General features: G+C 42.3%; 2 protein-coding genes and 1 pseudogene across 4 annotated transcripts; 2 read left to right on the top strand and 1 right to left on the bottom strand.

The window, feature by feature from the left end:
• The first annotated feature begins 14,802 nt into the window (after positions 1–14,802).
• On the top strand, positions 14,803–25,404 carry LOC143730879 (pregnancy zone protein-like; annotated as a pseudogene). The gene is made up of 34 exons (XR_013200672.1): positions 14,803–14,975; positions 18,148–18,331; positions 18,399–18,555; positions 18,672–18,724; positions 18,859–18,879; positions 18,984–19,149; positions 19,241–19,325; positions 19,389–19,503; positions 19,581–19,701; positions 19,783–19,892; positions 19,954–20,124; positions 20,211–20,430; positions 20,492–20,709; positions 20,779–20,928; positions 21,106–21,255; positions 21,344–21,419; positions 21,646–21,784; positions 21,872–22,097; positions 22,210–22,333; positions 22,408–22,529; positions 22,605–22,656; positions 22,742–22,825; positions 22,911–23,087; positions 23,222–23,297; positions 23,380–23,536; positions 23,617–23,691; positions 23,766–23,918; positions 23,996–24,180; positions 24,248–24,448; positions 24,540–24,661; positions 24,779–24,860; positions 24,941–25,024; positions 25,122–25,227; positions 25,305–25,404. The product of XR_013200672.1 is annotated as a pregnancy zone protein-like (transcript).
• Positions 25,405–26,030: 626 nt separating this feature from the next.
• On the bottom strand, positions 26,031–28,032 carry LOC143730877 (serine/threonine-protein kinase pim-3-like). 2 transcript variants are annotated; one of them, XM_077221454.1, is made up of 6 exons: positions 27,882–28,032; positions 27,682–27,732; positions 27,216–27,591; positions 26,847–27,023; positions 26,528–26,616; positions 26,031–26,400 (listed from the first exon to the last, which is right to left on the bottom strand). In XM_077221454.1, exons 1-6 carry the CDS (start codon positions 27,993–27,995, stop codon positions 26,389–26,391), a joined length of 819 nt encoding a protein of 272 aa, XP_077077569.1. In that variant the 5' UTR covers positions 27,996–28,032; the 3' UTR covers positions 26,031–26,388. The 2 variants fall into 2 exon arrangements, with proteins under 2 accessions (XP_077077569.1, XP_077077568.1); XM_077221453.1 differs by having other exon boundaries at positions 27,213–27,591.
• Positions 28,033–36,700: 8,668 nt separating this feature from the next.
• On the top strand, positions 36,701–47,549 carry LOC143730874 (pregnancy zone protein-like). The gene is made up of 34 exons (XM_077221451.1): positions 36,701–36,892; positions 38,207–38,390; positions 38,458–38,614; positions 38,729–38,781; positions 38,916–38,936; positions 39,041–39,206; positions 39,291–39,375; positions 39,439–39,553; positions 39,630–39,750; positions 39,835–39,944; positions 40,006–40,179; positions 40,266–40,490; positions 40,567–40,779; positions 40,858–41,007; positions 43,259–43,408; positions 43,494–43,569; positions 43,768–43,906; positions 44,004–44,229; positions 44,316–44,439; positions 44,514–44,635; positions 44,714–44,765; positions 44,856–44,939; positions 45,025–45,201; positions 45,335–45,410; positions 45,493–45,649; positions 45,730–45,804; positions 45,881–46,043; positions 46,121–46,305; positions 46,374–46,595; positions 46,687–46,808; positions 46,925–47,006; positions 47,087–47,170; positions 47,268–47,373; positions 47,450–47,549. Exons 1-34 carry the CDS (start codon positions 36,813–36,815, stop codon positions 47,488–47,490), a joined length of 4,317 nt encoding a protein of 1,438 aa, XP_077077566.1. The 5' UTR covers positions 36,701–36,812; the 3' UTR covers positions 47,491–47,549.
• Positions 47,550–71,472: the final 23,923 nt, after the last annotated feature.

The following is a 71,472-nucleotide window of genomic DNA, read 5'->3' on the forward strand; positions in this document are numbered from 1 at the left end:
ATTGGATAGAAGGGGCACTACAATGTTCTGTTCGTTCAACAACTAAAAATGACTGACTAAAAGATTGATTCTTCAAATTTAAGAATTGATATTCCTTCATGAAAATAAGAAATGAATAAAAATGAGAATTAGTTATTTTTACCCAGCCCTATTTTGAATCAATATTCATATGGATCACGCAAAATAAAAACGTGCAATGTGCTTCCGGGTTTCTCTTTGTGTTTTATGTATAAATTATGGATTTTATTATCATTTAAATTTTAAATTTTTGCTATGTACTGGTATTTTTGATACCTTGGCATTAAAAAAATTGAATAAAATAAAAAATAAGGTGGATATAGGACCTGCCCCTCCTGAAGAATACAGATTTTTTTCCATTTAAAGATAAAAGTGTTTGGAAAATGCTGAGGTTCTGTAGGTGATTGTCTACAAATGTTCCCTTTCGAGAGGTCTCTCTTATTGCGTAAGGCTAGCTCACGCTATGGGAAAACTACTTTTCTCCAGAATATTGAAGCCAAATTTTAAAACGTAGTGCAGCTGCACAGCAGACATAGATGAGCGACTAGCGTGGTCATTGGCTGTGCTGCGGCAACTGCACGAACCTATGGCGAGGCAGCTCAGATGCGAGAACCAATCAGGCTGCTTCACGCCAGAATGGGCGTGGCCTAAGCCTTCATAATGGCCCATTCAGCCAAGGTAGTCAGATTTTGTCTCCTTCAGCGAAATCACCACTTTGCTGATCTCTGGAAAAGAAGCCTTCGCCGCCGTCAAAAAGCCTTCAGCGGGATAAGCCTGGTCTTCACCGGACGCCGCCTTCAGCTCACTGTTCTGCTGTGCCATCCGGCACGCTATCTCCTTTTAAAACAATAGTGTGTTCGCCGTCGCGTCACACTTTTTCTAAAAGATCAATTTAACTGGATCTCCCCACCCTGCGGGCTCGACTGCCTGTTTTCGCTGACGACGACCCCGCTCTTCCCTCTCTCTCTCTCTCTCTCTCTCTCTCCCTTTGATCGAGCCACGCAAAAAGAAGTGACACTCACAAAGGATGCCAGAGCGGACGGACAGGAATCCTCGCTCTGTTTCGCGCGTCATGCAGAGCCCTCTCGAGCTCTCTGCATGACCCAGACGGACACTATGAGTGGGTTTTCGGCCTGGAACCAGCCACGCTGAAATCGCTGAAACTGTGAACTGTTTGGTACGAGGCTTTCGGTTCGGTAATCAGTACGCATTACAGACATTTTCACAAAGCGAGTCGGGCTTTTACAGTCGTTACTTCCTCGTTCCAAAAAAGCATGGCGGCCTCAGCCCATCCTAGACCTCTGGCATCTGAACAAAGCACTTATGATGCGACCGTTCAGGATGCTGAAAACCAAACAAATTCGTCCCTTTACAAGACATTTCTCAGATTCGCCAGGCTTACCAGTACACAGTACTACCGTTCGGCCTATCACTAGCGCCTCGTACTTTAACGAAGTGCATGTACACAGCACTTACCCCCCTGGGACAGCGGGGAGTGCGAGTGTTAAACTAGCTCGACGATTGGCTGGTTATAGCCCAATCAGAGGAATAATTGATAACTCACAGATCCTGGCTCCTCAGCCATATAGAAAGCCTAGGGCTCAGGATCAACATTTCCAAGAGCACACTGTCTCCCAGCCAGAGTATTTCTTTCCTGGGTACAGTGATAGACTCTGTTCAAATGAAATCGCGCCTCACATCAGAACGTGCGCTCACTATTCAGTGCCTGCGCGCCTCTCAAGAGATTTCAGAGGATGTTGGGTCTTATGGCCTCAGCATCATCAGTACTCCAGCTCGGACTAATGCACATACGCTGCTCTCCAGCGCTGGCTAAAACCCTGTGTACCAACTCACGCATGGCGATCTGACCACTTACAAATCAGAGCGAACCACAGGTGTATCAGAGCCCTGGCTCCCTGCAAAGCAGCCGACTGGTATCAGTCAGGAGTGAGTATGGGTGTGGTTACAAAGAGAAAGGTGATCTCGACAGATGCCCTTTACGAGGGCAGGTCCATCTCTGAACTATGGCAAGCCCGGAGAGGCGCCTACACATAAACTGTCTAGAGATGAGAGCAGTTGCTCTAGCGCTGCAAGCTTTTCTCCCATGCTTAAAAGGCCACTACGTCCTGGTCTGGACGGACAACATGGCAGTGGTGTCCTACATAAATCGCCAGGGTGGTCTCAGGTCAACCAACCTGCATGCCATAGCCAAGAACATCTTTTTATGGGCTCAGCACAACCTGCGCTCCCTAAGGGCGGTGCATGTGCCAGGCATTATGAACCAGGGTGTGGATATGTTATCCAGAGACAATGTTCCCCCAGGGGAATGATCTCTTCACCCACAGACGGTTCAGCTAATATGGAGCATCTTCGGTGAGGCAGAGGTCGACCTCTTCGCCTCAGAAGACAACGCTCATTGCCAAATATTTTTACTACTATTTTGCTACTGATAGCACCTCTCTGGAAGACCCAGTTATGGTTCTCCGAGCTGGCACAGCTGCTGGAAACAGCCCCATGGCCGATACCGCTGAGAAAAGGTCAAGTTTGTTTGCAAAATGCTGGATTTGTTTGCAAAATGCTGGATTTGTTTGTTTAATTATGGAACAATATTAACTCCATACACATTTTTATTCTAGGTTTAATTTCAGGTTTAATGTAGATTTTCAATTAGATTTCACACTTGTATTAACTATAGCAGCCAAACATGAGCTGTATTTACAGTCATTAATCTCATTCTTCACATCCACTTTACAGAAACACAAAGTCAGTCAAACAAAACACGCTGTAAGATGTGTCTTCATGACCAAATATACAAACCAGGAATAATTTTACCTCAAACATGGATCACAGATTTTATCAGATCTCAGATTTCACCCATCTGGTATGACTATCGTTCAGAGGTGTTTGTGATGCTTGATGAAGCAGAAAAAGAAAAAAATATTTATTTCTTGCTTGTTTTATCATTTGCTTATGTTTTATCATTTAATCATTTAGATCTGAAATACAATTTAATCAAACTTAATCTCATTATTATAATGTTGATGTGTTTACCAATTATTATCATTTGAAATGTAGGCCTGTGTTTTAATGCTTTTCTTTTATTCATCTTTATGCCTCAAAATGTAGCTGATTGACTTAAGCTGAACTTTTGTACTTGGTGTTTAGATGAGGGCAAAAGTCTGTAAGTTTCTGTTAGATGTTTGCATGTCACAAATACTTGAATGTCTCAGAATAAAGTGACAAACGAATGTTATCTTTGCCGAACATCTTGCAGAAGAGACATGTTGTGCAGTAGTTCTCTATTGTGTATTGTATTAAGATAAACAACTTTCTGACACATTTGGGGTACGAGACAATGTGTGAACGTTTTTTAGCCATGTGCTGATAAGCATCTGCATAAGAGAAATAATATTTGCTGTGCTGGTCAATGTTTGGACTCATTCCTTGCTTCTTTCAACCTGTTCTTTTCGAAGAGAGATCTCTCAACCAACTTGAATTATCTTTAGGCAAATAATATTATACCTTGTGTGTTAGCTAATTATATTTTACTTAGAAATATTAAAAGTAGGCTAATTTTAACTGTTAAAATGTTTCTTTATTAAATTTTTAATCCTGATGACAGATTAATTAATTTTACTCTTCATTTATTATTTGATTGTCTGCTGTTAAAAAATAAAATTTGACTTGATCATGTGAAAACCTCTTTTCCACGAGATATTGAAGCCAAAAATTATCCTTTAATTTTGATTAATGTAAAACGCTGTGCGGCAGCGTGCAGACATAGGCAAGACGGCTTGCGCGCCTATTGGCTGCCCTGCGGCAACAGCAGCAAGCCTATCGAGAGAGGCCCTGCGTGACGTGACATCCAATGGGGGTGCTTCGCGCCCATTTCGTCGCGTCCCGCCAGAATAGGCGTGGCCTTGGCCTATAAATACGCTCGACAGGCTGATACAAACTGGTTTTCATCGCTGAAGCGAACCAGCGCTGTTGTATGCACGGCAAGATACGCAGTACTCGTTCCCTCTCTAGAGAGAACCGAGGTTACGTTAGTAACCGAGTACGTTCTCTTACGAGAGTATCTCTCGTACTGCGTAATATCTTACGCTATGGGGAACACAATGTAAGACGCCGTGCGTACTGGGATCCGACACCAAAGTCCCAAGGGCAGTAGCCCGGGGCTCATATAGTGCATAATCACCGTAGACTCACAGAGAGTCGGAGAAGAGAGGCTACCAGCATCATTCCTCATGAAATAGCATCCCATAGGAGCTAGTTATGTCAACAGTATATCCCGCAGACAGGGTGAACGCGTTCAGCCTGAACTGGGCAAAAGTAAGGGCTATTCAACACCCATGGAGCTGTTCCATCGATCAGTGAGCGATACTCAATCAAAACTCAGCATTCTGCGCCTGCGCAGCGGGACAGATAGTACTGAATTCTAGACCGACAGCAGCTTGGCCTGTAAGGTCGGGAACCTCTAGGTTATAGAACTTTATAAATGTAGACGGCGAGGCCCAGCCCGCCGCCATACAGATATCATGCAAGGAAATCCCACTAGACCACGCCCACGACGAGGCCACGCCTCTCGTGGAGTGCGCTCTGACACCCAAAGGACACTGCAGGCCCTTAGAAGTGTAAGCCAGCGCTATGGCATCGACTATCCATCTGGATAGGCTCTGTTTTGATGTGGCCAGTCCCTTGGAGTGTCCGCCAAACAAAACAAAGAGCTGCTCGGTCTGCCTGAAGACAGACGAGCGGGACACATAAGCTCTCAGCGCCCTGACGGGGCAAAGGAGATTAGCATCCGCCTCCTCATTGTTCACCGGGAGGGCGCACAGGGAAATAACCTGGGCCCTGAACGGTGTGTTGAGGGATTTTGGCACATACCCGTGCCTTGGTTTGAGTATGACTTTTGAGTCATTAGGCCCAAACTCCATACAGGACGCGCTTACTGAAAGCGCTTGTAAGTCCCCCACGCGCTTTATTCAGCAGGAGCCACAAGAAATACAATTTTGAAAGACAGGTGCTTCATGTCTGACAAATGGATTGGCTCGAATGGGGCACCTTTCAGGGCTTCCAGAACCGTAGAAAGGTCCCACATAGGGACTGAGGGAGGTCTGGAAGGACTCAGCCTCCGAGCTCCCCTGAGGAATCGCACAACGAGGTCGTTTTTCCCCAGTGACTGGCCAGACGTCGGTTTTGCAAACGCCGTTATGGCCGCCACGTATACTTTGAGCGTGGACGGGGTTCTACCCTTATCCAGCAGCTCCTGAAGGAAGGAGAGCACTTCCGTAACCCCGCAGTCTACGGATGAAAAGCCCTGAGCTTGACACCAGGTAGAGAACACTTACCATTTCGAGGAGTAGAGCCGTCTAGTAGACGGGGCCCTAGCCTGCGTGATCGTGTTTAACACTCCCTCCGGGAGGTTAGCGGGTACCCGTTGATGGCCCACATATGTAGGGACCATAACTCCGGGCGAGGATGCCAAATCGAGCCCTTTGCCTGAGAGAGGAGGTCTCTCCTCACCGGTATCGGCCACGGGGCAGTGCTGGTCAGCTGCATCAGGACTGGGAACCAGGTTTGGTTCGTCCATAGCGGAGCCACGAGCAGCACTGGGCATCCATTTTCCCTGATTCGTTCCAGCACTTGAGGCAGGAGCGAGACGGGGGGAAAAGCATAGAGTGGGCGTCGGGGCCATACGTGGGCCAGCGCATCCCTGCTCTTAGAGAAAAAGTTCGGACAGTGAGCGTTTTCCTGGGACGCGAACAGGTCCACCTGCGCTCTGCCGAATGTCTCCCACAGCAGTTGGATCGCCTGCGGGTGCAGCGACCATTCCCCTGCTGGGACATTGTTTCTGGACAGTCTGTCTGGTCCCAGATTCAGGTGACCAGGCACATGCGCTGCTTTCAGTGAAAGCAGGTTGTGCTGAGCCCAGTCCAGGAAGCGTTTCGTCAGCCTGTAAAGGCTTCGGGACCTGACGCCGCCCTGGTGATTTATGTACGCCACCACTGACATGTTGTCCGACCGGACTAAGACGTGGCGGCCTTTTATCTGGGGACAAAAGCGCCTTAGCGCGTTGTCTACTGCCAGCATTTCTAGACAGTTTATGTGTAGGACCTTCTCCCGTTCTGACCACTGGCCAAAGAACGGTCTGCCCTCGAGCAGCGCTCCCCATCCCGAGGTGGAGGCGTCCGTGGACACCACCATCACACTCGAGGGAGTCCCCAGACTCACGCCTGACCAGTCAGCTTTTTTCCAGTCAGCTTCCAGTCAGGTACCAGTAAGCTTTTTGCCAAGGTTTCAGAGCCGAGACGCATTTCCTGTCGACCTTGAGGCGAAACAGACCAGCGGCCCAAGCCCCGGGCGGAACTCGTGCTTTCAGCCATAACTGCAGTGGGCGCATGCGAAGCAGGCCCAGCTGAAGTACTGAGGATGCTGAGGCCATGAGGCCCAGCATTTTCTGAAACCGTTTGAGCGGGACTATAGAGCCACGGCGGAAGGATTTCACGGCGCGCTGAATGTTCAGTCCTCGCTCCGGCGACAGACGTGCTGTCATAGACAGCAAGTCCATCACTGTTCCCAGAAAAGAGATTTTCTGGCTGGGAGACAGCGAACCCTTCTTCCAATTGACTGTGAGACCCAAATTCTCGAGATGCTCGAGTAAAACGGTCTTGTGTTCTATGAGCTCTGATCGTGATCGAGCTAGAATCAACCAGTCGTCCAAGTACTTCAAAATTCGCATGCCCTGAAGTCTCAGGGGTGCGAGAGCCGTGTCCATGCACTTCGTGAATATACGGGGTGCTGGGGACAGGCCGAACGGTAGGACTGTGTATTGATATGCCTGGCCCTCGAAGGCGAATCTCAAGAATCGCCTGTGACGTGACGCAATCTGTATTTGGAAATAGGCGTCTTTCAGATCTATTGACATGAACCAGTCTCCCTGGCGCACGTGCGCAAGGATTTTGCTGGTTGTCAGCATTTTGAACTTGCGTTTCAGAAGCGCTTTGTTCAATTGTCGCAGATCTAGAATGGGTCTGAGACCCCCGTCTTTTTTCGGTATCAGAAAATATCTGCTGTATACACCCCCTTCGCTCTGAGCCTGAGATAAAGGTTCTATGGCCCCTTTGCTCAGTAGTTTCGCTATTTCGGTTTGAAGTAGATGAGATACTTCGTTGTCCACCGTGGTTTCGACACGTGCCGTGCAACGGCGGGGACGTCGAGCGAACTGTAGCGAATAGCCTCTCTTTATAGTGTTCAACACCCATTCTGATACCCCGGGAAGCATTGCCCATGCATTCGCGTGGATAGCTAGAGGCAGAATGATATCCGGGCTCTGGCCGCGGCACAGCGGCGGCTGCAGAGCTTCGGTGTGCTGAGACATGAACACTGTGTTTAAAGTGTGCGAGGCGGGGGGCGCGCTGATCACGGCGGGCAGCCTGTTCGCACTCGCTTTCTCTATGACAAATTGTGGAGAGAGAACGAGCGGGACAAACCCCGTAGGGTTCAGCGTGTCTGTGAGTGAATGTGGGCGCGGGACAGCGGGCACATTTACTGCACTGAAAACACCGTCGGCTTGCGCTGACTGAATATGTGTTGGTTTCGTTTTTACAGAAACCGTGGGACACGCACTGTGTAGTGTTTGTGGGCACTGTGTCGTGGGCACATTCACTACGTTTGCACAATCGACATGAGTCGATTTTATTTGTGCTAGCCCTGAACTGTGGCGGGCTGTGTCTGCGTGTGGGAATGGGCACTGTGACGTGGGCATTCTTACAACACTCATAACACCATCGGCTATGGCCGGGACACCAGAAAATACACTCTTTATTGGATTTATCTGGGTCGCCGTAAAAATGGCGTTAATGTTCAGGCAAGCGGGCTGTGGTACCGGCTTGTTTACTGCGAAATACACTGGAACAGTCACATTGTTTGGAACTGAACGAGCAAGAGGTTTCGGTGGAGTCTGGCCGCGGCGAGACTTAAACACCGTGGGTCTTAGCTGACTGTATGTGTGTTGGTTTCGTTTTACAGAAAACGTGGCACATGCAGTGTGTAGTGTTTGTGGGCACTGGGTTGTGGGCACATTCACTACATTTAATGCACAATTGACATGAGTCGATTTCATATGTGCGAGCCCTGCACTGTGGCGGGCTGTGTTTGTGTGTAGAAATGAACACTGGGCTGTGGGCATTTTTATTACACTCATAACACCATCGGCTGTGGCCGGAATACCAGAAAATACATTGCTTATATGATTTTTCTGGGTCGCCGTGGAAACGGCATTTGTGTGCAGGCAAGCGGGCCATGATACCGGCTTGTTTACTGCAAAATACACTGGAACAGTCACATTTTCTTGGAACTGAACGAGCGAAAAGTATCAGTGCAAGTCTGGCCGCGGCAAGACTAAATTTTACTGCGAGAGCTGGGATCGAACACGGGTCTCCCGTGCGATGGCTGTAGGTTTCGCCACTGAGCCACAGGGGGAAATGACAACAGCTTAAAATAGCTCGAGCACATAATAGAGCGTCATCACAGTTTTGTGTGTGTTGGCGTTTGTTTGCAGGCGTGCGTGTTATACAACAGGCTCATTGCTGCAATATTGACATTTTCAGCCGCTCAAACTAAGAGGAGCTGAGAAATGTTTGAGAAATGGAGATTGGTCCGGCCTCGGCGGGACTAAAAATACACTCTTTCCTCATTTCGCCGGTGACGCATGCCCACGGGGGGCGGGGGCGGGGTAGCTTTCCTATAACGTAAAGAAAGCTAGCCGCGGTTTTGATGCTGGCCCGTTTCCCTGATGACTCGCGGGCAGAAGGGGGAGATCCACAGAGCTCGCCCAATCCTCACTGTCCAACGCGGGGATATAGCAGCTGGCCTCCTCTACAGATGCAGCTATCTCGTCGTCATTAATGGCGGAAGCGGCGGCGCGCGAACCGGCGAGCTTTCACGGCTGGAGAAGGATCGGGGACCCGCTGAGTACGGCGCTTTGCGGCGCGGCACTACAGCGGGCGGGAGTCTCACTCACCATGGCAATAGCTGGCCTCCTCTACCGATGCAGCTATCTTGTCGTCACTAATGGCGGAAGCGGCGGCGCGCGGCCGCCGCTGTCCGTCAGTGAGCGACTCGATTGAAGCTGGTGAAGCTGGCGGGCGAACCGGCGAGCTTTCACGGGCTGGAGAAGGCTCGAGGACCCGCTGAATACGGCGCTTTGCGGCGCGGCACTACAGCGGGCGGGAGTGCAGACTCGGAGAAAAAATGCCAGGCAAGTCCTCAGAGTCACCATGGCAATAGTTCCACAGGAACGAAGCGTCTTCAAAAAGCCGCTGCTCTTTTAGATAAGAGAGAGAGAGAGAGAGAGAGAGAGAGAGAGAGAGAGAGAGAGAGTGTGAGTCGCGACGGCGAACACACACTCTAGCAGTGAAAAAGGATATTAACGCCGGAAAGCGTAGCAGGTACGGCGGCTGAAGGCGGCGAGGTGAAGGCCAGCGGCTTCAGGCTTGAAGGCTCGTCCCGCAGAAGGCTTACTATCAGACGGCGCGGCTTCTCACTCCGGATCCAGCGATGCAGTAGTGCTTCGCTGAAGAGATGAAAATCAGTGTGTATCAGCCTGTCGAGCGTATTTATAGGCCAAGGCCACGCCTATTCTGGCGGGACGCGACGAAATGGGCGCGAAGCACCCGTATTGGATGTCACCTCACGCAGGGCCTCTCTCGATAGGCTTGCTGCTGTTGCCGCAGGGCAGCCAATAGGCGCGCAAGCCGTCTTGCCTATGTCTGCACGCTGCCGCACAGCGTTTTACATTCATCAAAATTAAAGGATAATTTTTGGCTTCAATATCTCGTGGAAAAGAGGTTTTCCCCATAGCGTAAGATATTACACAGTACGAGAGATACTCTCGTAAGAGAACATCCAAACGCCCCATTTATCCAAGATAGGATATTTGATTTAAATGATTAAATATTAAATTGTACAGGAATGAAAGAGCCACATCTAATTGAATTCCAGGTAGTTCAATCTTAACTTCGTGGAAATCTATTCTGGGCCCAGTTTTTCAAAAAATTGAATCTGGATCAAATTGATCTGGATTTAGTAATTCTTTTTTTTGCGATCCGTGATCACGTAATCCAGCTTACTTTTGAGCCAGTTTTTCAAAGCAACATCGGATTGGATCAATCTGATCCGGATAGGAACTTTCCAGGATCACCAAATCTGGATAACCAGTGCTCAAACCGGATAGGAAATCACAATGTAGAACTATAGATATGTAAAGAGCAACAAGTAGACAAACCAAGAAACAAACACTGTACATTGAGGATATTTAACAAGTTTCAAATATAGATGTATTGAATTAAAAAAAAAATACTTAATGTCAAATACTCCACAATAATTTCATAATAATTCCCTTGCCTGTATTGTCCTGCACAACATCGCTACTAAGCGCAATGTCCCTCTCTGTGCTGACAATGATGCACCTGAGCCCCTTGGAGACCCTAACCAACCTCCTGCATTCTGCCAGAACCAGCAAACAGGACGTGCAACAAGGGACGCAATAGTTAGACACTATTTCTGATTTGGATTTGTTTTGGATTTCAAAAATCAGTGATTGCCATTCTTTGCATTTTTTTTTTTGGTTATTCTGTAATCATTGCATGCATCGCTAATAAATATTCTAAAAACAAAAATATTTTCGATTGTGATGAATATATATATATATCAACTAGTGACAGAATAAAATGTATTGTTTTTGGTCAATTTTGACAGCTGTTTGGGGGATTATTTTATGAGGCCAAACTCTTTCCACTTTGCTGTAGGCCTATACTGAAAGGCTGAATACGTTAAAGCCTACCTAATCACTGTAGCCTGACGGATGAACAAATAAAATTAAAACCTTATGAATAAATATAGGATATCTTGTAAGATACTGCATGATCCAAATATAGTAGCCTATTATTTGATACATTTTTAAAGTTTTCATTACATTTTGGGCATGAAATCCACGGTGAATCCACCCTTCTGATGGGATCAGTTTAATCCAGATTTTTTGGATCAAAGTGATCCAAATCCTATAAAAAAGTTCTGAAAACCCAAACTAAAGGTTTGATCCAACATGATCTAATCCGATTATGTAATCCGTTTTTTCTTTTGAAAAACCCATTTTCAACATTTGATCCAATCCGTTATCCAAAATCCTAGTGGATTACTTTTGAAAAACTGGGCCCTGATGGGATAACTTTTGAAAAATGTAATCCAACAGCGAAGCGAATTCAATTCTAGCGCGAGAGCACAGAGACGTTCGCGAGTGCACGCAATATCTGAGTGAGAAGAAAGCGGTTCATAAGACACCACGCGTCCAGCAGGGATGGGCAATGTCTGTCCTGGAGGGCTACTGTCCTGCAGAGTTTTAAAAAACTACACCTTCCTGTAGAGCCTGTGTTTCAGAGTTGGCAACCCTGTGATTAATTACCGGGGCTCCGCCCTAAAGACGTCCAGATTGCCGGTGAGAGCTAAATCAACCTGTTCTGAATTATTAAGAGCGTTTAAATAACGCTGGCATCAGTGCAGTTGATCTGGAGTTAACCCTCAAACCATGTTCACATTACAGTCCTTAATACCGTGTTCGTGGACAAATGTGGGCACAGAGGTCTCAGGTGTGATCCAATTTTTTATTTATTATAAATGTTATATCACTGTCTTCGATACAATTTTATCTATCAATGTATGGTGTTTTTTTATTTTTGGGGTATTTTTAAATTTATTTACCTCTGAAAGTACCATATTTTCTATGTAAATTATGCTTATTTTTATGTTATATTTAATATTTATTTAACTACATTAAAATATCATTCCACTAAGTTCAGAGAGCTAAAACCTAAAGATAAAGTGACTTTGGTTCCATCTGGTGTCTTATATTGGTATTAAATTAACAAAAAAGCAGTAATATCAATAGCCACTAGATGGCTGTAGTTCTCAATGGCTGCATATAGGCTTAACTCTATAAACCACTGTTATGACGAATTTAACCTCTTAAGTTTTTGACTTTATCACAAGTTAAAATTGTAATTTAAAAAAATATATATCTGTGTTAGGTGAGACTATACAAAGATGCCAAAATATGCTTAGATAAATATGACCATGCTAGAAGGAAAAGACAAAGTAGTAGATCATTTATCATTTATTTCAAACAAAAAACATCAAATTTCAATAACTAATTGCAACCAAACGGGTAAGAATATACATAACAATAACTAAATAAATGTTAGCTAAGAATAAACAGGTAAGAACAAGCAAACAGGTAAGAACAAACAATAATAGTTATTTACATAATTTACATGCACTTGTGGCAGCAGGTAATTGTAACCGAATGTTCTTTGCAGATATATTCTTTGCATTTTCCACATACAATGCTGGGTTTTTTTCTGTTTGAAGTACAGACATGGCACCTTTTTCTCTTGGTTGGGGTAGTTGCTGTGGATGTGGCAGGGATGTTTTCTGAGGAGGGTTGTCTGATCCGATTCAGCATCCTCAGAGAGGCCGCTCCACGGGGAACGCCCTTCCGTCTCTCAATCTGTGGGGACACCAGAGCCTTCCCGAGCTCTTCCAGAAAGATCCGCCTTCTGAAGGTCTTTCCTGCATTCCAGGCAGGATTGATTTCTGACCACAGGACGAAGGCGTTCAGGGCAGATACATCCAACATGTTGGAAAACACAACCATGGGCCAACGGTTGGATTTTCGCTTACAAGTGTAAGCAGCGACCATCTTGAATAATACACACAGGAAAAGAATAAAAATCAAACACTATACTGACAAAAGTACATTTACATTTATTCACTTAGCAATTCATACATTTGTTACCATTTATAAACCACAAGCAATTTGTCATAGGAAAATTAATAAACAAAGCAAAAAAAAAAAAAGTTAAATACCTGGTCAAGGCTGTCCACTCCACCCTTGGTTTTGTTGTAATCCAGGATTACATCTGGCTTCCTCTCTTCACCTGTGCTGACTGTTGCTTCCTTGTGAACTGTGCTCATCAAGAGCACATTTTTATTTTTTTTGGGACAGTAAGACACAAGTGTGTGTGTACTGGTAAATGCAAACACAGAAGAGAATTTCTCTCTGCCCCTTGTCTTCACCAGTGCAGATGGGAGCTCAGGCTTGTTTTTCCTCACTGTTCCCAGCATGCCTAGTTTCCTCTTCAGGAGCTCCTGGCCAAGGGCATACGATGTGAAGAAATTGTCACACGTGATGGTGTTCCCTTGGAGACCCGCTGACATGTCGAGGACAACGCGCTTTGCCAGGTTCTTTTCTCGCTGCCCATCAGCCGGCTTGCCAGTATAGATTTGCATATTGTATGCATAACTGGTTTTAGAATCACAGGCTGCCCAGATTTTGATTCCGTATCTAGCTGGTTTGCTTGGCATGTACTGCTTGAAGCGACAGCGTCCTCTGAAAGGTACTAGGCATTCATCTACTGTGACTTCTCGGCCTGGGTTGTACATTAGAGGCAGATGTTCGACCCATTTGTCCCAGATTTTCCGTATCGCAGCCAGTTTGTCATCTCTCCAACGGGCAGGTCTTGTGTCTCGGTTGTCAAACCGGATGACCCTTGTCATGATTTCAAAGGCTTGCAGAGACATTGTAGCACGAAAAATGGCTCTCCCTGTGTCTGCATTCCACAAGCTCAGTGTGGCCTCGTTGTGAGAACGATAAACACCGGCCAGCAATAGCAGACCAATGTAGGCCTGTAAGTCCACCCAGTCCACCTCTTTCCATGACTCCCTATACACTCTTTTCCCCTCTAAATTTGTCATGTCAATCAGTGTCTTTTGAGTTTCCTCAGGAAAAAAAAGCTCAAAAGCTGACCTTATGTTGTCCACACGCGAACAGGCATATCTGGTTGGCCCAGGGGTCATCTTCATCACGTGCTCTGCAGGTGCTCTCCCTGGTGTTTGGGTAGGTGCATTAGCAGTCCACAAGATTTCTCCATTTTTAGATTCATAAGTTACTACACCAGGATCGTCTTCCTCAGAGTCTTCCCCATCGGTGTCCTCATAATCCTGGTCAAACTCTGTCTGACTATCTGTTTCAGATCCTTGATCACCTGATGACTCCAAACCACAGTCTGGCAGGCCTCCTTCCTCCCCACTGGATTCCAGTAGAATATCCAGGGTCTCTGCTGCACTATACCTCTTACTCATTGTGCTGCTTCCGAGTGAACTGATAAAATAACTGCCACTGCAGGTTTAGGTAGCATATGCTGCAGAAACGTTTTGTTTCGAAGTATCAACAAACCTTGCAGTAGCACTTTGATCTGACTCTGAAGTGTGCCTGCGTGTGAGAGAGAGTCTGATGAGCCAGGTGGATGATTGGATGATTGGATCACACCAAAAAACATGGTCAGACATTGGCTCATTCAATTCTTTGTTTTTGTATGTGTGAGTGAGTTTTTATTTGAAAAAAAAAAAAAAGCCCAGCTCTGTCATGAGAGAGAGAGAGAGAGAGAGAGAGAGAGACAAAAAAACAACAAGAATGCTCTGAATTACATTTTTTTCCCATTCATTCCTATGGGTGCCCATTTTTGTCCACGAACACAAGATGAAGGAGTTTTTTTTTCTCACCCACTTAACGTTGTAGAATCGAGTCATTTTTGTGTGTGTGTGTTCAGGTGGCAAACTTAGGAAAAGTCACCAAGTCTTGTACCGTTTAGATCAAGGGAAGTATTTTTAAAAAATAAATCAAAATTATTTTGCCCACATTTGTCCCCAACACGGTTTGAGAAGCTGTAGAGCAGCTGAACAGCGTGAATCTTAACAGAAGTGCTGCAGGGTTTTTGAAAGAGATCTTGATTTCTGTCTAGTCTTGGATGATTGCTCTTCATGGCTGTGAGGGAGTTTTGTGTTTGGAAAGGGCTCATTTTAGCCCTTCTCCTCTTTGCTGTTGATGGACACAAAAGACCGTAAGTACCAGTGGCTTTGAAGTGAACAGAAGCAGTCTAATGTTTATGCTGATATAGTTTTAAAGATGGCAAAATTAAAACCTTTAAAGCTTTAACCATATGTTAAAAGTTAATTGATCAGGTTGTATTTTGTGGCCATCTAGTGGTCAAATGGAATGGTCTTCATTGACTTCATTAACACTTGGTTTTATATACACTTCATTGTTACTTTTGTTATTCATAGATTATGTTCATACGTAAGTCATTGTTTATAGATAGCTGGAGTTTATTTTTTTATTTTAACCATGGCTGACCATTGTTGTCAATTCTGTGGGTGTTTCCCCCTGCAGTAAAAGGTTTGTTTCACCCAGACAACCAACACCACGGACTTAAAGTGGACATTATGTCCCTTTTCACAAGATGTAATATAAATCTATGGTGTCCCCAGAATGTATCTATGGGACTTCATCTCAAAGTAGCCCCCAGATCATTTATTACAGCTTGTCAAATTTGGGTGTGTGCAGAAATGTACTATCAGAAAGAACTGTACTATCATGTTTAACTTACACAAGGTGACAGTTCCCTGAGGTCTTTTTAAGACTTTTTTTTTTTTGTCAAATCAAGGTCAAGGTCAAGGTAAACTTTATTATCCACAAGTAGGAAATTCATGTGGTCACCATTAAACGCTCCACTTTTAAAAAACCTGCTGCATACAAATAAAAACATAGATACAAAAGCATTAAATACAAAAGCATTAAAATATTTAAACATAGAAACATAAGAAAAACACAGACAAGATAGACAAAACAACAAACATTATAGAAACATGACAAGCATGTGTGAATAAATAAGCTAGTTAAATGCTAGCTGATTGTTGTACAATCTAATTGCTGTATGCACAAAAGAATTGCTGTACCTTGTGGTACTAATTTTCCTTTGCAGTAGTCTACCACTTGACCTGTTACTTCTTAAGAAACTCTGATGAAGAGGGTGGGTTGAATCATTTATAATTTGTTCTATCTTTTTAAGACTAAGGTCATTGTACAATTGGGCTACAGATACTTGATCAACTCCAATGATCTTGCTGGCTGTTATGACGATTCGTTGCAATTTATTCTGATCTTTAATGTACATGTAACCAAAGGAACAAATAAGACCGAAAGATAAGACACTCTGCAAGAGAGCTTTATAAAACATCTGAAGAATACAATTGTCTATTCTAAAATGGTTAAGTTTCCTTAAAAAAAACATCCTCTTCTGCAACCTTTTGGACTTATTTTGTGCACATTCATTAAAAGTCAGTTTATTATCTATTTCAACACCCAAATATGTGTATGTTGTGACCCGGTCTACCACTACCCCGTTTATATTTGAGGGTGGAACTACAATTCCCTTTTTATTAAAATCTATGATCAACTCCTTTGTTTTTTTTTTGCATTAACCACAAGGAAATTATCTGTACACCAATTGATAAAACCCTGCACCTCCCTCTCAAAGCCCTCTAGGGATGCAGTATTGGACTGTACAAAACCCACTAATGCTGTGTCATCAGCATATTTAAAAAAGGTGTGGTTTGAAATGGTTGCTTGGCAGTAGTTAGTGTATAAGGTGTATAGGATAGGGGACAGAACACACCCTTGTGGTGCCCCTGTGTTTATGGCTTTTAATGATGAGACACATGAGTTAAATTTGACTTGTTGGCTACGGTTCGTCAAAAAGTCAAAAATCCACAAAACTAGTCTTGGGTTAACCCCAAGGTGAATCAATTTTTTTACCATCAGGTGGGGTTGGATTGTGTTAAAGGCACTGCTGAAATCTATGAAATCAAGACTCTTTGCCTGTTCAAGGTGCTCATATATATTATTTGTCAGAGTCAGCAGTGCATCTTCGACCCCCCTATCGGCACGATAAGCAAATTGATTTGGGTCTAAAGATGCTGTGACCTCACATAAAAGCTTTTTTTGAATTATTTTTTCAAAACATTTCATTGCCGTAGATGTTAGGGCAACAGGGCGCAGGTCATTAAGTTCCCTAGGTTTATTATTTTTGGGTAGGGGCACGATCAAAGATTTTTTCCATAGACAAGGAACTACACCAGTGTCTATTGACAGCTGGAACAGCCTTTGAAAGGGCTGTGCCAGCTGATCTGCGCACACCCTTAATGTCCTGCTGCTAATACCATCAGGCCCACTAGCTTTACGGGGATTCACCTGTCTAAAGTAAGACTTAACATCGTCTATAGAAATGTCTATATCCACACACTTCATACTGCTGAATTCTTTATAAACCAGTTCCTGTTCAGCTGTAAAATCATGAATATCAAATCTGCAATAAAAATCGTTCAAGTCATTTGCCATTTCAAGTTCATTTTCCACTGCCATAAGATGCCTCTTAGGCTTATATCCTGTGATTGCCTGGACCCCCTGCCAAGCTCTCCTAGCATCATTTCTAAAAAAGTTCTCTAATTTACGTTTATAAATAGTGTTCAGTGCTCCTCTGTGCAGCCAACGACACATGCTTTGCTTCAACTTTTGCTTGGTTACACTGTTGTTGCTTGCAAACCAAATGGTGGAAACGTGCAGATTAAGGCCCGGTATTATAAGATCCATTTTCTACATCAGAAGGGGAGTGAAATCTGATGGGCTTATTTTTTGACATGCTTGCGGAGAAAGGCTTACCAAAACAGTTACTGGGTTGTCACTTTTCATATTTTCTGGGTTGGTAGAGGCACCAGGGACCTGTTTATAGAATTTAAATACAGAAATAGTCAGATTTTTATGATGTCGCCTTAATTTCGAAGCTCCAACATACAATCAGGAGCTGCACGATTAATCGTTGAGAGATTGTGATCTTGATTCAAACACTTATTCCTTATTCCTAAATGACAAAGATTTGTTTATTAAACCTTTGACAATCAAACAGAATATTCAAATCTGTGTTGGCGCTGCTGAGCCAGAGAGCAGTGTTCATGTATGAAATCGTCGCTTCAAATAATGATTGTTTTGATTGTACGCCTCTAGTCTATTTTTTCTAGAATTATTCATTCTAGTCGCCTCTGGGCTATTTTTGATGCACAGACCTTGCAAACCTGTGGTTTAATTTAGCTAATTTCTGTGGATGTTCAACCAACATGTAAATGTTCTGACCTGATTACATTGTGACCCTGAACCTAAACTGCATGATGTTTACCCAGGTTATTCATGGTGACGTTCCCTTCAGTTATTGAAACTGGATCTAATGCCAAATTGTGTGCAAGTCTTCTGAAACCCCAAGAGAGTGTGACAATGACAGTGTCTCTGCTTGATGGTGAAAATGGGATGACTCAACTTGTGCAGCAGGTTTCTTCAAAGCCATTTCACCGCTGCTTTTGTTTCCAGGTCTGTCATTAGATGCAAGTTGTTTTGGTTTTTGTCGTCTGGTTTTCTTAATTGGGTTCCTCTACAGGCTCCTCGAGTAGATGGAGAATCTGTGCAGACGCTGAAGGTAGAAGTTCAAGGGAAGGTCTTCAGAGCGACTGAAGAGAGGAAAGTCATGTTCAGACGTTACCTGCCTTTGACCTTCATCCAAACAGACAAACCCATCTACAATCCAGGACAAACGGGTGAGCTGTGAATTAACCTTGGTTGAGTATTCGAGGTGTAGAAAGTCCGTTACGCTACAAGTCTGATCGTCTTCAAGTGCATTTTGCAATTAATATGAGCGTTTGCTGTTTTGCAGTGAATTTCAGAGTCGTCACCATGGATGGCAAGTTTTTGCCTCATAATCAGATGGTAAGGCCTGACCATGAACAAATTGCAGGTTATTTTTATATGTAATGTTTTACAATATCCTTTTCTTCAGTGACTGCTGCATCAGTGTTTTGTTCTTTTTAAATGCTTAACATTCCTGTCTTTGTGTCTTTCAGTACAATCTGGTGGTGGTGGAGGTGAGAATTTGCTCCGGTGCAAGTCTTTGAATGGAGCCAATGCTATTTTATTTTGCAGTTGCTGTGTTCGCAGTATTTCTCTGAGCTGTTGATTGTTTTAATAGGACAATAATAATAACCGGATTGGTCAGTGGACAAACATTTCCTCAACGGGGTGGATATTGCAGCTTTCTCACGAGTTAAACCCAGAGGCTCAGATTGGGATGTACACACTAAAGGCTTTTATTGGCGACCAAATTATCTCCCACGTTTTTGAGGTGAAAAAATATGGTAAGTTGTTTTGAACTCTGCATGTATATAATGTGCAACAGTACAACGACAGATCTGAGGTCTTCATTTAAAGCATTTGTTTCTGGTTTAGTTTTGCCCAGGTTTGACGTGACTGTAAACCAACCACAGAAGTACAGCGTTGCAGATGTGGGACTGAAAGTTGAGGCTTGTGCCAAGTGAGGGACACTTATTTTCTTGTCTTGTGGTTGGTCAGTTCTTGATCTTGTGATGTTTCCCAGATACACATATGGCCAACCTGTACCTGGCCAAGCCTTGGTGGAAGTGTGCCGTGATCCACTTCCATATGTTGTGGTTCCTGAGTTGACCCGTTGGTGCCTGAATCAAACCGCAAAGGTGTGACTCCTGCCTTTCAGTGGATTTATTTCTTCTGCTTGTGCTCTACTAAATTTGACTCTTTGTTCTTCTACCAGATGAATGCCACAGGCTGTGTCTCCCTTACTGTCGATACATCCGTGTTTTTTAAAACCAAATTTGAAAATAATATGCAAGACACTTTTCTTGTAAATGTCATTGTCACTGAGGAGGGAACGGGTGAGCTATTGGCTGATCTGAACCAATGGTATGTGTATGGAGGTTTAGGATTGTTTATTCAGTGTTTTTCTTTTTCTCCAGATGTTTTGATGTCAAAATCTGCAATAGTGTCCATTTCGTTTGAAGTTGGCAAGGTCACGTTTGTGGACCTACCGGATTATTTTAAACCTGGATCAACAATTAAAGGAAAGGCAAGTAAAAGTTCATCCATCCTTCCCATTGGTTCCCTTTCCTAACCTTGATTCCCAACAGATATCCGTGTCTCGTTTTGATGGGACTCCAATCGCGAACAAAGCAGTTTATCTCCTGGATGGTAACAGCTGGCCCAACAAACTGCTGCAGAATCTGACCACAAACCAGAACGGACTGGCCTCGTTCTCCCTTTGCACTGCTAGTCTTCCTAAAGCCGCTCTGAATCTGGTGGTACGATTTGCTCTTTTGTATTTTGTGAAATATAGACTATATATTCTCACACTCGCAAGAAGCCCATTCCATTTGTTGTTCCCCAGGCAAGTGCGACTGTTCATAGCTCCAAATCTCCATACTTTACTACAGATACAAGGGTTGTTCAGCTTCTCCAACCAGATTCTTCCAGCAACCCATCTAGTGAACTGACTATAGTGAAGCTCGAGCAGCCGCTCAAATTTAATGCTGCGTATCCAGTGACCGTGAAGTATTCTTTTGTTGGAGAGGCTGGAGACTACAGCACTGACATAATCTATATAGTGAGTGAACATCAGAGGGATTTTTATTTTAGAAACATTCCTCTTGCCTGTTTTATGCACCGTCTTGTCCAGAGGATTGATCGTCCTCCATGGATTTCAGACGGTCAGAGCGAGGGCTTCTAATACAGTCACAAGCGGCTCTGTGTCGTTCCAGCTGTCTGTCAGTGTGGATATGGCTCCAGCAGTGCAGATTCTGGTCTACTGCGTTCTGCCCAGTGAGAATGTTGCTGTCGGGAGTGCATCGTTTGACACAGAAACGGGTTTCCAAAACCAGTTATGATGTGCACTAGCATCATTCCCCACTTGAAGACAAAAGGTGACTAGTCCAAAAGCGTGTTGGTCCTTGTTCCAGGTGTCTCTACAGTTCTCTCCTGCTACGGCCGTTCCTGCTGAGGAAAACGTTCTGACCGTCTCTGCTCAAGCAGGATCTCTGTGTGGCATCAGTGCTGTAGATCAGAGCATCCGGATCATTAAGCCAGGAAGACGTCTGAGTGCTAAAATGGTATCCATGTGCAGTTGATCTAAATTCTTGACTGGCTTTAGAATTTTATTCATGCTGATGGATCAATTGGACTAACCTATGTTATAATTCTAGCAATTTCAATGTACATTTAACACCATTATGTGACCATAACATGCTGTAAACCAGTGACATGCCAAAACTGTTTTATGGTCCTAGGTGTTTGACTTGCTCCCGGTGCGATCACTATCGGGTTACCCATACAGCGTTCAGGATGAACCAGATTGTCTAGGTTTTCGACCCAGTCTAGCTTTTCATATAGATCCTGCCTACACTGGTCCTACAAATCAAGCCTACACAACCTTCAAGGTAGAAAACCATTCATGATATATAGTCACTGAATAATACAGAGTGATAAACTTTAAATCTGTCTTGTTTTGATTTGTTACTATGACAGAGCCTGGGAATGAAGATCGCAACAAATCTTGCTGTACAAGCCCCTCCGTGCCCGCTGTATCGACGTTTCTCAGAAAGTAGGTCTATGCAGATGGGCAGTTCTTTCCATAAACAATTCTGCATGACATGGTGAACTTGCCTGGAGTTTTAGGAGGTTATTCCTCTTTCTTTGTGGATGGGCAAATTGTTTGGCGTTAATATTTTTATAATTGCAACAAGAGGGGCAGTTATGAACCCTGTTTATCCTGCAGATACTAATACTGTTCTGAGTAAATGGGTGTAAAGTTGCTTTTTCTCTTTCAGTGAATTTGAATGGTCCTCTTGCAATGGCTCCTGGTGCTCCTCCTGAAGCAGAAAGTGCTGGAGGTGACACTTCCTCTGCAGAAGTCACTGTTAGGACTTACTTTCCAGAAACATGGTTCTGGCAGCTTGCTCAAGTGGGGTTAGTGAAGAATCTTGTTCCTTCTAAAGCTAGTTTCCCACAATTTTTACTTCTCCTGTTCCCCTTATTTCTTTTGTTGTCCTTCAGAGACACTGGATCCACACAAATTCCCCTTACTGTTCCTGACATAATCACCACATGGGAGACGGAGGCGTTCTGCCTGTCATCAAAAGGTTTTGGTCTGGCTCCTCCTGCTCTGCTGACGGTCTTCCAGCCCTTCTTCCTGGAGCTCTCTCTGCCGTACTCCATCGTCCGTGGGGAGTCTTTTGAGCTGAAGGCCACGGTCTTCAGCTATCTGTCCAAGTGCATCATGGTATACCATGGTTTATTTTCCTATATAAAATGGATGTGTGTGTGTGTGTGTGTGTGTATATATATATATAGAAGGTCATGTGTCTTTGCTCCATGTGCTGTTTCATTGGCAGGTTAAAGTAAAACCAGCTTCGTCCACGGCCTTCACTCTTAAACCATACACTGATCCATATTCATCCTGTCTTTGTGCCAATGGGAGGAAGACCTTCAAATGGGTTCTCTCAGCTTCTGTTCTCGGTCAGTTTTGGACTGCCTCTCTCTAAATTAGAAGTGTATATTAGGCGTGGCTCACTTCCTGTCTGTCACTGCAGGAGCCATCAATGTGACTGTCAGTGCTTCAGCCGAAGCATCCCGGACTCGATGTGGCACTGAGGTTGTGACCGTGCCGACGAGAGGACGCATTGACGTAGTCACTCGGAGACTACTTGTCCTGGTAAATGTTAACCAGCCTTCTGGAGTTTGATCATGGAGCTCATGCTGCTTTTCTGATGTAGTTTTCTATTTATAGCCTGAAGGAGTTGAAAGGACAAACACCCAGAGTTGGTTGCTGTGTCCAAAGGGTTTGTTGCACTCAATGATTCCCCAATACATTCTCCCTGTATAGCCAAACTTTTGCCTAGCGCTTTTTTTTTCTTTGGTCTGCAGGAAACATTCTTTCTGAAGACGTGGCGCTGATATTTCCAAAAAATGTGGTTCAAGGGTCAGCCAGATGCTCAGTTTCAGTCCTTGGTAAAGCATTTCTTTGTGTAGAAACTGACAGGTGATTAGCAGAATAACTTTGTTTCTGATGTGTTTTATGCTTGACCTCTTGTAGGGGACATAATGGGTCGTGCACTGAAGATTCTGGATAGGTTACTACAGATGCCGTATGGCTGTGGAGAACAGAATATGATTGTTCTTGCTCCCAATATTTACATCCTGCTGTACCTGGAAGTCACGGGGAAACTCACTGCAGCCATCCGAGAGACCGCCACAGGATACCTTCAAAAAGGTATGGATGACTAAATTCACTTTAAATCTGTAGGAAACTAAATTCCAAGGAGGTTTAGTCCTTCTCTTCCCCTTGGAGTGTGCCAGACTGTCTAACTCCCTGACCAATTTGCATGTGGCTTTTGGCCTTATCAGGATACCAAAGACAACTGAACTACAGACACAACGATGGTTCATACAGCACATTTGGTAATGATGAATCGAATACATGGTGAGTTTCACTCTGTTCTACTGCGTATAATCTGTTGTGGCACCAGTGGTTAAGTTCAGTTTGACATCTTCTCCATGGCCAGGTTGACTGCCTTTGTCCTGAGGTACTTTGGGCTAGCGAGGCAATTTACCTTCATTGATCCACAAGTCCTGCAGAGTGCAAAGGATTGGTTGATCAGCAAGCAGGGTTCAGACGGCTGTTTCATGCAGCAGGGAACTCTGCACCACAACGACATGAAGGTGCATTACATATTTCTTAGCTCTACTCAATAGAATTGGCATGAGACCGTTCTTCTAAATGAAATGTGGTGGTGTTTTAGGGTGGAGTTGGTGACGGCGTGACCATGACTGGCTACATTGTTGCATCACTGCTCGAACTAGGCGTCCCCACCACGGTAAAATTACATCTCCTGTAGTTCTGTGCGCTCCTTGCAGATGACTTTTCTGATATTTGGTTGGTTTTTTTCAGGATCCCATCATTACCAATGCTCTGTCATGCTTGAGGCCTTTTGTTGGGACACTTATGCCACGGCTCTGCTGGCCTACACCTTCAGTCTGGCTGGAGAGACCACCACTCGATCGCAGCTTTTAACTTGCTTGAACAACCTTGCCATTTCTGATGGTGAGATTTAACAGCCTCTTGATGTGGGTTCATCGGGGTCTTTGTCATCAACCTTCTCCCCTCCATCTCATCCTAAGGCTCTAAGGTCCATTGGTCTCAGACAACATCTGGTAATACTCTGGCAGTGGAGATCAGCTCTTACGTTCTGCTAGCGGTACTCTCTGTCCAGCCTCTCACGTCAGCTAATCTGGTGTATGCTAACCGCATTGTCAACTGGCTAGTGGCCCAGCAGAATCCCTTTGGGGGCTTTTCCTCCACCCAGGTGCCTATGACTACCAAACATGAGTGCAGTCATTTATGATGAGTTTTTAATTAGTGCTTGTTTTTAGGACACTGTGGTGGCTCTTCATGCCCTGTTCAGCTTGGACAGCTCCAGCACCGTTACCGTACAGTCCTCAGTAGTAGGAGGAGACTCTTATAGCTTCAACGTGGATCGGGACAACAGGTTGCTGTATCAGGAGAAGCCGCTGAAGAACGTTCCCGGCAAATATAGTGTTAAAGCGTCAGGATCCTCTTGTGTGTCTGTGCAGGTCTGTAGTTTCATCCCCTCCCCCACTTTCTGTTTCTGTTGTGCACATCCAAATGTTACTGTACTTTGTTTGCTCTGCGATCATACTTTAGGTTGCTTGTTTCTACAACATCCCAACTCCTGTTAAAACTGCCAAAACCCTGAGTGTCGAAGCGCAGGTGACCGGAGACTGTCAACTTCTTGGAGCCAATCTTATGTTGGGTTTCACGGTAAAGTAAGAGCAGCTTTGAATTTGTGTCCTGAAACCAGCTCATGTATATGACTCTTCCAAAAGGAAGCGGTCTTGATCCTTTTGACAATACCGCTTTATTTCTCCATCACCCTCATTTAGATACAATGGTGTAAAAGCAAGCACTAACATGGTTCTAGTGGACATTAAGCTCCTGTCGGGCTTCACGGCAGATACGTCACTGGTTCGTATGGTTTAGAAAGTCCCAAGATGCTTGAAGTTCCCTCAAATGTAATTGTCTGTAAACTAGTGTCTTATCCTCAGCTTGGTTCTTCACCCCAATCGTTTGCCCCGCTAGTGGAGCGGGTTGATGCTGAAGATGATCATGTCTTAGTGTATCTGAAAGAGGTGAGACTGTGTACACTGGGTGTATATATTCACTAACTGCCATCTTGAGTGCTGTGTATGTGCTGCTGTTCATCCTTTTTTCTTTCCTTTCTCGCAGGTTCCCAAAGGCGTCCCCATGAGTTACACTCTGCAGCTGAAACGGGTTCTTGCAGTGAAAAATCTCAAGCCAGCGGTCATCAACGTTTATGACTACTATCAAACAAGTATGCTTTCGTCCTAATCATGCTCTGGCTGAATTCACTGTTAAAAATGATCCAGTTTATTTTCTGTTCCCTTTCAGGTGATTCGTTTGAGACTACCTACACATGTCCCTGTCCATGATTTGATTCAGTACTGGCTGTAGGACACTTGACTAGAATAAAACTGCTTTTATACAATCAGTCCTTTTATTGCTTTTTTTTGTGCCTGTTTTGTTGGTCATCTGACATTTGAAGCAGGAAGTTGCAGTCTTCATGAGTTTGTATTCGTACTTTGACTTCAAATCCTTGTAACATGATTGAAATGTACTTCACTACAAAGCCACTTAACCTTCCTTTCACATATTAATACTGTATTTTGCTTGCAAGCATCCATTCATCAAGCACAGCTTGCAGATTACAAAACTACTTTGACAACCATGGCAAGAAGCTAATTTTTAAATGTAGGCATTCAGTTAGAATAATATCAGTGTAGTCAGTTTTACTATAACAAGCAATAAACAAACAATACTGGAATGTATAGTGGGGTTTCAATAAGCCTGTCAGTGAAGCAGTTTTATGTGAAGTTTAAAACGCTTCCTTTTTATTTTATAGAATATTTGGTGTCTTTCATGTTGTCTACATTATTTTTTTATTATGCTGGTTGAAAGTCTCCTCATATCCTGATAGTAATCAGTGTTAAGCGGTCTAACACACATACTATTTCTCAAAATCAGGTACGCCAATAGTTTATATAAAATATTATTTATTGAACAATAGTCATTATACAAACATTTTAAAGTTTGTAGAATAGCAAACAAAAAGCCAACAATTCAGTCAAAGTACAAAGGTTAAATAAAAATATAAAGTTATAAAACTTAACTATGCCCTCAGTCAAAACTATTTGATCGGGAGCAAATAACAGATTTGTAATATCATTTACACTATCTACATTGCATTTGCATGTGTGGTCACCAAATACTGCAAGATGAAAATATTCCTTCCTCAAAACAAGGAGCCGGACAAAGTATCTAAAGCATTGTGTGAGCCTCATATCAGCTGTTAGATGCACAGCAGGAGGAGGAAGCAGCCGAAGACTGGAGACTCTGTGGATCCGGTGCAGGATCTTTGGAGAAGGCCGTGGCAGAAGCAGCTTTCACAGGAACTTCTGACATTCCTCTTCATGTCTTATTCTGTGACCTGAACCAAACAAACACAAAAGGTTACAGTCATAGATTACAATTAGAACAAAACATTTTTTAAATCTTTCAAATGAAAAGTGAATATAATCTTCAAAATCATTTGTAGCTGATCTTAGGCTCATTACCTTAAACCATTCATGTCGAAGGATTTTCCTCAAATAAATGCGTTGTCTTGGGCTTTCCTTCAGGAGGGATCGGATCAGGAGGCAGCATTCTGTGCAGAACGACAGAAGTGAGTCAGATTATTACCTTCAACTTTACACCTGCTGTCTTTGTGTTAAGCTGTAAGATTCAACTATTCTATAAAGTACGGTCAGAAAATCAGAAAAAAAAATGCTTGTATTATTCAATATCTATCTTTTGGTGTTACTTTTTCATAATTTCTTTGTTTTGTATGATTTAAATGACAGTTGGTCTTCTTTGTTGTGATGAATGCCATCTTACCGTTGGACAAGCCCGGCTCAGACCAGATGTCTTCATCCATCATTTGCCTGTCTCTTGCTTCTGGAAAGCGTCCACACACCAGCAGGAATAAGAGCACTCCCAGAGACCACACAGTCGCTGGTTTCCCGTGGTACTTGCCCTCTGTGCAGGACTCAGGCGGGCGGTAGTCTAGAGTGCCTGCAGGAAAAAGAGTTGTCTGATGGGTAAGTACCATAGCATGAAATACCGTAGCATGTGGTAAAATCATCTGGTGTTTTTAATTTTTAAAAATGCTGACTCAAATGTGAGATATGGTTTATATGACACCGATTGAACAAGTCACTAGAACTTAAGTCCCAAACTACAGGTTTGATTCATAATTCATACCACAGAATCGTTCATAGCCAGATTCCTGCAGGAGATCCCCGCACCCGAAGTCAATCAGTTTGACCTCAAGAGTTTCTGTGTTGATCAGCAGGTTCTCCAGCTTAATATCCCGGTGAAACACTCCACGGCGACAGCACATCTGAGCCGCCATTGTTGCCTGCGCCATAATAAACCGTGCTGTGTCCTCATTTAGGACGCCTTCGTGACCGTTCCAGAAATCCCACAGATCTTCACAGGGTGAGGGACGCTCCAAGACCATGATATATCGGTCAGGCTGGTCCTGCCAGTCCAGCAGCTCAATGATCTCGGAGACTTTGGGGCCGCTATTAGCAAGGGTTAATAGGCCGACCTCTAATGGGAAGCGTGCGGGATGACCAGGCTGGAAAAAAGATCATTGTTATATGAAGGTGTTGTCATTATGTTTACATATTTTAATTTGAAAAACACATAGTGAGTGTAGCCTACTTACAATGTAGATGTATTTCATGTTCTGCGGCTTTCTGGCAATTTTCACTGCCACCTGATCAACAAAAAATAAATAAATACATTGTTACATTTCTAACATGTAAAATGCAGTAAATAGTGGAAAAATATCCACAAAAAGACTTGAAATGGATATAGTGAGACAAAATAATTTGTTGGCTAAATATTGTAAGAAAATGGCGATACCTCAAGGCCGTCCTCCAAGCGTTTCCCTTCATAAACAGAGCCGAATGATCCCTCACCAAGCATTCTGCCCATTTCATACCGGCTCAAAATGTCGTCTGCAAAAAGATGATTCATTTTAGTGTCATGGACAGCAGTGAGTTTAATGTTTGAGGTCATGGCCGTAAACTCACGCTCAGTCGTCACGTCCACTCTGTTGTTGTGAGCTGGCGCTGGACGGACTGGACTGTGATGGACTGGAGCTGGAGGGGTTTGAACCTGCTGATCTTCAACACCACTGGATACAGCTTCCTGAAGACCATGATCCTCTGATTTAAAAAATAAAAGTTCTGTTTAAATATTTAAGACAAGTCCTGGAAAAAATCATAACTTTGATCAAACTTTTGGATTTTGATATAGGTGTGAATTTGTGTCATGGTAATTAATGGCACTTCATCCAAGAGAACAGAACAATTCCCTTAATTAATTAGGTTCCCATGAATGACACGTTTCCATTAATGGATACTCATATCTAGCTGAAAATGATGTAGACTTTATGATGTACAGAGCACTAATAAACAGAGCATTTCCACATTCTCAACTGGTCACTGGATTTACCCTCAGCGTGTCTCTCACTAAGGGTTGCAGTGGTCTGATCCTCCACTTTCTGAGCCTGACCTGAGCCACTGCTGTGAAGAGAGAGATGCTCTCCAGAACTCCAGTGAAGAGAGAGCAGATCTACACAACTACTCTTCTTCCTCTGTCTCTCCTGACTAGCACTTTCCTCACTAACAGGCTGATGATATACATAGAGCACATACAAGAGATTTGACCTTGATTTATTCCCATATCACAATAAACAAAGAACATTTAAAACAAATGCACAAAAGGTGTCAAAATCTTCCAAATGTTAATATATATTCAAATTCATTTGTAGCTTGTTAGGGCCAATACCTTAAACCATTCCTGGAGAAGTGCTGGACTGTGATGGACTGGAGCTGGAGAGGTTTGAACCTGCTGATCTTCAACACCACTGGATACAGCTTCCTGAAGACCATGATCCTCTGCAGCACAGGCACTGGACTGGACACCATTCTGATCTAAAGCAGGGAATATCAAACAAAAGCATGTTTCAAACTAATAATTATAATTATTAAACATTGGATACTCATATTATGGCTATTCTTCTGTTAAAATGTTTTATTTTTTAAACAATCCTAGTTTAAATATGTCAAGACATGTCTTGGAATAAAAAATAAATCTGATTATTGGCTTGATCAAACTTCAGATATAATATGGCGTGGTCATATATGGTAATTAATGACACTGATAATCTCCAATGGTCATTTGATTTACCCTCAGCTCTTCTCTCAGTTATCGGTGCAGTTTTCTGGTCTGAGATGATGCCGCTCCAGTCACAGTAATGAAGCTTCACAAAACTCTCCATCCTCCTCCTCTTTCCCATTGGCATCTCATCTTCCTCAGCACCAGCACTAATGGGTTGATGGTGTTCAGCCACATGGGTGCTGGATATTGAGGATGCGCTCTGATGGGAGTCGGACACCTGAGCGCTAGAACGACGCTTTCTCTTCAGTGCCGGACCTCTGCGAGAGTGTTTAGAGGAAGTAGACGGACGTCCATCATCTGGGCTCTGCTGGCTGTCTCTCTGCCACTCTCTCTCCCTGTCAGCCGGACCTGTGGACACAGAAACAAACTCACAAGACAGAGGTGTTAAATATCCAGGAATAAGCTCCTGGCTCTGTGCCTGGGTCGGGCCTGGCATCCTTCTTCAAACTGCAATAAAAACAATACAAATGCAATACAAAATACAATACAATAAAATACAATGCTCCTCAGAAATACCCCTCCCCTCAGAAATACCCCTCCCAAAAAAATAAAATAAAACTCCAAACTCCCTCTAGAATAATAAGAAAAGAACAATACAATTAAAGAGTGCTCAGAAATAATATGAACTTTTAAAAAAAATAAAACGATTTAACGTTAGTTAGGATATATTATCCGATCTCCTTCTAGAATAAAAGTCTCCTCTCTGAAAACCTGAAAACAGCTTCAAAATCACAAGATCAGCTCAAGAAAATATTCAGCAAAAGTCTTTGAATTCGCCTCGTCTCTCAACCAACAGATAGCGATCAAAGTGTTGATATTTGCAGTCAGAATTCATAACACGCGTCGCCATAGCAACTCAAATTCGAATCACTAATATGCACGCACGCGCACCCGAAGTCGCGTGCGTGAGCAGAGCGCGTGAGCGCACATCGAATCTGCAAACAAACCGAATCTGTTCATGCAGGACTGAATGTAATTATTAAATAATCATTTAACAAGTGATATAATAATGTATCATTACTGCGTAGCTACAAAATGGAAGTTTAAAATTCAACTTTTACAGCATGAAATAAGGTACCATGAATCAGTGCATTTGAGTTTGATGTGGCTATATTATCAGTAGGCTAATAAAATAATCATTACAAATGTAATCGTTAAAAAAAGTATCAGACATTTACTGTATGTCAATTCGATTCAGAGATGAATACTAATATTGTCCACCAGAGGGAGTCACAGGATAGCAAATTCCTTAAGATCACAGTTACTAATTAAGTTATAATGCTAACTTTGTTTTAAATGGTTGATATAAACTTTTAGATTGTTAGATTTATTCAGATATACAGATACATAAATGTACATATAATGAATATGTAATATAGTGGCAAAAGTTATTTTCTAGAGTTATTTTTCTAATTGTCTAATGAGTTTATTGAATGACTTTTATGAGGTAAATGTAACATTGCTCTCAAGCTTTCTTGGTCTGAAAGATTACATGAGACATGATTAGTTTATTCATGATAGTTTATTTAGAAATTAGTAAAAAGGAAGAACCGCTTGAACTGAGGAGCTACAACACGTAACATTAAAAATGTCAAAATGGTATTTATTGTTTAAATTTGATAATAATATTGACATAATTTGAAATCTGAAACGTTATAAGAAAGCACACAAGCAAATTGCGATTTATTGGCTAGAAGGTGCACTACAATGTTCTGGTCGTTCAACAACTAAAAATGACTAAAAGATTGATTCTTTGAATTTATGAATTGATATTCCTTCCTAAAAATAAGAAACGAATAAAAATGAGGATTATTTATTTTTACCTAGCCCTATTTTGAATCAATATTCATATGGATCACGCAAAGCAAAAACGTGCAATGTGCTTCAAGGTTTCTCTTCGTGTTTTATGTATAAATTATGGATTTTATTATCATTTAATCGTATGTAACTTTCACATTTTTTCTATGTACTTGTATTTTTGATACCTTGGCATTAAAATAAAATAAAAAATAAAGTGGATAGAGGACCTGCCCCTCCTGAAGAATACAGTTTTTTTCCATATAAAGATAAAAGTGTTTGGAAAATGCTGAGGTTCAATAGGTGATTCTCTACAAATGTTCCCTTTCGAGAGGACTCTCGTATTGCGTAAGGCTAGCTCACGCTGTGGGAAAACTTCTTTTCTCCTGAATATTGAAGCCAAATTTTTGAAAAGCAGTGCAGCTGTACAGCAGACATAGATGAGCGACTAGCGTGGTCATTGGCTGTGCTGTGGCAACTGCACGAACCTATGGCAAGGCAGCTCAGACGCGAGAACCAATCAGACTGCTTCGCACCAGAATGGGCGTGGCCTAAGTCTTTATAATGGCCCATTTAGCCAAGGTAGTCAGATTTTGTCTCCTTCAGCAAACTCACCATTTCGCTGATCTCTGGAAAGAAGCCTTCGCCGCCGTCGAAATGCCTTCAATGTTTCGATAAGCCAGCTGCTTTGCAGTTCTGAGGACGCCGCTTGGTGAAGACCAACCGGACGCCGCCTTCAGCTCGCTGTTCTGCGGTGCTAGCGCTATATACTTTTAAAGCAATAGTGTGTTCGCCGTCGGCGTCACACTTTTTCTAAAAGAGCAATTTCCGAGGTGTTGTTGCAAATGCCTCGCTCTACGGTGGAGACCGTCACATCCTCTGCGCTTCCTGCCTGGGCTGGGACCACGCTGAAGCTGCACTCGCTAGGGCGGCTGCCCTGAGTGTGACGAGATGGATCTCCCCACCCTGCGGGCTCGACTGGCTGTTTTCACCGATGACGACCCCGCGCCTCCCTCTCCTTCTCCATTTGATCGAGCCACGCAAAAAGAAGCGACACTCACAAAAGATGCCAGAGCAGATGGACACAAGGGCACGAGGGCTCCGGGACGGCGCTTGCAGTCGAGGGCTCCGGGACGGCGCTTGCAGTCGAGGGCTCCGGGACGGCGCTTGCAGTCGAGGGCTCGGGGACGGCGCTTGCAGTCGAGGGCTCGGGGACGGCGCTTGCAGTCGAGGGCTCGGGGACGGCGCTTGCAGTCGAGGGCTCGGGGACGGCGCTTGCAGTCGAGGGCTCCGGGACGGCGCTTGCAGTCGAGGGCTCCGGGACGGCGCTTGCAGTCGAGGGCTCGGGTACGGCGCTTGCAGTCGAGGGCTCCGGGACGGCGCTTGCAGTCGAGGGCTCCGGGACGGAGCTTGCAGTCGAGGGCTCCGGGACGGCGCTTGCAGTCGAGGGCTCCGGGACGGCGCTTGCAGTCGAGGGCTCCGGGACGGCGCTTGCAGTCGAGGGCTCCGGGACGCCGCTTGCAGTCGAGGGCTCCGGGACGCCGCTTGCAGTCGAGGGCTCCGTCGAGGACGATTCCAATGGAGAATCCCATGAAATCCATCGAGGATGATTCCGATGGAGAATCCCATGAAATCCGTCTCCCTCGTTTGCCACGGAGATCTGCGGGTGAGGAAGAAACCTCAGGAGAAGGAACCGAGGAAGCCTGATCCCCTTGAGTGACAACAACTAGGACTCGACCCTCAGGGACCACTGGAAGCGAATGAGATGAAAACCTCGTGGGACCCATTGGTGCTCTCCGAGATAAGCAGTCCACCACAGCTCAAAATGGGCGAAGAGTAAGCTCCTCCCGTTCAGACAGAGGAGGTGGAGAGTTGAGACCAGCGATGAAGTAACGAGAAACCAGGACCTCAGGCAGGAATAATCTCCTCTCTTCTACGACTTGTGCATACCTCTTCAGGGACAACTCACTCCTGGGGAGGGAATGGAAGTCTTCCAGCTTTACTATCGGCGATGGCCGACTGCCACCATAGTTCTTGGTCAGTCGGTTGTGGTCTAGCGGGGGAAGACATGCAGTCTGCTGGGTTCTTCTTTGGTCAGTACATTCTGTCATGAGGTTGAAGGCCACAAGACTAGGAAAAAATCAAGAACATGATGGCAGAAACATGACAGTTTCAGTTTTCCAAGTTTTCATTCAACCCGTAACTATGCAGGACGAGGCCTGGGAGGCCATCCCCGGTATCTCAAAAAGAGTGTTGAACATAATAAAACGAGGCTACTCGCTACAGTTTGCTCGCAGACCCCTGTGCTTTTTAGCCGTGGTCGAGACGACAGTGAGAAGAGATGTGGCTCACGTCCTTCGCACTGAAGTGTCGAAACTGTTAGAAAAGGGAGCTGTGGAAACAGTCCCATTTTCACAAAGCGAGTCAGGCTTTTACAGTCGTTATTTCCTCGTTTAAAAAAAGCATGGCGGCCTCAGACCCATAGAGAATAATAAATATTAATTTTATGTTTCTTAATTTTTTTTAATGCTGATTACGGATGAATTAATTTTACTCTTCATTTATTATTTGATTGTCTGCTGTTAAGAAATAAATTTTGACTAAATCATGTGACTGGATCTCCTCCTGGCATCAATGCTTTATACATCACCCTATAAATCATCCAAACGCCCCATTCATCCATTATGCTGGTGACCAGCTATGCTGGTGTATGCTGGTTTTTCCAGCAGGGATTTAATCCAACAGAGAAGCGAATTCAATTCTAGCGCGAGAGCACAGAGACGTTCGCGAGTGCACGCAATATCTGAGTGAGAAGAAAGCGGTTCATAAGACACCACGCGTCCAGCAAGGATGGGCAATGTCTGTCCTGGAGGGCTACTGTCCTGCAGAGTTTTAAAAAACTACACCTTCCTGTAGAGCAGAGGTCTTCAATCCTGCTCCTGGAGGGCCACTGTCCTGCAGAGTTTAGTTCCAACCCTAATCAAGCACACCTGAATCAGCTCATCAAGCTCTTTAGGATCGCTTCAATATACAAAGGCAGGTGTTCTGAAGCAGGTAGGAACTACACTCTGCAGGACAGTGGCCCTCCAGGAGCAGGATTGAAGACCTCTGCTGTAGAGCCTGCATGGCTGCGTTCGGAATCGCATACTCAATGAGTAGGTACTTAATTTCAATGAGTACTTAACGAGCGCTAAAATAGTAGGTACTTTATAGCCAAATCTCGTTGAGTATGAATGCGATCCGGACATCATCCGCCATGTTGACGTTATCATGTGAACTACGACGCGTTATCACACTTAAAAGATATGAACAACAGCACATTTAATTCATCTATCTGTAAATATCTTGATATTGATGAAACTTGCTCATTTTGTGGTAGCCTATTGTTGAAGAAACAGCTGTCCATTATTTTGTGAATACATTTAGGGTTGATTAAAGTTGTTATATTTTAAACCCTACTAATGTGACCCACAGTTTTATCCTTATAGGGCCTAACGATATAACTTTTAATTAAGAAACCTTAATTAAGAATTTTGTATGTATTATGAAAAACTATTTAAAGATATTTAGCCTTGTTATTGTTCTTTTTTCCTGTGTTGCCTATAAATATCATATTATGATGTACACAAACCAATGATCTTTATGTTTTCTGTTTTGTCATTATGATTGTTCATTGTTAGATACAACTATGGTATCTTTCCATGATCTTGTATGTAATAAGTTTAAATGATATGAGCGACAGGTGCACTGACACTTCATAACATCAGTAACTCAAAAGCACAACCTAGAACAGTTTTCCTCTGCGTTTGTAATGTCTGCACAAAGGAGACGGGCCGCTGCTCGAAGATCTCTCCTTTGGAGAAAACTGTTGATTTTATACTCGAAAAATGTAAGTATCGCTCCTTAAAAATTAATATTACCTCAGAATGAATTGCATTGTTAGCCCACCCCAAAACTTAAACAGAATAATACTATTAAATGCGGACCAATACTTAATTATATTACTTTTTTATATACTAAAAATGATATAATTTAATAAAACATACAAAATATAATTTGCTTTGTCATATGACATAGTTATGCATACTAGATAAATGCAGTGAAACATCTCAATTGTCAGTCAAGCAATGAATTAATGCATACATTAATTAAATAATTATATTTGATATTCTGACAACAATAAGAAACATGAATAAATGAGTAAAAGAACAAATAAAGGTAACCATCACAATAAACAAATGCATATACAAGTCAACAACACATGAAACAAAGCTTTATTCAAACTACAAGCATGTATTTACAGGGGCTAAACTCCACATACTGCCATCTCAACACAGCGGTTCCCATTCTGCGGCTTTATTCTGATGAATTCACCAGAGGTGACCGTGCCTTCGTGCCGGAGCTTGTTGCTGTGCTGCGCTTCACAATCTGAGGCAATAAGGGCTGGTGGAGTGATGGAGGGACACATAAGGGCCGGTGGAGTGATGGAGGGACACATAAGGGCCGGTGGAGTGATGGAGGGACACATAAGGGCCGGTGGAGTGATGGAGGGACACATAAGGGCCGGTGGAGTGATGGAGGGACACATAAGGGCCGGTGGAGTGATGGAGGGACACATAAGGGCCGGTGGAGTGATGGAGGGACACATAAGGGCCGGTGGAGTGATGGAGGGACACATAAGGGCCGGTGGAGTGATGGAGGGTCTCATCCATGGCACTGTTTCCAGGATTCAGATCCGGGTTCCTCATCCTCAGTGCTCACACCAGTATGCAGACATTTCTGATCCTACAAAAATGCACAAACATTATACAAAAGCAGTCATCAATAGTAATAAGGAACAAATAAAATATATAACATGTTTAGTTACTTTATAGATTTGTTTATTTACCTTATTTACAGCACATTTGTCTAATGTAAACAGTGTTGACAACAGTGAATTATCCTACATAATAGCACACATACATCACTCAGATGTCTTTTTCATGTTGTGATGTGCTCATTTGCAAAACTTATACAATATTTCCCTTTCAGATGTAAAGAGACATTTTAAAACATGTTTTTACAACAAAATCACAACTATACTAACGTTATACTGTCTAACTCCTTTACACCTTCAACGGTTAAAACGTTTACTCTATAGTAGTTTAACACATACGATTTAAACACAAGGAACCGTGTTTACTCACATTTGAAAACCCCCGCGTCGCTGATCTCCGTGATGTTTGATGACGTATCCTCTCGCGTGGTCTCCTGGGATAGAAGAGTATCCATCGGTCGAGCACTCAAAAATCTGGGCAAAACCAGTAAGCCATTCGGGAACTTCTCGCCTACTCTTTTATGAATACTGATGTTTCGAACGTACTGCTTCTTTCCCGTACTGTTTTCGCCTACTATATAGTAGGATAGTAGGCATATTCGAACGCACTATCGTCCGAATCTCGCGATAATTAGTACGTCACCCAGGTAGTTCTCGCCTACTCTTTTATGATTCGAACATACTTTTCGCTCGCCTACTCTTTTTCCCCTACTATATAGTAGAGAAGTATGCGATTCCGAACGCAGCCTCTGTGTTTCAGAGTTGGCAACCCTGTGATTAATTACCGGGGCTCCGCCCTAAAGACGTCCAGATTGCCGGTGAGAGCTAAATCAACCTGTTCTGAATTATTAAGAGCGTATAAATAACGCTGGCATCAGTGCAGTTGATCTGGAGTTAAGCTGTAGAGCAGCTGAACAGCGTGAATCTTAACAGAAGTGCTGCAGGGTTTTTGAAAGAGATCTTGATTTCTGTCTAGTCTTGGATGATTGCTCTTCATGGCTGTGAGGGAGTTTTGTGTTTGGAAAGGGCTCATTTTAGCCCTTTTTCTCTTTGCTGTTGATGGACACAAAAGACCGTAAGTACCAGTGGCTTTGAAGTGAACAGAAGCAGTCTAATGTTTATGCTGATATAGTTTTAAAGATGGCAAAATTAAAACCTTTAAAGCTTTAACCATGTTAAAAGTTAATTGATCAGGTTGTATTTTGTGGCCATCTAGTGGTCAAATGGTGAATGGTCTTCATTGACTTCATTAACACTTGGTTTTATATACACTTCATTGTTACTTTTGTAATTCATACATTATGTTCATACGTAAGTCATTGTTTATAGATAGCTGGAGTTTTTTTTATTTTAACCATGGCTGACCATTGTTGTCAATTCTGTGGGTGTTTCCCCCTGCAGTAAAAGGTTTGTTTCACCCAGACAACCAACACCACGTACTTAAAGTGGACATTATGTCCCTTTTCACAAGATGTAATATAAATCTATGGTGTCCCCAGAATGTATCTATGGGACTTCATCTCAAAGTAGCCCCCAGATCATTTATTACAGCTTGTCAAATTTGGGTGTGTGCAGAAATGTACTATCGGAAAGAACTGTACTATCATGTTTAACTTACACAAGGTGACAGTTCCCTGAGGTCTTTTTAAGACTTTTTTTTTTTTTGTCAAATAGTGTTCAGTGCTCCTCTGTGCAGCCAACGACACATGCTTTGCTTCAACTTTTGCCTGGTTACACTGTTGTTGCTTGCAAACCAAATGGTGGAAACGTGCAGATTAAGGGCCGGTATTATAAGATCCATTTTCTACATCAGAAGGGGAGTGATATCTGATGGGCTTATTTTTTGACATGCTTGCAGAGAAAGGCTTACCAAAACAGTTACTGGGTTGTCACTTTTCATATTTTCTGGGTTGGTAGAGGCACCAGGGACCTTATTATAGAATTTAAATACAGAAATAGTCAGATTTTCATGATGTCGCCTTAATTTCGAAGCTCCAACATACAATCTAGAGCTGCACGATTAATCGTTCAGAGATTGTGATCTTGATTCAAACACCCACATGGCCCTTATTCCTAAATGACAAAGATTTGTTTATTAAACCTTTGACAATCAAACAGAATATTCAAATCTGTGTTGGCGCTGCTGAGCCAGAGAGGAGTGTTCATGTATGAAAACGTCACTTCAAATAATGATTGTTTTGATTGTACGCCTCTAGTCTATTTTTTCTAGAATTATTCATTCTAGTCGCCTCTGGGCTATTTTTGATGCACAGACCTTGCAAACCTGTGGTTTAATTTAGCTAATTTCTGTGGATGTTCAACCAACATGTAAATGTTCTGACCTGATTCCATTGTGACCCTGAACCTAAACTTCATGATGTTTACCCAGGTTATTCATGGTGACGTTCCCTTCAGTGATTGAAACTGGATCTAATGCCAAATTGTGTGCAAGTCTTCTGAAACCCCAAGAGAGTGTGACAATGACAGTTTCTCTGCTTGATGGTGAAAATGGGATGACTCAACTTGTGCAGCAGGTTTCTTCAAAGCCATTTCACCGCTGCTTTTGTTTCCAGGTCTGTCATTAGATGCAAGTTGTTTTGGTTTTTGTCGTCTGGTTTTCTTAACTGGGTTTCTCTACAGGCTCCTCGAGTAGATGGAGAATCTGTGCAGACGCTGAAGGTAGAAGTTCAAGGGAAGGTCTTCAGAGCGACTGAAGAGAGGAAAGTCATGTTCAGACGTTACCTGCCTTTGACCTTCATCCAAACAGACAAACCAATCTACAATCCAGGACAAACGGGTGAGCTGTGAATTAACCTTGGTTGAGTATTCGAGGTGTAGAAGACCATTAAGCTACAAGTCTGATTGTCTTCAAGTGCATTTTGCAATTAATGTGAGCGTTTTCTCTTTGCAGTGAATTTCAGAGTCGTCACCATGGATGGCAAGTTTTTGCCTCTTGATCAGATGGTAAGGCCTGACCATGAACAAATTGCAGGTTATTTTTACATGTAATGTTTTACAATATCCTTTTCTTCAGTGACTGCTGCATCAGTGTTTTGTTCTTTTTAAATGCTTAACATTCCTGTCTTTGTGTCTTTCAGTACAATCTGGTGGTGGTGGAGGTGAGAATTTGCTCCGGTGCAAGTCTTTGAATGGAGCCAATGCTATTTTATTTTGCAGTTGCTGTGTTCGCAGTATTTCTCTGAGCTGTTGATTGTTTTAATAGGACAATAATAATAACCGGATTGGTCAGTGGACAAACATTTCCTCAACGGGGTGGATATTGCAGCTTTCTCACAAGTTAAACCCAGAGGCTCAGATTGGGATGTACACACTAAAGGCTTTTATTGGCGACCAAATTATCTCCCACGTTTTTGAGGTGAAAAAATACGGTGAGTTGTTTTGAACTCTGCGTGTATATAATGTACAACGACAGATCTGAGGTCTTTCATTTAAAGCATTCGTTTCTGGTTTAGTTTTGCCCAGGTTTGACGTGACCGTAAACCAACCACAGAAGTACAGCATTGCAGATGTGGGACTGAAAGTTGAGGCTTGTGCCAAGTGAGTGACACTTATTTTCTTGTCTTGTGGTTGGTCAGTTCTTGATCTTGTGATGTTTCCCAGATACACATATGGCCAACCTGTACCTGGCCAAGCCTTGGTGGAAGTGTGCCGTGATCCACTTCCATATGTTGTGGTTCCTGAGTTGACCCGTTGGTGCCTGAATCAAACCGCAAAGGTGTGACTCCTGCCTTTCAGTGGATTATTTCTTCTGCTTGTACTCTACTAAATTTGACTCTTTGTTCTTCTACCAGATGAATGCCACAGGCTGTGTCTCCCTTACTGTCGATACATCAGTGTTTTTTAAAAACGAATTTGAAAATTATATGCAAGACACTTTTCTTGTAAATGTGATGGTCACTGAGGAGGGAACAGGTGAGCTGTTGGCTGATCTGAACCAATGGTATGTGTATGGAGGAAGTTAACTTGTTTATTCAGTGTTTGTTTCTTTTTTCCCAGATGTATTGATGTCAAAATCTGTAACTGTGTCCATTTCGTTTGAAGTTGGCAAGGTCACGTTTGTGGACCTACCGGGTTATTTTAAACCTGGATCAACAATTAAAGGAAAGGCAAGTAAAAGTTCATCCATCCTTCCCATTGGTTCCCTTTCCTAACCTTGATTCCCAACAGATATCAGTGTCTCGTGTCTTTGATGGGACTCCAATCGCGAACAAAGCGGTTTATCTCCTGGATGGTAACAGCTGGCCCAACAAACTGCTGCAGAATCTGACCACAAACCAGAACGGACTGGCCTCGTTCTCCCTTTGTACTGCTAGTCTTCCTAAAGCCGCTCTGAATCTGGTGGTACGATTTGCTCTTTTCTATTTTGTGAAATATAGACTATATATTCTCACACTCGCAAGAAACCCATTCCATTTGTTGTTCCCCAGGCAAGTGCGACTCCAGCGGCTGTTCATAGCTCCAAATCTCCATACTTCACTACAGATACAAGGGTTGTTCAGCTTCTCCAACCAGATTCTTCCAGCAACCCATCTAGTGAACTGACTATAGTGAAGCTCGAGCAGCCGCTCAAATTTGATGCTGCGTATCCAGTGACCGTGAAGTATTCTTTTGTTGGAGAGGCTGGAGACTACAGCACTGACATTATCTATATAGTGAGTGAACATCAGAGGGATTTTTATTTTAGAAACATTGCTCTTGCCTGTTTTATGCACCCGTTTGTCTTGTCAGGTCTTGTCCAGAGGATTGATCGTCCTCCATGGATTTCAGACGGTCAGAGCGAGGGCTTCTAATACCGTCACAAGCGGCTCTGTGTCGTTCCAGCTGTCTGTCAGTGTGGATATGGCTCCAGCAGTGCAGATTCTGGCCTACTGCGTTCTGCCCAGTGAGAATGTTGTTGTTGGTAGTGCGTCGTTTGACACGGAAATGGGTTTCCAAAACCAGGTATGATGTGCACTAGCATCTTTTGGCTTCAAGAGGGTAATTGTGACTTGTCCTAAAGCGTGTTGGTCCTTGTTCCAGGTGTCTCTACAGTTCTCTCCTGCTACGGCCGTTCCTGCTGAGGTAAACGTTCTGACCGTCTCTGCTCAAGCAGGATCTCTGTGTGGCATCAGTGCTGTAGATCAGAGCATCCGGATCATGGAGCCAGGAAGACGTATGAGTGCTAAAATGGTATCCATGTGCATTTGATCTAAATTTGTATTGGTTGTAGCGATTCTTAGCTCAAATAAGGGGAATTTTAACAAACTGGTCAGAATATGATCCGTGAATCTACTACAGTTTATTATCCTTAACGGGAACATTTCGCCAACGTGTCTGTATGGACAATTCAAATCAATTATCCATCCAGCAAACTGACCATATGATCTTTTATCAAATCGCAAAAGGCTATCCTTTTATAGACTTTCTAGAGCCTGTTCTTCTTGGCCATGAAAAACAGCTCTCTCATTCTATAAAATAAAATACTCTTTAAAAGTATCAGCAATTGTAAAGCGTGTAGCTTTCGATCATACATTAAAGGGACTTCAATATGAGCACAACCAGAATCAATAAATGAGTATATATGGTTTTAATAAAGAAAATACTACGTATATCGGTGACTAAGATTACACGGAATAAAATGTATATACAATGAAAGTCAGAGTGATAGAAAGAGGGAGAAGGAGGGGTTACAGAATGGCAAAATACCTGGACCAAACCTTTGACAGACAACAAGAATCAAAACACCTTAAGCAGGGCTAAACAATCGTAGGCGCATATAAATCTGAATAGAAATAAGATGCTTACAAATACAGCTCTTGTTGTATTGAAAGCGTGCCTGTGTGTCCTGAGGTCATGCGCGTTCTCTCGGAGTCCGATCAGAAGTGTGCGTTCCAAGAGATGTGGTCCGTGTTGCAGGTAAAGTTACAACATGATTGAGGCTAAGTTCATTTCACTTGTCGGTGGAAATGAACAAAGGAGAATCCGAAAAATGGAAAATAAAAAACTTGAAGAAACAAACAAAAGAAACGAGAAGGCTTGGAGAGTTCGTTGAAGAGGATCACAAAGGGAAGAAGAGCGGAAGAGTATACTTGAAGAGTCCTATGAAGAAGCTGGTCAACTTTAAAGAGAGTTTGGAGTTTCCGCCCTCAGGGGTGAGCTGGCCAATCGACTTGGAGTTCTGTGAGCGGGAAAACTTTTCTTTGTCTTGTCAACGGATCTCATTTGCATAATTTACGATGGGTGTTAAAAGATGCATGTCCTAAGCAGAAAGCTGTTGCACATAGAATAATAAATTTTACTGTATTCTCCTGTACGTGACCACCTCAGTTCGGTCGAGGGGATCACAGCGGTATCAAATAAGGCATACACGCATAATGGGAATACAAAGATATATCTAAATGCATAATTACAAGCACTTCTAGTTCATTTAATATTATAAAATCATGGTTATCTCAATATGACGTGGGCAAGCAGTCAAGCATAAAAACATATCGAATATATCTTGGTAAAGTCTTATGAGGAAATTAATGAAAGGTTCGTGTGTGTGCATCGTAGAAGGAGCTTTCTTGCGGCCACCTGGCATTCCTTTCTCCGCAGAAAGGAGGTGTCAAGAGATGCTGATCTCTCTGAGGCTCGGGCGTTCGAGTTTATGGCTGGTTTTTTTTTCTCTCGTATGCCACAAAGTGTCAGTGGGGCAATTAGGGCCCAGACTCTGTGGTGCCAGGCCGGAGTTATGGACCAGAGTCAGAGAGGTTAGAAGCATTTTTACATGTATAAAGTGAATGAGTCATCCTGACACAGCCCAGATACGCTACATAGTCTTGACTGACGTTCAGCTTTCGAATTTGAGTAATGCTCATGGACCAATTGGACAAACCTATGTTAATTATAGCAATTTTAGTGTCATTTTAACACCTATTAGGGGTGTAACAATATATCGCAATACAAAAATGCAACTGTGTAGTTTACCCCAAAATAAAAATAGTAAGAGAACTGAAGTTTTCAGAGTTTAGTGTCAGTACTAATTAAACTACTATATAATGTTGATTATAATGCAATGGTCCTGACAAAGCCACATGTCTCATGTTATCAAAAGTGGCCTACATTATTTTAACTATCTAGTCAATGCAAGCATTTTCAGCTTCAGAATCATGATTGTTTATTCTGTCGTCTCTGTCCTGTGCTTTGTGTGTAAATGAATAGACTTGGAGCTGGAAACCCAATGTAATACCAAATTTAGCATTTTAATCAACTTTTTTTTTGTTAACCTGTCTTGGAGTATCACAATATTGTATCATGAGTCCAGTTTTGTGATGTGTATTGAATCGTGACATGAGGGTATCTTTACACCCCTGCCTATTATGTGTCCATAACATGCCAAAAATTCATGTATTTGATTCCCGTAAACCAGCGACATGCCAAAACTGTTTTATGGTCCTAGGTGTTTGACTTGCTCCCGGTGCGATCACTGTCTGGTTACCCATACAGCGTTCAGGATGAACCAGAGTGTCTAGGTTTTCGACCTAGTCTAGCTTTTCATCTAGATCCTGCCTACGCTGGTCCTACAAATCAAGCCTACACAACCTTCCAGGTAGAAAACCATTCATGATATATAGTCACTGAATAATAGTCATCAAATTTAAATCTATCTTGTTTCGAACTTGTTACTATGACAGAGCCTGGGAATGAAGATCGCAACAAATCTTGCTGTACAAGCCCCTCCATGCCCACTGTATCCCAGTTTCCCAGAAAGTAGGTCTATGCAGATGGGCAGTTCTTTCCATAAACAATTCTGCATGACATGAACTTGCCCTTTCTTTGTGGATGGACATATTGTTTGGTGTTAATATTTCTATAATTGCAACGAGGGGCAGATATGAACCCTGTTTATTCCGCAGACACTAATACTGTTCTGAGTAAATGGGTGTAAAGTTGCTTTTCCTCTTTCAGTGAATTTGAATGGTCCTCTTGAAATGGCTCCTGGTGCTCCTCCTGAAGCACAAAGTGCTGGAGGCGACACTTCCTCTTTAGAAATGACCGTCAGGACTTACTTTCCAGAAACATGGTTCTGGCAGCTTGCTCAAGTGGGGTTAGTGAAGCATCTTGTTTTTATTCCTTCTAAAACCAGTTTCCCACCATTTTTACTTCTCCTGTTCCCCTTATTTCTCTCTTCTGTTGTCCTTCAGAGACACTGGATCCACACAAATTCCCCTTACTGTTCCTGACACCATCACCACATGGGAGACGGAGGCGTTCTGCCTGTCCTCAAAAGGTTTTGGTCTGGCTCGTCCTGCTCTGCTGACGGTCTTCCAGCCCTTCTTCCTGGAGCTCTCTCTGCCGTACTCCATTGTCCGTGGGGAGTCTTTTGAGCTGAAGGCCACAGTCTTCAGCTATCTGTCCAAGTGCATCATGGTAAACCATGGTTTCTTTTCCTGTATAAAATCGATGTGCATAGAAGGTCATGTGTCTTTCCTCCATGTGCTCTGTTTCATTGGCAGGTTAAAGTAACACCAGCTTCGTCCACGGCCTTCACTCTTAAACCATATACTGATCCATATTCATCCTGTCTTTGTGCCAATGGGAGAAAGACCTTCAAATGGGTTCTCTCAGCTTCTGTTCTCGGTCAGTTTTGGACTGCCTCTCTCTAAATTAGAAGTGTATATTAGGCGTGGCTCACTTCCTGTCTGTCACTGCAGGAGCCGTCAATGTGACTGTCAGTGCTTCAGCCGAAGCATCCCGGACTCGATGTGGCACTGAGGTTGTGACCGTGCCGACGAGAGGACGCATTGACGTAGTCACTCGCAGTCTTCTTGTCCTGGTAAATGTAAACCAGCCTTCTGGCGTTTGAACATGGAGCTCATGCTGCTTTACTAATTTTTTTATTTTTTTTTTATAGCCTGAAGGAGTTGAAAGGACAAACACCCAGAGTTGGTTGCTGTGTCCAAAGGGTTTGTTGCACTCAATGATTCCCCAATACATTCTCCCTGCACAGCCAAACTTTTGCCTAGCGCTCAGTATTTTTTTTTTTTTGTCTACAGGAAAAAGTCTTTCTGAAGACGTGACGCTGACATTTCCAAAAAATGTGGTTCAAGGGTCAGCCAGATGCTCCGTTTCAGTCCTTGGTAAAGCATTTCTTTGTGTAGAAACTGACAGGTGATTAGCAGAATATCTTTGTTTCTGATGTGTTTTATGCTTGACCTCTTGTAGGGGACATAATGGGTCGTGCACTGAAGAATCTGGATAGGTTACTACAGATGCCGTATGGCTGTGGAGAACAGAATATGATTGTTCTTGCTCCCATTATTTACATCCTGCTGTACCTGGAAGTCACGGGGCAACTCACTGCAGCCATCCGAGAGACCGCCACAGGATACCTTCAAAAAGGTATGGATGACTAAATTCACTTTAAATCTGTAGGAAACTAAATTCCAAGGAGGTTTAGTCCTTCTCTTCCCCTTGGAGTGTGCCAGACTGTCTAACTCCCTGACCATTTTGCATTGGCTTTTGGCCTTATCAGGATACCAAAGACAACTGAACTACAGACACAACGATGGTTCATACAGCACATTTGGTAATGACGAATCGAATACATGGTGAGTTTCACACTGTTCTACTGCGTATAATCTGTTGTGGCACCAGTGGTTAAGTTCAGTTTGACATCTTCTCCATGGCCAGGTTGACTGCCTTTGTCCTGAGGTCCTTTGGGCTAGCGAGGCAATTTACCTTCATTGATCCACAAGTCCTGCAGAGTGCAAAGGATTGGTTGATCAGCAAGCAAGGTTCAGACGGCTGTTTCATGCAGCAGGGAACTCTGCACCACAACGACATGAAGGTGCATTCCATATTTCTTTGCTCTACTCAATAGACTTGGCATGAGACCGTTCTTCTAAATGAAATGTGGTGGTGTTTTAGGGTGGAGTTGGTGACGGCGTGACCATGACTGGCTACATTGTGGCATCACTGCTCGAACTAGGCGTCCCCACCACGGTAAAATTACATCTCCAGTAGTTCTATGAGCTCCTTGCAGATGACTTTCATATATATAATGCATTTTTTTTTTCAGGATCCCATAATTACCAATGCTCTGTCATGCTTGAGGCCTTTTGTTGGGAACCTGGGAAACACTTATGCCACGGCTCTGCTGGCCTACACCTTCAGTCTGGCTGGAGAGACCACCACTCGATCGCAGCTTTTAACTTGCTTGAACAACCTTGCCATTTCTGATGGTGAGATTTAACAGCCTCTTGATGTTGGTTCATCAGGGTCTTTGTCATCAACCTTCTCCCCTCCATCTCATCCTAAGGCTCTAAGGTCCATTGGTCTCAGACAACATCTGGTGATACTCTGGCAGTGGAGATCAGCTCTTACGTTCTGCTAGCGGTACTCTCTGTCCAGCCTCTCACGTCAGCTAATCTGGTGTATGCTAACCGCATTGTCAACTGGCTAGTGGCCCAGCAGAATCCCTATGGGGGCTTTTCCTCCACCCAGGTGCCTCTGACTACCAAACATGAGCGCAATCATTTATGACGAGTTTTTAATCTGGTGCTTGTTTTTAGGACACTGTGGTGGCTCTTCATGCCCTGTCGGTGTACGCTGCTCAAGTGTTCAGCTTGGACAGCTCCAGCACCGTTACCGTACAGTCCTCAGTAGTAGGAGGAGACTCTTATAGCTTCAACGTGGATCGGGACAACAGGTTGCTGTATCAGGAGAAGCCGCTGAAGAACGTTCCTGGCAAATATAGTGTTAAAGCATCAGGATCCTCTTGTGTGTCTGTGCAGGTCTGTAGTTTCATCCCCCCCCCCCCTTTCTGTTTCTGTTATGGACATCCAAATGTTACTGTACTTTGTTTGCTCTGCGCTCATACTGTAGGTTGCTTGTTTCTACAACATCCCAACACCTGTTAAAACTGCCAAAACGCTGAGCGTCGAAGCGCAGGTGACCGGAGACTGTCAACTGCTTGGAGCCAATCTTATGTTGGGTTTCACGGTGAAGTAAGAGCAGCTTTGAATTTGTGTCCTGAAACAAGCTCATGTATATGACTCTTCCAAAAGGAAGCGGTCTTGATCCTTTTGACAATATCGCTTTATTTTTCCATCACCTCATTCAGATACAATGGTGTAAAAGCAAGCACTAACATGGTTCTAGTGGACATTAAGCTCCTGTCGGGCTTCACGGCAGATACGTCACTGGTTCGTATGGTTTAGAAAGTCCCAAGAGGCTTTAAGCTCCTTCAGATGTAATTGTCTGTAAACTAGTGTCTTATCCTCAGCTTGGTTCTTCACCCCAATCGTTTGCCCCGCTAGTGGAGCGGGTTGATGCTGAAGATGATCATGTCTTAGTGTATCTGAAAGAGGTGAGACTGTGTACACTGGGTGTATATATTCACTAACTGCCATCTTGAGTGCTGTGTATGTGCTGCTGTTCATCCTTTTTTCTTTCCTTTCTCGCAGGTTCCCAAAGGCGTTCCCATGAGTTACACTCTGCAGCTGAAACAGGTTCTTGCAGTGAAAAATCTCAAGCCAGCGGTCATCAACGTTTATGACTACTATCAAACAAGTATGCTTTCGTCCTAATCATGCTCTGGCTGAATTCACTGTTAAAAAGATCCAGTTTATTTTCTGTTCCCTTTCAGGTGATTCGTTTGAGACTACCTACACATGTCCCTGTCCATGATTTGATTCAGTACTGGCTGTAGGACACTTCACTAGAATAAAACTGCTTTTATACAATCAGTCCTTTTTGTCGCCTGTTTTTATCTGACATTTATTTGAAGCAGGAAGTTGCAGTGTTCATGTGTTTGTATTCATCCTTTGACTTAATCCTTGTAACATGACTGAAATGTAGTTAATTCAGGCAGTGGCGGTTATTAACTTGTTTGAGCTTGAACTTGACCTTTTCCAAAAACTAATCTGCAAAACCACTTTTTTTTATTGAATTTTAACCTTCCTTTTGCCCATTTAAAACTATTTTGCTTGCAATCATCCATTCATCAAGCACAGCTTGCAGATAAAGATATATATACTTTTACAACCATGGCTAGAAGCTAATTTTAAATGTAGGTGTTCAATTAGAATAATACCAGTGAAGCCAGTTTTACTATTTAAAAAAAAAGCGCAATAAACAAACAATACTGGAATGTATAGTTGAGTTATTCAATGAGCCTCTCAGTGAAGCAGTTTTATGTGAATTAACACACTTATTTTATAGAATATTTGGTCTTCATGTTATCCTAGTTTAGTTAAATTTAGTTTCTAATTTAAAACTGGGAATTCTTGCTTTCTCCCAAAAAGAATTCTCAAAGTATAACTCATCTTTATTAAGTAGCATGGGTCCTATACCTAAAACTAATAACTTTTCTTTATAAAATTCCTCACCTAAATTACTTTGGTCTAAAATTTGTACAAAATGAGCTACAAGTTCCCTGCAACTTAACATCCAAATGATTATTTTTAGAAGTTATTTCTGGTGTTATGCAAAATGTTATATTAATTTTCCATTCAAAATGTATGTTAGTCAGAATTATTGTGCATGCAGCAGTGCTTGATCAATGTGAAGTTTATCAGTGAAATGGAAATGTTTGCTTGACATTCTAACATTTACAGATTGTTGTAATGCTAGACTTCCAGGACTGGTTAAATGACTTGACTTTATATTTATAAGAATATTCTGTCATCACCAGTAGCTCTTGGATAAATTAAAGTACCAGTGGTACTTCACACAATGCAAGGTCCTGGTTCCAGGCTGAGCACTAGAGGATGACACGGGAGTGGATTTTCACTCCTGTCCCGTCCCACTCCCATAGAAAGAAATCTTGTCCCGTCCCACTCCCAGACCAAAGTTTAAAAAATAATCCCATCCCATCCCGCTCCTGGTAAATTGACTCCCACTCCCATCCCGCTCCTGTTTAAACTGACTCCCGCTCCTGTACCGCTCCCATATACGGCAATTTTCGCTTGATGAACGAAGCGATGCTTGGCTGATTTTTTTCTCGAATTTGCCTTGCAAGTGTGCTTCTTCAGACCGCTCGTCCCTGAATCACTTGCGTACTTGACTAAGACTAAGCATGTCTTACAAGCAGCGTACATTGTGCTATCACCGTCACATTCTACTCTCATAAACTTAATTAATATTTCAGACTTTCCGACCAGTTCTGTGAACTTAATAGACATGTCATTACTTCTGACTTTGCGCTGTAAATCATTTTTTGCCACATCGACTTCTCCGCGGCTGTTAGCTCCCTCCATCAACGCTCTTTGAAATCCGGCGGTGGCCGTGACAAAAAGCACTGATGGCTTCTGGGACGGCTGGGTCGTGTAGGTATTTTTTAATTGCGTTACATTGTAGGCGTATTAAAAGGAAACTACAAAATGGTGCATTTTACTTTTTTCTTTTTTTGTCGTCTTTGCTATTGGTTGATTCCCGCTCCCGTCTGCTCCCGTTAACCATTTATCCTGTACCGTCCAAATCCCGTGATTAATAGCAAAGATGACTCCCATCCTGCAGGAATCCCACAGGAATCCCGTGACCCGTGGGATTCCCGAAAAAATGTCAGCCTCTAATTCAAAGTGCTTTACATAGAAGAAATTAAAGTAATCAACAGAAATCAGAATAATTAAAACAGTTTAGAATAAAAGATAACATGCAGAATAATTAAAACAGTTTAGAATAAAAAAATAAAATACAGTACGAGCAGTCGGACGAACAGTGGTACAGTGCTCATTGAAGTGGTTTCAGTCCTTTTTTAAATGATTTCTCAGAGATCTTTGATGCCAGAAATATTAGACTTTATTCACAAACAAAGCCGAGCGCCCTCTGCAGAAAAGCACTCCAGTCCAGTGGCTGGCTTCTCAATATCTTCATCCTTTCCAAAAATGGTAATACTTTCTATAGATATTTTGAGAAATACTTTTGTACCATGTGACATACTGAAATAGCACTCTCTGTCGTCTCAGCTTTCTGGCAGGCTTCCAAAGTCAATCATAAAGTCACACATACACACACAGAGGAAATAATAGTGTCCTAATATATAGATAAATTAATTATTTTCTAACTAATAAAATCTTCAACATTCCCCTCTCTGGGGCTTACCGAAGCCCCACTTTCCTTTTCCTTTTCCAGAGTGTAGTCACCCATTCACCTTTCCAATGACTGGATTATGCCACCACACTCCGGAGGAGCATAAGAGCCAAACATCTCTCTCCATACATTTTTCTTTCTTTCAGTTATTTTGCTTTTCTTTCTATGGAAAAAGTAAAAGATTCTCTGCTCCCTAGTCAAACAAAAATTAAACATTGCTATAAGCGTGAGCGTGTACTTTGTTCAGCCTTGCCTGTGGTTTTCACAGTTATGTAAAATACATCAAACATCAAACCATGCAATATACTACTGAAGTTTTTCTTGTAGCGTAGACTTTCTCTTCGACCCAGACACTTTGCGCATCGTAGAGGGTCACCACTGGGGAGAGGGCAGGCTAGTACATACACCCAGGGTCTGGCTCATCAATCATCTTTTTCGTCCTCAAATGAGGTACTTGAAACATTGTCCAGTGCTTGTAAAATCCAATTTGTGTCTTGATAGCATATACCTTGGCTGTCCTCTAAAGTTATTTTTAACCAATTAAGCGCTTGTCTATTTTGCCATGTCATTTTACTTGTTGCCTCTAACTGTTCTCCTAATGCAGATAATGCATCATCGGTGTAATTAATAAATCTCTGCTGATTATAGTAAATGTAATTAATCCATTCGACATTTTTGTTTTGCGTGATCCATATGAATATTGATTCAAACCCTGATTTAATTTCATCTCTTGCTTTATACTCATTAGCTATACCCCTAGGTTGACCTATTGAATCTAATTTATATTAAGATCTGGTTGATAAGCTCTCTTACTTCTGTTCTTGTCTTCTTTTACATGTTGTTCTGGTTCCCACTGTGCAATAGTAATTTCTTGAATTAGTCTTACTCTAGCACATATTCCTTTCCATTTTACTGGCAGGGAAGCTCGAAGCCGTCCTTTTCCACAGGCCCAAAAGAAATCTGCTACTACCATTGTTTGATCTTCATACAGATCTATTGATGGTAATGCTATAGTTTGGTTTTGCATTCTTTTTCTGGGCTAATTTTTTCTCCTTTCCTTGTTCCTAGCGCTAGAAGTTCTGGAGCTCTTACCGGTATGTTTGACTTATAAGCATTTGTTTTATCTAGGTTCCATACAGTATCGCACTTTCCTTTGAATTTTCCTACATTATGAGTTCCTGTAGACTTATTAAAGCACTCATATTCTTGGCTGTAGTCTATGCTGTACCATTTTGGGATTTCTACTTTTCCTTTTTCTATTTTAATATTTGCATTTACATCCCAATATTGACACCAGGTTCCCCAATGTGGTCTCTTTAATTGTTCATGAAATGCGGAGTTTCCTGCAAGAGCTAAGCACTCAGCTGAGCAGTAAGGTCTAAAAAAAATCATCTGTATGACAAAAGGGTCTATTAAACACAGCACATTTTACGTAGTCATGTGGATTTGGAACTACTATCACCTTATTTAAGGGGGATTTGGAGCACATTAAGCAATTGCTCACACCTATTTCTTTTGCTGTGTACGTTGCCCATTTATACCAATCATTATTTTGCGCTGTTTCCCATAAAATATCTTCTTCACTATCTCCCTCAATATTTCCCTCTTCAACATCTCTACGTTGTTTTGATAGCTTTGGCTCTTCAATCTCAATTCTTGTTCTGTTGAGGTTATTGTTGAGGTGCCACTAGGTCTATTCGAGGGCTGAGAAGTCAATTGTAGGGAAGTCTGGGTCGTGTTGTCTACAGTTTGAACTTGAAAGGAGGCTTGGGTGCTGATGCTTATAGCTTGAGCTTGCAGTATCAAACACAGTGAGCATGTGAGGATCATTATCAGGAACATTATCGGACTCATTACTTTCCGTTTGTTGATTTTCTCTGCTTTGCTCAACAACTTGTTGTTCTGAGCTTTCAATATTCTGCACCCTTTCGTCCTGTTTCTCCGTTTCACGTGCTGTATCTTCTCTTTCCTGTCTTTGTCTTGGAACTTTTGTGCAGTGGTTTAGATGATACCAGGCTGTCTTTCCTTCCACCTGGACTGCTGTTGGAGTAGCTATCACTACTTTGTAGGGCCCCTCTCTCCTAGGCTCGTTCCACTTTCTCCTGAACACCCTCAGATACACTTGATCACCTGGAACCACTGGACAAGGTGTCTCTGTCTCCTCACTGGGCTGCTTTTTCGATTCCTGTAAATATATAGCTTTATGTATTGCAGTTAGTTTTTTCATATAGGATCTTAATTCCATTTGCAATTGCTCCAATGACGGTCCTTTATAGGGACCTCTGCAATACGGCACAGGCATGGGTCGACCCGTAAGCATTTCATGCGGTGTTAGATGTGTAATTCTATTGGTTTGCATGCGATAACTCATTAGTGCAAGTGGTAACGCATCAACCCAATTAAGTTTAGTACTTTCACATATTTTGTTAATTTTGGCCTTGAGAATACCATTAGATTTCTCAACTATCCCTTGCGATTGCGGCCTATAAATGCAACCTAATCTCTGTTTTATTCGCAATTGTTGTAGAACTTGTTTTACAGTCTTTTGAATAAATGCCGACCCATTATCAGAACTTATTTCTGATGGTATTCCAAATCTAGGAATTACTTCTCTTGTCAAAAATTTAATCACTGTTCCTGACCCCTCATCTGCTGATGGTACCGCCTCTACCCATCTACTAAATCTATCTATTATCACAAGCATGTACCTTTTGCCTTGTACTCGCTTTATCATATCCACAAAATCCATTACCAAGTGTTTGAATGGTCCTTCTGGGACTGGTATGTGGCCTATTGGTGTCGCTGTTCCTTTCCTAACATTATATTTGGCACAAATTTCACATGTGGACAGAAAATTGTCAACCATTGCATACAAATATGGGGACCAATATCCCTGGTTTTTAATTTTTCTAATTACTTCCCCTCTCGCGCAGTGATCAAATCCGTGCGCATCTGCAATGAGAATATTTAAAAACGCTGTTGGTGCAACAATTTGTCCTTCATGTGAACGCCAAATGTTTTGTTAATCTTTTTCGGCCCCTCTCTGATACCACATAGTGTTCATAAGGGCCTGTTAGTTATTGGATTTCAATAAGTTCTTGTAAGTCTATAAACTTTCTATCGAGCACTACTTGATATAATTTTAACTAATCAATTGCATATTGAATCAAATCGTATTCTTAATTTAAATCTAATATTTGTTAATATCCAATGTTAATACTTGCTTCAATTTCAACTGTAGCCTTAAATTAATTTTGTATACCCTTGTATTGACAAATTTCATCTGAGTATAAGATTTATTTTAAAAGTTATTTTTAGATCTAATTTTTCCTTCATGACTTGTCTTAATTCCCACTATGCTATATCAATTTCTTAAATTAATTGTTAACATTATTTTAGTTTCTTTTCTTTTTTTTCATTATCATTGTTTTCTATGTTGCTTTAATATATTTTTCTGTTTATATTTTTCCCACATGTTAAATTTTAAATACAGCTGTATTGGCAAAATAATTGATTTGCCTTAGTGTCTCTTCAGACACCATCTCTCACTCATTCACACTCAGTGTCTCTCTCACACACACTGGCCAGCATACACTCTTGCAGGTTGTGCTCTAAATGTGGCATCCTATAATTTTAGCCACAAGGGCTGATCAGGTCAACACAACTATGTCAAACACTACTGAGAAGTGTCAATGATCATAAGGTTTAGTTTAACACCATTGTTATAATCCTTTTTTTTCATTTTTTTTTTTTACAAATTCTAATAGACTAAGTATTTTAGAATAATAAGCCTGCCAATTGTAATTTTTCAAAACATTTTGTCATTTGTTTTTCTGATTTTTCCTATTCTTTTTTGTTTTTTGCTCATGAGCTGCTTTATGAAATAAATTGGAGATCTCTGCATAATCTTGGATCCATGGCCAACAACATTTCCAACTCATTATCCCAGTTTTGACAGCATTTTTTGCGATTTCATAATTTTGGACTTTTGGAGTAATTTTTTCTCCAATCTATATCTCTAAAAACTTACCAAAACAAAATGGAGTGACCAGTATCATTGTTTTGCAAAGAATAATAATAATCTTTGACATTTTGTGTCTATCTTTTTCTTTGCTACAGGATAATTTTTCTCATGCTTTTAGCCCTATAGTTGTTTAATGTAATAGCCCTCACTATAACAAATCCAGCCTCAGTTGGAACTATTTAGTGAGTTGAGCACCCACTTGTCTCTTTCAGTGTATTCTTTCTTTTTTATAGGGCTGGACTTGAACCTATACTGAAAAAGCAGAGAGGGTTAGTTTAGCAGAGAATATAAAGAATTGCTTATGAGACCAGTGAATAATCAGAATGAATAAAGTTAATCTAATAATTAACTAAATTTGAAGCAGTCTCTATAGAGCGATCATTGAAGTTGCCACACCTGTGTTTGCCCGTAAGGGAAGGATGCCGGTCGGTTTTACTGTTTTTAGATTATCAGTCTGTTGAAGCTTCATGGCTGTCGCTCTGCATGTGTCGTAAGGCTAGCTGTCACTCAAAGGCTTTGTGTAAACTGGAATATAGGCTCTGTTGTTTCTCTGCCGGGCTTTGATAGATTTTGCCACAGGTTTGCATCTCAGGATTTTCCTCTTGTCCTCAGGAAAAAGTCTCCAGTGAAATAGTGAAAGTTTCACCTTTTCCAGCATTAAATCAGTCTTTCTCCATGCTGAGTTTTCCAGAAAGTGGTCATCTTCAGAAGGGGAGCTGAACACCCCTCACCCTCTCTTCTTCTACTCTCTGCAGTCGTCTTTGACCTTTCACCTCTTCCATTCGACACTGGATCCATCTGAAACTTGAACACTCAGAGAGCTGCATAGATCAAATTAATCTTTATAAATATTTGTTCCTGAGCTATTAGCTTTTTTTCTTTTTCTTTCTAAATTCCACTTTTTAACCATCTTTTTCCTAGTTCTTTTATACTATATAATAATCACTGGTTGACAACAGCAGTTCTCCCATTCTGTTTTTAGTAAAGCAAGTTCTTCGTTGCAGGAAAAAGCAAGCTATCTCTTCTTTGCAATATCATCAAAAATCTAACTTTTGATTTTCTGAGTATAATACAATTAAATAATTTTCCCTATCATAAAATCAGACATCAATCTTTTTCCTATATTTGCATGCTGTGCTCAAAATAACTCACATGGTGAATACAATTTTGCTCAGCCATTTCCAACTATTCCCATTTACTACAGTGCTAAGATTGCTGTAAATTATTTATGACTGTTTGTCACTCAATCTTGTTCACTTTTAGCACACTGCACAAATTATTTTTTCCTTAGCACAAACTTAATTATCTACAATGGAATCATTTTTTTTTCTCACTTTGTCTTCAGGGATAATGAGAAACAAATTTTAGACGTCTTCAGATATAAGATATAATATATTAAGCACGTGCATTCTTATTTATTTATCCATTAATATATAACACTATATCAGTCCATTTATTAATTAATGGGGACAATTTTTATTCATTCACTCTTTGTTCCCGAGGCTTATTACTTTATCCTCAGGACTCATCATGCACTCCTTATCTCTTCTCCAGTGAACAATTTCACCTCACCACCATACAGTCTGTGACAGTCAGCAAGGGATCAAAGTTCACAAGGAGCAGAGCTTATTTTTAACCACTGACATCCAGAGCTCCACACACATTCACACACACACAAGCTCTTCTTTACTCACTCCCTGTCAGTTTTACTAAATTATTTTATAAGCAATACATTAAAGATTCACTTCAGTAACACTTTTAACTCCCCTATTCCATAGGATTTAGCTTAACCCGAGCAGTCCCTCGCTATTCGAGGCGGTAAACTGTTAAGCTAAACATAACTTCCCCGAGCAGACTTTTGTTAAATCTTTAACAAAACGGTAACCGGAAGTTAACCATCTGTGCGCATGCTATACTTAAAGTAAACACAGATAAACCACTGATATTCAATACCAGCAAATACAAATCCTTGCGTACGACAAACCCTTCGCGCTAAATCAGCAGTACCAGTAGTTCAAACAATCCACACAGGATTATTTAAGCACTGGCAAAGACTATTGGGAGCTCCCCCGCGCTATTACAATTTACCTGATATCCTCAAAGCCTTCATCACACTGCATGCAATCATTTCTAGAATCAGAGATCCCCTTTCAAATTTTTCTTAGTTCTTTGAATTTAAAGAAGCTTTTTTTTTTTTAAATGTCTCACCGCAACGAGCAACTGTCCGGGCGAACCGCACAAACTTAAGCAAAAATTGGTTACCTTGTGGCCACTTTAGTTTGTGCCGTTCGTCCAGCGAAGCCCGCCACAGTTCACCATCAGCTCCTGAAAGAGTCCTGCCGGGGTCGCCATTTGAAGTGGTTTCAGTCCTTTTTTAAATGATTTCTCAGAGATCTTTGATGCCAGAAATATTAGACTTTATTCACAAACAAAGCCGAGCGCCCTCTGCAGAAAAGCACTCCAGTCCAGTGGCTGGCTTCTCAATATCTTCATCCTTTCCAAAAATGGTAATACTTTCTATAGATATTTAGAGAAATACTTTTGTACCATGTGACATACTGAAATAGCACTCTCTGTCGTCTCAGCTTTCTGGCAGGCTTCCAAAGTCAATCATAAAGTCACACATACACACACAGAGGAAATAATAGTGTCCTAATATATAGCTAAATTACTTATTTTCTAACTAATAAAATCTTCAACATCATTCAGTAAATGCACAGCTAAACAGATGTGTTTTGAGTCTGGATGTGAATGTGACTGTAGGAACACATCTGATCTCTTCTGGAAGTTGTTCCAGCATAATAGCTAAAAGCAGACTCGCCATGTGTAACGGGGCCTTTAGCCCGTCATGTAGGGGAATATGGATTATGACTGCTCTGGAAGTTTGGACAACGAAAGGATCTTGGTCCCCGCTCCCCAAACGTTTTTAGCCTCGTTACACGCTAATGTGTGTATGTGGTTTCTTACTTTATTGTTTGGAAAATCTAAAGACCGACAAGGGTAGGCTTCAGGTATAATAATGTCACCCGGCGGCTTCCTGAAGAAAAATTGCATATATTAAAACACAGTGTGTTATGCTCCTTCCTCCCCAGATCTGATAAAGTAAGTGAGACTACCCCCACTCCCTAGCAGCTCTCAATGAAAATGTACATAAGCACAACAACAATTAAAACTAGGGATGCAACGATACCGCTTTTTCAAAACCGATCCGATCCCAAAATTCTGAGTATCGGCCGATACCGATACCAATCCGATACCAGCGCAGTTTTTTTTTTAAATCAAGTAGAATTTCAATAACTGTGTGTTGAACTGATAATCACTCTTTTGTGAGTTAAACACCATCTACTTAATACAGACAACTTCATTATAAAGAAAAACAACAAATCCAAAAAATATATGATCATAATATATGACAAAAATGCTATTATAAACTAGATTAGTGGATAGTTCAGCAGTAAAATCTAGTCTAGAAATATCACGAGTGCACAATAATTGTATAAAATCTGAACATTTAGTGAAAAAAAAAACATTTAGTGGGGAACAAGTAAGAGACAATAAGTGTAACACTAAATCTTGTAAAACGTTACACATTGCTCTTTATATTGTTGTAAAATACATTCATGAAAAACAAGATAACAAAAATCAAAAAGATAATTTTTTATAGTAGCCTAGGCTATGTAATTTGAGACATGTTTTAAATGTATAGCACAGCTGTTTAATGAGGCAGCAACATATGATAGATAGGACAGAACAAGAAAGGCTATTAATAATCCTTCATTGCGCAAAAGGCTCCAGTACAGTGCGGCACAAAGCGCTTATGCGCATCCCGAGGGCAGAATGATGCGCTTGAAGCAACACGGAGTCACAGCGCGCAGCACGTCGAGTCCGCATTGAAAAGTTCAAAGCACAAAGGAAATACATATTGATGCGTAGTGTATTATACAGTATCTATCTCTATGCAATAGTTTATTGAGCCTTTTCTTTTAACAGTTTTAAATATCATTTACTTTGCGCGTGAAGAACAATGATAGTGCTCTGACTCCAGTGTTGTGATCTAACAGACACACGGTAGAAAGTAACATGATTTAGTTACAGCAATAAAGTCCAGCAATATAAAGTTGTTTTATGCGAAACCATAGACCTTTATCTACAGATCAAGTATAATAATATTAACATTGAATCATCTTGGAGAGAGTTTCATCATGTTGACTGTCGTACCCGAACGTGACGCGCTGTTTGATGCTGAATGGAGAATGACTGACAGCCGCAGCAGAGGGAAAAAGTTTACGTGATCTTGAATTTAATGACTTAAATATTAATTTATATCTCACATTATACTACATAATGGCTTCAGAACACTTATAAGATAGTGCACGAAAACTTTATGGTGCTTTATAATGTTTTTGTGCCTTTTGTGGGGCAAATATTTGTGCCTTTTGTGGGTTAACTAGAACACAGAATAGTAGACGCACAATATCGGATTTGGATCGGCCTCATCTGACCGATACCCGATCCGGCAAAAATGGCAGTATCGGAGCCGATACCGATGCTGAGTATCGGATCGGTGCATCCCTAATTAAAACAATTTATTTTTCTTGTGATATAACAAATCCCTTATGGAACTTCAAAATGAAATAATTTTCAATGTGTCAATTTGTATACCAACAAATTATCACCTTTCTCAAAAGATCACCTTCAAACAATCACATTTCAAACCAACAAACATAAACATACCATCCAATCTCACCCTTGAATAAGCACATTTAAATGTTCACTCACAGTTCACCGTTTATCAGTTCAGTCACTGGAAAATCAGGAAAATACCAGTTCACGGAACGATGAATTCGAGTGCGTTGTCTGGACGTGGGGTGCGTTGCAACAACTGAAGATCCCGTATTGAAGTGTGCAAGTGCAAGTATGCAATCAACTTGGTATCAACCGTTTCACAAATGAACTGTCTCAAAAATAAAATCAACTTGAAGGTGAATTAGACTGAGATGTCACTTGAATGGCAGGGTAACAACAATCTTCACTCTGGAATCAGCGAAAAAAAATTGTATCTCTTCATTAAGTGCGTACTGCGTACTAACTGCTTCAGCGAGCTCACTCTCACGTGCTCTGACTCGTGCGGGAAACTCGATTACACGTGAACCGTCTCGTTTAACCACTAACTCGACGATACTTATCTATCAAAACACGAGAAGTGCATAAAACTGCAAAAAAACGTGTAACAAGTCTCTGAATTACAAAAATCAAACAGAGTTTGCACTTAAAATGTACTCACAGCTTCCGTGGTCTTCACAATGTGTCACCGCGTCATTCTCACAGTAAACGCATAACACTGGAACAAAACTGTCTTCTACAAAATCAAACGTAGGTCACTGCTCACACTTTCACTTAGTGCTGTCTGCGGTTGCTCTTTACTCTACTTAAGCCTCGATAATCTTCAATTGAAACGACTTATCGAACGAGCTTCTCAATCGCGACACTGCACTCTCTGCTGCGTCAGTCAGACACTCATCACACACGCGCTTCTTCGTCTCTCTCCGCTGCATTCACAGCACGCGCAAAAAGTAGATCGCTCGCCAAAATAAGAGTACCCCCCGTTACATTCCCCCCTTCTAAACCCTGCCACTTCATTGACATCTCTGGCAGATTCATCTCTGAAACACAAAACAACATGTTAGAAAAACATGACATATACCTTCATAGGCTTCTCAAAGTTATAGAAGACTCTGAACGCTTATGTTACAATATAGTCACTTCTATACTTCACAGGTAAAACACCCTTGTTCTGCCTCTGAGAACGTCTAAGCTCAGGAATACTTTCTCTTTCAGCTTCTGAGATATCAGCATCATCTGAGTCATCTTGTACCCTCAACCCTGATTCAGCTATCACATTCTGATTCTCATCACTGTCATTCTGCTCTATTTCCTGTGACTCCCCTTGACCCACTCTTGTGTGTGCATGGTAAGTAGAGTGTTGTTGAATTTCAGGAAAGCATACAAGATCTGACATGTCTGTATCTGTCTCTGTTTTGTCTCTCACACTACACTGGCGTGTACGCGGTGTTGTGGACGAGGGGAACGAGCAGTGCCTAAGCTGATCTCGATGTACAACCTTTGTAGGACCCCCCTTTTCTGGCTTGATTGAAAACACAGGTATGTCTGCATAGTTTTGTTTCAACACTATGTATGGTGTGTCTTCCCATTTATCCTGAATTTTGTTTCTGCCCCTGTGTCTGTGATTACGCAGAAGCACCCGATCTCCAGGCCTCACAAGAGCTCCAAATGACTTGCGGTCATAGATCCTCTTTCTCTTTCTGGAAGCCTCTTGAGATGCTGCGTTTGCAATCTCCACTGCTGTTTTCAGCCTCGCATAATGACCTTTCACCCAATCATCCAGGTTATCAACCTCATCTTCTTCTAGATCCTTTTCTCCAAGGACATCCATTGGTAAACGTGCATCTCTTCCGAACATTAGGTAGAATGGGGAATAACCAGTGGATGAATGCACATTGCTGTTGTAAGCCATTACCAGCTCTGGAAGGTGAGTCTTCCAATCTCTCTTTTTCTCTGGTGGCAAGGTTCTTAACAAGTCATGCATAGTACGGTTGAATCTCTCACATTGAGAGTTCCCCTGCGGATGGTATGGGGTGGTACGGCTTTTTCCTATGCCATAGACTTTGCAAAGCTCCTTGATCACGTTAGCTTCAAAACACCTCCCCTGGTCCGAGTGCAGACGAGCTGGACAGCCGTAATAACCAAACCAGTGCTTAAGCAACGCTTTCGCTGTTGTGTTTGCGGTCTGATTCTTCGTAGGAACAGCAACTGTGAATCTGGTTGAACATATCCGTGAGCACAAGCACGTTTTCGTACCCTCCAGAAGATTGTTCAAGCTGCGTATAATCCATGGCTAGGACCTCTAATGGAGCTGAAACATTACTGCAGGTCATAGGAGCTCGAAGTCGGGGAAAAACATCTTTGGCTAGTGTACATCTCTTGCACTGCTTGATCCAGCATGAAACATCTGCCGACATTGTAGGCCAGTAATAATTTCTCCTCATTCGAGTTACTGTACTTCTCTCTCCAAAATGACCTCCGTGTTCATGTTGTCCCTCATACACTTCACGCTGTAGAGGCTCAGGAACAACCATCTGCCATATTTCCTCTCCATCCCTCGGATCCAAGATGCGTCTGAACAGTACTCCTTGACGCAGCTTCAGACGGTCAAATTCTTTGGCAAGCTTCTTCAATTTCGGCTCCATATCACTGTAATCCATTCTACTTGGTCTCTTGTTCCCAGATACGGCTTTATAAACGGGGCTGATCACAGGATCATTCCTCTGTTGCTTTCTTATCTCACTCCAACTATACCCATTGATTTCTCCTCTTATTGATGCCTGCACCACAGCTTTACCATCCGATTGCTCTTGGTCGATTCTTTTTCCTGGCCATAAGCATGCTCTCACTTCATCAGCTCCTAGCCGAATAAAGTCCTTCCCATCATCATCCTTCTCTGGTTCCTCCTGAGAGGGAATCCTTGACAGGGCATCGGCATTCGTGTTGTGTCGACCAGGTTTGTAGCACACTTCAAAGTCGTACTCGGCCAATTGCGCTACCCAGCGCTGCTCTACTGCGCCAAGATTAGCTGAACAGAGGTACCTCAGTGGGTTGTGGTCAGTAATCACCGTAAACTTTGAATACATAAGGTACTCCTTAAACTTTTCAGTGATCGCCCACTTTAATGCGAGCAGTTCCAACTTGAATGCACTATAGTTTTTGTCATTTTTGACAAAAACCTTGGGACAAATCTTCGGTAATAGCTCATAAACCCAAGCACTTGCCTGACTTCTCTCACATTTTTAGGAACTGGCCACATATCCAGGGCTTTAACTTTCTCATCATTCACTTTTATGCCCTCTGCGGAGATCTGGTGTCCTAAAAACTTTACTTCGGGCTTCAGAAGAAAGCACTTGCTTGGCTTTAACTTCAGACCATATTGTTTTAGCCGGTTGAAGACAAGTTCTAACTTCTCACAGTGACTTTCAAAATCTCTGGAGAAGATAATGACATTGTCTAGATAGACAAGAAGAACGTCAAAGGCCAAGTCACCAAGCACAACACCCATAAGGCGCTGAAAGGTGGCCGGAGCATTGCACAGCCCGAACGGCATCCTGGTCCACTCAAACAGCCCAAAGGGAGTGGTAACGGCTGTCTTCTCCTGATCCGTTTTACTCACAGCCACCTGGAAATACCCAGCAGTCAAATCCAGTGTAGAGAACAGCTTGGCGTTGCCCAACGCATCCAAGGACTCGTCCACTCGTGGGAGCGGGTATGCATCCTTATACGTTACTTCGTTGAGTTTTCGATAATCACAGCAGAAGCGCACACTGCCATCCTTCTTCATGACAATAACTGCGGGTGATGCCCAGGGGCTACTGCTTTCTTTAAGGACTCCCTGGTTCACTAGACCCTGGACATGCCTTTTGACCTCTTGAAATATCTGTGGCGGTACTCTACGATGGCGCTGCTTTATTGGTGGCGCTTCACCTGTCGGAATATTGTGCACCACAGCCGTGGTGTAGCCATAGTCTTGGTCATCCTTAGAGAAAACATCTCTGTGCTTTGATAGCAACTCGATGAGCCTTTCACATTGTCCTGGTGTGAGTCCTTCATAATTCACTTCAACAGGAACTGGTAGCGGCGTGAGTGAGTTTGTATCCACTTGAACTTTGTCTTGCACCAACTCTTTGACATGGAGCACTCCATCATCTTCCTCAAATTCAAGCACGTCCTTTGTGATTACTTCCTTTGGCTTATAGACAGAAGCAACTCTGAATCTGGGAACAAGTCTAACGGCTTTTCCACTCAAGTTCACTACACGCACAGGAACCTTTCCATCCTCTGTTTTAGCAAGAACATGAGCCACTAAAAGTCCGTTTGGCAAATTTACTCCAGCGACTGGCGCAACCAGCACCTGACTGTTCACCCTAGGCGACACTCCACAGCGGCCCTCCAGCACCTTCTCACAGCGGGGAGGAATAGTGACAGCCTGTTTTCCAGCAATCTTGACATATCCAATCCTTCCATCAGGTCCTAAATGTCCAGCTTCTTTCTCTACTTTAGCAAGCACTCTCCGGACCTGAGCCTCATCTCGCTTGCTATACTTATCCATCTTCTCCATCCCCTCAGCTGAGATAAACAAAGACTGAACTTCACTGAGTACATTCATCCCGATGATTCCAGACACCCCTTTCATTTCTTTCACATCAGGGCTTGTGTCAGTCAGAACGAATATGCACCTTCCAGGAAACACTTTCCCCAGGCATTCTACATCCGCCTGCAAGCATCCCAAGACAGGAATGTCCAATCCATTGGCCGCTGTAAGCTTAACCCAGCACGCAGAGGATAACTTCAACTTCTGCTCCCCAAAGTGCTGTCGAAAGTGTGACTCGGATATAGTGGATACCTCTGACCCTGTATCCAAGAGGCACTTGGTTTTTACACCTGCTATCTTCACCTCGATAGCCAAGCAATCCCCAAAAGCACTGTCTTTCAGTTTTTCAGCAGTCTCGTCGGCCAACCATTCCGCTGTGTGGCATCTAATCAATGATGGTCCTGGGCTTCTCTGCACTGCATCTCCAGTGGCTGTCTCAGGAGCCTCAACTGACTCCACTGTATGCTGTGATGGAACTGGTCCCCTTCTTAACTTGCCACCTTGCGGACAATAACGACTGGTATGCCCGGGTTCACCACATGAATAACAAATATAACGTCCTTCACTGTCTCTTAAGGGTTGACTCTTTGGACGGCTTTGCTGTGGTTTATTTCTCTCTGTCCTGTAGACGGCTTGATATAGTTCCTCTTGACGAGCAGCGATTTTCTGAATCGCCTCATGCAATTTCTCTAAAGACAGAGTGGAGGGAACTTCCTGTGCTGCAGCAGCATTCACTACTCCTCTGGCACGAGTACTGGGCCTGGGATTACTAGAAGGCTGTGCTTCCTCCTCTTCTGACCAGGTAATTGCCGCTTGCATCACCTCCACGAAACTCAATTCTTGCTCCGCCTTGATTCTGCGCTTCATCTCTCGACGCAAGAAGTCATCTTTTAGGCCTAACACCAGTTGCTCCTTCAGGACACTTTCAGCATCTGCTACTCTAGCTGGCTCTCGGCGCTGAACACGACTCAGTCTTTCCCGAAGGTCATATGCATAGGAGCGTATTGTTTCTCCTTCATGCTGAGCACGGTCATAGAAGTCTTTCAGCCTGGTACCAATGGGCACTTTATCCCCATAAGTGTCAAGGAGAATAGTGAAGATGTTATCAACAGACTCCTCTTTCCCATCCATCATGAACTTCACTGTGGCTTTGGCCTCATCTTTTAGGTGTTGTTTCACCAGCTCTACCCGATCCTCAGTGGGCACTCTCATGACTTGAAATGCAGACTTCATCGATGCTACCCATTCTTCAACACTCAGCTCTCCAGGTTTTGCCATGCAACCAGTGAAATCAGGGAGCTTCCGGTCTCGAGGGATATAAATGGCAGCTGGGGTCGTTTGTGCAGAGGTTTGGCTCTCAATTACCACCTTTGCTAAGGATAGGGCTTCTCGCTGCTCTGCCCTGGCTTGATCAAGTGCCCCTGCCTGCTCAGCAAACCTCCTCTGCATCTCCGCCATCTCTCTTTTTAGTTCCTCCAGCTCAGACATCTTCTTGCTTGACAAGACTACTTATGGGCCTGGAGACGTGTGACTACTTAAATGTGCCTAATCCTATCCTGTTCGTGACGCCACTTTTGTAACGGGGCCTTTAGCCCGTCATGTAGGGGAATATGGATTATGACTGCTCTGGAAGTTTGGACAACGAAAGGATCTTGGTCCCCGCTCCCCAAACGTTTTTAGCCTCGTTACACGCTAATGTGTGTATGTGGTTTCTTACTTTATTGTTTGGAAAATCTAAAGACCGACAAGGGTAGGCTTCAGGTATAATAATGTCACCCGGCGGCTTCCTGAAGAAAAATTGCATATATTAAAACACAGTGTGTTATGCTCCTCCCTCCCCAGATCTGATAAAGTAAGTGAGACTACCCCCACTCCCTAGCAGCTCTCAATGAAAATGTACATAAGCACAACAACAATTAAAACAATTTATTTTTCTTGTGATATAACAAATCCCTTATGGAACTTCAAAATGAAATAATTTTCAATGTGTCAATTTGTATACCAACAAATTATCACCTTTCTCAAAAGATCACCTTCAAGCAATCACATTTCAAACCAACAAACATAAACATACCATCCAATCTCACCCTTGAATAAGCACATTTAAATGTTCACTCACAGTTCACCGTTTATCAGTTCAGTCACCGTAAAATCAGGAAAATACCAGTTCACGGAACGATGAATTCGAGTGCGTTGTCTGGACGTGGGGTGCGTTGCAACAACTGAAGATCCCGTATTGAAGTGTGCAAGTGCAAGTATGCAATCAACTTGGTATCAACCGTTTCACAAATGAACTGTCTCAAAAATAAAATCAACTTGAAGGTGAATTAGACTGAGATGTCACTTGAATGGCAGGGTAACAACAATCTTCACTCTGGAATCAGCGAAAAAAAATTGTATCTCTTCATTAAGTGCGTACTGCGTACTAACTGCTTCAGCGAGCTCACTCTCACGTGCTCTGACTCGTGCGGGAAACTCAATTACACGTGAACCGTCTCGTTTAACCACTAACTCGACGATACTTATCTATCAAAACACGAGAAGTGCATAAAACTGCAAAAAAACGTGTAACAAGTCTCTGAATTACAAAAATCAAACAGAGTTTGCGCTTAAAATGTACTCACAGCTTCCGTGGTCTTCACAATGTGTCACCGCGTCATTCTCACAGTAAACGCATAACACTGGAACAAAACTGTCTTCTACAAAATCAAACGTAGGTCACTGCTCACACTTTCACTTAGTGCTGTCTGCGGTTGCTCTTTACTCTACCTAAGCCTCGATAATCTTCAATTGAAACGACTTATCGAACGAGCTTCTCAATCGCGACACTGCACTCTCTGCTGCGTCAGTCAGACACTCATCACACACGCGCTTCTTCGTCTCTCTCCGCTGCATTCACAGCACGCGCAAAAAGTAGATCGCTCGCCAAAATAAGAGTACCCCCCGTTACACATGCTTAGAGTGAACCCTTGGTATTTCTAGCTGATGTGATCCTAATGATCTGAGTGATCTGTTGGGTCTATATTCACTGAGATTATCTGCAATGTATTGAGGTCCTAGGCCATTGAGTGATTTATATACCAGTAATAATACTTTAAAATCAATCCTTTATGTAACTGGCAGCCAGTGTAAAGACCTGAGGACTGGTGTGATGTGTTCATATTTTGGGTTCTGCTCAGCGTTCTGTATGAGCTGCAACTGTCTTATGCTCTTTTTAGGAAGGCCAGTGAGGACTTCATTACAATAATCCACCCTGCTGGTGATGAAAGCATGCACAAGTTTCTCTAAGTCTTGACTGGAAACAAAACATCTAATTCTTGCAATATTTTTCAGGTGATAGTATGCTGATTTAGTTATTGCTTTGACATGACTACTGAAACTAAGGTCGGACTCTAGAGTCACACCAAGATTCCTGACTTGATTTTTAGTTGTTTGACCCCTAGACTGAAGGTATACGTTCACCTTGAGAACTTCATCTTTGTTTCCAAACGCAATGACTTCAGTTTTGTCTTTGTTTAACTGAAGAAAGTTTTGGCACATCCAATTGTTTACTTCATCAATGCATTGGAACAGGGAGTTAATGGGGCTGTAATCGTTAGGCGATAGAGCTAAGTAGATCTGTGTGTCGTCTGCATATGTGGTAAGCGATTTGGTTATTTCTCATTATTTGGCTCATTGGGAGCATGTACAGGTTGAATAGGAGTGGCGCAAGAATTGAGCCTTGCGGGACTCCGCATGTCATGGATGTCCACTCAGACTTATGGTCTCCTATACTCACATAATAACCTCTGCCTCCTAAGTATGACCTGAACCATTTTAGGACTATCCCAGAAAGCCTGACCCAGTTTTCCAGCCTGTCAAGAAGTATGTTGTGATCGACAGTCTCAAATGCAGCACTGAGGTCGAGTAGTACCAGCACTGGTTGTATCAGTATTTAAGCGAATATCATTTATTAACTTTATGAGCGCTGTCTCTGTGCTGTGATGCGGTCGGAAACCAGATTGAAAATTGTCAAAGTATCCAATGATCTTTTTCAATGATCTTGCCTATGAAAGGAAGATTTGAAATCGGTCTAGTTTTTTATAAGAATGTTCTCCAAACATACAACTGACTTCCAGCCACAGGCTGAGATGAAATCAACTGAAGATAAAAGAAGACATTAAATCTCTGAAGATCTCAGCAGAGGAGGATTAAACAACTCCACAAACAGCATTACAAGCTTAATTTATTACCAACCAGATTGACTTTATGTCTGTCACACATCTAGAAAGTTCTTGAGAATTAACAGCTTTAGATGTTTGTTTTATTGTTTCGTTTGACTTCAAGGAGATCAGCGTTTGTTTTAGTTCGGTTCTTGACCCTTGACTTTTTTCTTTTTTTGTTTGTTTACCTTTGGTGTCTGTAACTGTCTTTAAAATACATTTGTTATGGCAAAAAAGCCAAAAGAAAACATGATCAGGTGATGTTGGCTATTTATCAATTAATGACCACTATCATTGAAAATGATATTATAAATGAATTTCCTTATATATGCTACCTCTGGGATTAATCTGTCAAAGGTATGGTGTGGCATACCACTGGTATGCAGATGACACCCAGTTGTATCTCCCTCTGAAATTGAATGACATCTCAAAATGGTCAGCTTTGATTGATTGTCTTAACGAAATAAAGTTGTGGATGGCATCAAATTTTCTTCAGTTGAACGAATCTAAGTTCGAAGTGCTGATTCTTGGTCCAACAAAGTCAGTAAATCAGATTGCTCTTGACTTGGGCCCTTTGGCATTGAATGTTAACACTCAAGTGAGGAACCTTGGAGTGATTTTTGATTCTGAAATGAAATTTGATAAACAAGTAAATGCGGTGGTTAAGGGAAGCTTTTTTCAGTTTAGGGGCATTGCCAAATTAAAAGGCGTCCTGTCTTCCAAAGATATGGAAACTGTGATTCATGCATTCATCACGTCCAGATTAGATTACTGTAATTCTCTGTATTTGGGGCTGCCTAAAAAGCTTGTTTCACGGCTGCAACTGGTATATTTCGAGTTTGTTACAGCAGCATGTTGCGGCTAGACCACTTAGATCTTCGCAAAGTTTTACTTTAAATGTACCAAGAGCTCGGTTAAAAACCAAGGGAGATCGTGCTTTCGAGGTAGCAGCACCGCGTCTTTGGAATACTCTACCTTTACACATTAGATCCTGTGATTCCATCGAGTGTTTTAAGTCTAGGTTAAAGACCTATCTCTTCTCGGCTGCTTTTAACTGTTCTTAGTTATATGTGTTTATTATTTTTTATTTTTAAGATGTATTTATCTAATTGCTTTGTACAGTTGGGCCTGTAAAGCACTTTGGTCAACTCGTGTTGTTTTTAAATGTGCTTTAGAAATAAATATGATATGATATGATATGATCATATAATGGCCTGATTCACTGATTTCATGAGATCCATCAGTGTTGCGATAACCAGAAAATATTTTAAGGAATTTGAAAACAGTTTGTTTTTAAAACAATTTGGATTTCTACATCTTTTAGACTCACACAGACATCAAGAATCAGCGTATGAATCTCAACAATAGTGACAACAAAAGCTTCATGCCGCAATGCATGCTGGGTACCATCAATCAAAAATCATCCATGACTCCCAGCATGTATTGTGACAATAATAAATGACACAGTTCAATTGTTTTCTTTCATTTTTACTATTTGCTTTTATTTTTGCTGTTGGTGTTATGTTGACTTTTAGTGGCAGGTTTTGTAATGTTCAGAGTAGATCTGTTTATCTTTTTTTATCGATCGCCACCATGGTATGCGATTCATACTGTCAGGGTTCCGTCACTTTGGTCTAGTTTATTCTTGGTTTTGTGACAGAGCCCCGACAGTCCCGTCCTGTCTGTATGAGCGCACGCTTTCGAGTTCACTTGGGCCGTACGCTCTTCTGTCTGCTTGTTTGTTGTGCTTTGTGTAGCACGCGGTGCATGTCTTGTTTTGTGTGAACACGCAGCTTATGAGTTTTCATTAGCTGCGTGTTCAGGTATCGTTTTGTGTGAGCACATGGCTTATGATTGTTTTCACTGACCATGTGCTTGTTTTAGTCATGTTTGGTGTGAGCACATGGCTTGTCATGCGTTTCTTTGTGCCATGTGCTCTCCTGTCGATTGTCTAACCCCGTCCATCTTGTTACCTGATTATTTGGTTAATTTGCCCAATCTGCCTTTCCTTGTTACTCTCTTTTGTTTGCTTCCCTATTTATTCTCTTGGGGTGCTTCTCATTTCTTATTTTTGCATCCTCGTTACTATTCCTCGCGTCTCAGCTCCACCCCTGTAGGATGCGAGGGAAGGTTGCAAGGAAAGAAAAGGAGGACGGAGGAGGAGAATTGTTACGTGCGTCACGTTTAGTCGATAAAACTCTACCGCAAAGGATACACCCATGTGTCCTCGCTCATGACTCCTCATGAAGCCTCCTCACTCCTCAAGGTCCAATAAGAGAATTGAGATGTCCTTCAAGATGGCTGAGCGCGATCGGTTTCCGGGTCATATGATGGAGGACGGAGGAGGGATATTGAGAAGCACCCCTTGTGTTTGCAGTCTTGTCCTGGTTCCTTGTCAAAGGTGCCCTCATGTTTCCTGTTCCTGCCAAGTCCAGTTCTTGAGAAGTCTTGTTTCCCCCATGGGGTAGTTTTTGTTTTATTTTTATAAATAATAAAAGGCCTTTACTCTGCATTTGAGTCCTCACTCCTTTCATCAACCCAAACCTGGAAACATACGCTGATTCTTGATGTCTGTGTGTATCTAAATAATGCTGTAGTTCAAACCTCACAAGTTTCATTTGTCAAATACACTGACCTGTGAGAGTAGTAATTCAGCACTTGCGTGTAGTTCGGTAGAATGAAATGTCCTGATTCCTTTATATCCGCGGGACTCGCATGTGACACTGATATCTGTCTCTCATTAGCAATCACGCCCTGCTTCATACCACAGTCATGTTAAAAACATCAATGTATTCACTCATTCATAAACATTATTAGATCCATCGACATGTTCCATAATTCCGCTTATGCGTCATAAACCTACGCCTTTGCTATTGTAAGAGGTTAGCGACCCCTAGCGGTGAAAAAATTACATATTGTAGCTTTAAACTCACCTCTGAATGCTGTTTTACCTGCAGTTGGCTTAAAGGGATACTCCGTTTTTTCATATTAAACTATGTTATTCCCTTAACTAAGACGAGTTGATACATACCTCTCTCATCTCAGTGCGTGCTCTAAATCACTCTGTCTTGCAGCAAAACTTTGTTAGCACTTAGCCAGTTCATTCAATAGGATCCAAGCAGAGAAGCAACCAAACACCTCAACGTTTTCCCTATTTAAATACAGTTTGACTAGTGTAACTCGACCAAGAACGGTGAAACAAAATAAAATGTTGCGGTTTTCTAAGCGTGTAAGATGGATAACTATATTGTATGGCGGAATACCATAGCAAGTGCTTGGGAGCACTTCGACTCGGCGCAGTAATATCATCTCTCATGAAAAATCAAAGACATCACGTACCAGTATCAATCCTTGGGCTGACACGTGAGAAATGGAAAAAGATGCACACACTCTTGACACCTGGTTTTGTTATAGTTTTATATAGTTATATGGTTTTATATAGTTGGTTTTTTTTGGCCAAATTGGTTTGGAACAGTTGTTGAATAAACAATTGAACTGACAAATTATGCCTGCCTATATGTTTGATTGACAATTTAATTGATCACTGAGATAGCACTGACTTGGAATTAAGTTGGTTCAATATAAAAATTAAATTTGAAAAAGTAGCTTTAGATGTAGTAAACTACTTTTGCCATATTGCTGTAGCTTAGCTTGCTACATTTCCCAGGGTGGTAGCTTCAGTGTAGTGAAGCTACATTTAATGTAGAGTAACTGCTAGCTTAGCTCACTACATTTTCTAAGTAGCTTGCCCAACACTGCCGAGTACACAGAGGATTTTTCACGAGTGATGATATTACTGTGCCGAGTTGATATTACTAGTCTCGACCCATACACAGCAGACAACAGGCTTACCCAAGACGTCAAACTTCAACGCCGCAGGTTCCGGTTCAGAGTTCTATAGAAGTCTATAGGACTACCCTACATGTTGAGAAATGATGCCAAAGGTGTACCCAGTGAGATAAAAAGTGACACCAAGCGGTCGTGACCAAGCATCCCTGACGAGTTGGGAGTGAGAATGTGTGGTGTTGGCCATGCTACTATGCTTGCATATGATTCGATGCTACCACTCCTCAATCGAAACATTATGACAATATGTTATTCAGCGCCGACTTACATAAGCCCCTTTCACACAG

The sequence above is a fragment of the Siphateles boraxobius genome, unplaced genomic scaffold (assembly GCF_051911475.1).
Source record: "Siphateles boraxobius isolate OS27281-9 unplaced genomic scaffold, OSU_SipBor_1 83, whole genome shotgun sequence".
In the NCBI taxonomy this organism is placed as follows: Eukaryota; Metazoa; Chordata; class Actinopteri; order Cypriniformes; family Leuciscidae; genus Siphateles; species Siphateles boraxobius.

Excerpts from the sequence above, each read along its gene's own strand:
- LOC143730877 (XM_077221453.1), bottom strand. The coding sequence starts at position 27,995 with ATGAATCATCTTTTTGCAGACGACATTTTGAGCCGGTATGAAATGGGC. Across the intron at positions 27,592-27,681 it reads ACATGAAATACATCTACATT|CCTGGTCATCCCGCACGCTT; the intron begins GTAAGTAGGCTA and ends TCTTTTTTCCAG. Across the intron at positions 27,024-27,212 it reads TGGCTATGAACGATTCTGTG|GCACTCTAGACTACCGCCCG; the intron begins GTATGAATTATG and ends TTTTTCCTGCAG.
- LOC143730874 (XM_077221451.1), top strand. The coding sequence starts at position 36,813 with ATGGCTGTGAGGGAGTTTTGTGTTTGGAAAGGGCTCATTTTAGCCCTT. Across the intron at positions 40,180-40,265 it reads AAGCCGCTCTGAATCTGGTG|GCAAGTGCGACTCCAGCGGC; the intron begins GTACGATTTGCT and ends GTTGTTCCCCAG. Across the intron at positions 44,766-44,855 it reads TTGGTTGCTGTGTCCAAAGG|GAAAAAGTCTTTCTGAAGAC; the intron begins GTTTGTTGCACT and ends TTTTGTCTACAG.